Source organism: Emys orbicularis, chromosome 7 (genome assembly GCF_028017835.1).
Source record: "Emys orbicularis isolate rEmyOrb1 chromosome 7, rEmyOrb1.hap1, whole genome shotgun sequence".
Lineage (NCBI taxonomy): Eukaryota > Metazoa > Chordata > Testudines > Emydidae > Emys > Emys orbicularis.
In genome coordinates this window covers 9,029,032-9,101,120 of record NC_088689.1, presented here as the reverse complement: position 1 = coordinate 9,101,120, position 72,089 = coordinate 9,029,032, and the positions used below count along the sequence as shown (strand labels likewise).

General features: G+C 43.8%; 1 protein-coding gene across 2 annotated transcripts; it reads left to right on the top strand.

Moving 5' to 3' along the window:
* The first annotated feature begins 19,196 nt into the window (after positions 1-19,196).
* SMNDC1 (survival motor neuron domain containing 1) lies at positions 19,197-65,126 on the top strand. Of its 2 annotated transcripts, none has more exons than XM_065407344.1 (6): positions 19,197-19,313; positions 50,321-50,440; positions 56,655-56,797; positions 58,820-58,981; positions 61,799-61,952; positions 63,352-65,126. In XM_065407344.1, exons 2-6 carry the CDS (start codon positions 50,321-50,323, stop codon positions 63,487-63,489), a joined length of 717 nt encoding a protein of 238 aa, XP_065263416.1. In that variant the 5' UTR covers positions 19,197-19,313; the 3' UTR covers positions 63,490-65,126. The 2 variants fall into 2 exon arrangements, with proteins under 2 accessions (XP_065263416.1, XP_065263415.1); XM_065407343.1 differs by lacking the exon at positions 19,197-19,313 and adding an exon at positions 48,017-48,108.
* Positions 65,127-72,089: the final 6,963 nt, after the last annotated feature.

Genomic DNA, 72,089 nt, shown 5'->3' with positions numbered 1-72,089 from the left:
TGCATTTAGATGATCACTAGAGAACTGGGAGAGTCAGGCAGACAGACCATCTAAAGGAGGAAGGGGGTGGAGACCTAACTAACCTCTCACCCTTAAAGATGGTCCCCACAGAACAGGGTTGAAGCTCAGTGTGAGGAAAATGTACATTACTCACACTGCATGAGAGCCTGTCCAGTTGCTAGAGCACTTCAGTCTCCAAAACTAAAAAGAGGACTTTTTGTGAGCACTATAACTCCCTTTCAAACAAATAAGAAAAAGATTTAAAAGTCCAGTTGGTTCCTCCCCAGAAAGTGAGAGATGTCTCACTTGGCTTTATAGAACAGCTGGGCTGTCTCTGCTAAATATGATACCCAAAAGACAAAGGGTTAGGGACAATCCGCTGAAACTAGCCACTGTAGCTACTGACCTCAAAGTATCACTTTCCCTTGTGTAGGGGAAACGTAACAATTCCTGAGTAATGAAGGCAGGGTCATTTGCAAACAACTAGAAGATAATAAGGTGATAAGTAACAGGTAGCATGAATTTGTCAAGAACAAATTGTGTCAAGCCAATCTAATAGCTTTCTTTGACAGGGTAACAAGCCTTGTAGATGGGGGGAAGCAGTAGATGTGGTATATCTTGACTTTAGTAAGGATTTTGATACTGTCTTGCATGACCTTCTCATAAGCAAATTAGGGAAATACAACCTAGATGGAGCTACTATAAGGTGGGTGCATAACTAGTTGGAAAACCATTCCCAGAAAAGAAGTTATGACTAGTTCACAGTCAAGCTGGAAGGGCATAATGAGTGGGGTCCTGCAGGGATCAGTTCTGGGTCCAGTTCTGTTCAATATCTTCATCAATGATTTAGATAATGGCATACCATACAGAGTACACTTATAAAGTTTGAGGACGATACCAAGCTGGGAGGGGTTGCGAGTGCTTTGGAGGATAGGATTAAAAGGAAGGAGTACTGCGGAAAGGGATCTGGGGGTCACAGTGGATCACAAGCTAAATATGAGTCAACAAAAGTGTAACACTGTTGCAAAAAAGCAAATAGCATTCTGGGATGTATTAGCAAGAGTCTGGTAAGCAAGACATGAGAAGTAATTCTTCTATTCTACTCCGCGCTAATTAGGCCTCAACTGGAGTATTGTGTCCAGTTCTGGGCACCACATTTCATGAAAGATGTGAACAAGTTGGAGAAAGTCCAGAGAAGAGTAACAAAAATTTTTTTAAAGGTCTAGAAAACTACTTATGAGGGAAGAATGAAAAAATTGGGTTGGTTTAGTCTGAAGAAGAGAAGATTGAGAGGGGACATGATAACATTTTCAAGTACATAAAAGGTTGTTACATGGAGGAGGAAGAAAAATTGTTCTCCGTAACCTCTGAGGATAGGACAAGAAGCAATGGGCTTAAATTGCAGCATGGGCGGTTTAGGTTGGACATGAGGAAAAACTTCCTAACTGTCGGGGTGGTTAAGCACTGGAATAAATTGCCTGGGGAGGCAGTGGAGATTTTTAAAATCAGGTTAGACAAACACCTGTCAGGGATGGTCTAGATAATATTTAGTCCTGCTTGAGTGCAGGGGACTGGACTAGATGACCTCTCGAGGTCCATTCCGGTCCTACAATTCTATGCTTTCCCTGGAATAGGAAGAAGGGAATCTCTAGCTTGCTGTGTAGACACTGACGCTTCTCTTAATTCCTTCCCATTGCACTAATTCCGGCACAGTTCCCTTATGGTAGTTCTAGAGTAAAACCACCTACAGGTGTTTCTACCATCGTGCCATTGAGATTTACTCGGAACTTTACACACAGTGGGCTGTGGTTTGAAGTAGTTATTTTGAGGAAGTTTTTCTTAAGAATTGAAGATTTTCCTGTTATTACTGCAGGGACATGACCTTTGCTTAATTACTGAGGCATTGCTAGTTTTTCCCCAAGATAAGGGAAGTGAGAGTTTGAGGTCCGAAGGGCAACTGTTCAATACAACGGGGATTCCTCCAAGGACTTCTTCATTTTGAGTGTTACATTTAGGGCTTGTCTACATTACTCGCTGGATTGACGGGCAGCGATTTATCACGTCTAGTCTAGATGCAATAAATTGACCACCGAGCGCTCTCCTGTCGACTCCGGTACTCCACCAGAGCGAGAGGCACAGGCAGAGTCAACGGGGGAGCGTCAGCTGTCGACTTACCACAGTGAAGACACCGCGGTAAGTATATCTAAGTACGTCAACTTCAGCTATGTTATTCACGTAGCTGAAGTTGCATAACTTAGATTGATCCCCCCCAGTGTACACTAGGCCTTAGCTGGGACAGCCCAGCCATCTTGGGAGCCAAACAAACCATCCCAGGTGGGGCAGTCTGCATTTTTTTTTTTTTTAATATCAGGGTGGGAAGGGACCTCAGGAGATCATCTAGTCCAACCCCCTGCTCAAAGCAGGACCAATCCCCAATTAAATCATCCAACCAATTTTTGCCCTATATCCCTAAGTGGCCCCCTCAAAGGTTGAACTCACAACCCTGGGTTTAGCAGGCCAATGCTCAAACCACTGAGCTATCCCTCCCCCCAAAAATAATATATGGAGATATACCTATCTCATAGAACTGGAAGGGACCCTGAAAGGTCATCAAGTCCAGCCCCCCTGCCTTCACTAGCAGGACCAAGTACTGATTTTTGCTGCAGATCCCTAAGTAGCCCCCCTCAAGGATTGAACTCACAACCCTGGGTTTAGCAGGCCAATGCTCAAATCACTGAGCTATCCCTCCCCCCTATTGTTCCACACTAGTGCTAGTGCACTCTGGGAGTTATGAAAGATGCCAGTGCAAACAGTCTAAGAGGGCACTCATGAACACTGCAGACAGTGCTTAGAACCTGCTTCATAAGTGAGTACTGCATAACATAAGCAATGTAATTCTGTGTGAACACACGTGATTGCAGATGCAAGGAGACTCACAGGTCCTCAGTGACTTCTAAGCATTGTGAAGGCTTTTTTATGACAGTCAGAGAGCCAAACAGCTAATGAATGCAGGCCTGGGCCTCAGATTGAAATCAGTGGAAGCCCCACGCAGATACCACGCAGAATTTTGAAAATTTAGGGGGACCTTTTTAGTTACTATATGGAGAAGCCACTGTGTGCATAGGCATTTTTCATAAAGTCTGCCCAATTTCTGGAGGCTTATTTGAACCAAACCCAGTCTCAAAGCCTCTTGAGGTTTGCCCATCACTAAAACTCCTACATCATGGAGCTCCTACCCGTACACATCTCTAATCTGATGCAGGGACAGGTATGTGAGTCAAGGTCTTATGACAGTGATAACACTGAGCTCATAGAATAAACTCACTGAAGTTTGTTTTCAGTTCCTAGCAGAGATGGGCCTGAGCTGGAGAATTTAGTTGTCAGGGCTGTTCCAAACCTTCCCAAAGCTAGGAGATGCTCAGATCCAGGATTTGGGCCATCCCCTCTTGGCAAGATTACGGGAGGGGGAGGAATTGAAGTAGTGGCAATCCTTAGTCCAGCTATGTGCTGCAATAACACACCATGAAATCATCATCTATTTAGCAATGACTTAATCTTTGACCTGAAAAGGATCTCCTTTCCCAGGAGAGGGAAGCAATAGTGTCTAATCAAGGGCTGTCAATCACAGTGCAAGTGCAATTAGCCAGAGTTGCTACTGATAATAACTAATGAATCCCGAGTGGAAGATGCCTTCCATAGCAGGCTGCTGTTTGGGTTTAAAAAACAGTTACAGATTAAATAAATAAAATAGAAGTCATCACTTCAGCTGCTGAGTTTTCACCACCTACTCACATATCCTATACAGATGCACTTTGGGTTCTGTCAAATGTAAGCAATCGTTCTCAGATTTTTCTGGTACATAAGGAGCGATTTAGTTCACTTCTTAGGGTGGGTGGTTTTTTTTTTTTTTTTTTTTTTAATACTAATACAGATAAGAGAGCTGGCTTGCTGAGTAGGAGACGGTTATTCATTTCCAAGGCCTTCCCCCCACACCTTGCACTTCCATTGCATTTCTTCCTTGATTTTTAATATACACCCACTGCTTTATGACTGGTGCATTACACATAATCAGCATGTTGGGTGACTAGCTTTGGGTAACAGGGGAGGGGCCTTGCGCAGATTCCAGGCTTTGTGTGTATATACTGCCCTAAACCCAAACCTGATATTTTCCCCTTTTCTGCTCCCCATTCCATGTGGTTGAAAGATGCCTAGAAAACTAGATGGCGTCCCTGTCTGCAGCTGGAAGGTGTGCGTCTGCCCAGCACTAAATATCTGCTCTTAAAAGGCACCAGGCTGCTGACTTAGCAGTTTACCGTTCACTCTTGGACCAGAACAGGAGGAGAGTCACAGCCTGATATTCTATCACCTCCACCCACACACTTCCGACATCTCTGGCTCAGTGCCTGCAATGCAGTAACTTTCCCCTGGGTAGCTTGGACTGGGTGATGGCAAGGCATGTGCTAGCTTCTCCCATCCTTCTGAGCACCCTTTTTGTTGCTGGCCCCTTTCACTTGTTCTCTGCTGGAATGGTGAGAGGAAGAGCCCGGGCTCACATGCCCAGAGTTGTTCCAGATACTTACCAGGAACAAAGTATGTTTGTTGGTCTAAGAATGAAGGAGAAGGAGCCATGATTTCAGTTCTAATTCCAGCTCTGCCCCTGAATCACACTGTTGCCTGGGCCAAGTCACTTAACACCTGTCTATTAGCCCATGTGTGAAATGGGGAGGTTAATTCCCTACCTCTCAGGGATGTTGGGAGAATTAGATAAAGTTTGTTAAATGCTTTACAGACAAAGTACTAAGCAGCAGTATTCTAGATAAGCCAATTTGCTCAGTAGCCTTCTTTTATAATCACTTAATTGGTATATTCAATGAGAAGGAAACACACCAGTACTTTTCTATTTTTAAAGGCACAGTACCATGATCCTTAAACATTATAGGTGCTGATTGACTAAATAATTACTGCATGTTATCCTCATCAGTTGAGCAGTCTGCTTGACAAGATGTTGCATTTCTGGAAGATGATTAGCAGTATTTTTTAATTCAGAGTTTCTCTCCTATTAGTACAAATCCTCTAGAGGATGTATTGAAGAATTATTTACCACAAAATGTCAAATGCTGGCATTACAGGAGCCCTGCAAAGTATTCCAGCCTTATCTGTGCTAGACAGCTTGTGACTCTGGACTTCCATGGTGTCCTAGTTACTCTCATATGCAGTCTCATACTGCAGCACTATATCAGTTCAAAATGTATCCGTCTTAAACAAAAATACAGAATATGTATTCCCAGCCAGCTCTGTGTTCCCTGCTGTACATTTCAACTGAACATTATAAGAGCAAATAAATTAAGTAACAGGCACATCTACACCTCAGAATTTCCCACAGGGTAGCTTTACTGGAAAATCTGGCCTAGGTGCTATACAACATAATGTTGCCAGATTACACATCACTAATAAAAACAGCTGGAAATCAAACAGCAGCTATAATAACCCTTGAGATGCCACAGCCACAATTTACAAGCAATACCTGTTGTTATTTAACACCTACTGCCACTTGTTCTACTTTATTTTTTCCTCTGTTAATCATAGGGTTCTTTTATTATAGTCTATGCACTGGCAAGGGAGAAAAACTTGCCAGAGAGACAGAGAGAGAGAGACTAGAGCTGAGCTTTATATAGCTAGCCCCCTCATACTTCAGGGCAGTTGGCCACATTCTCCCACTCACAGTTTAAAAAGTACAGTAAAAACAAAGAACTGCAAAAAACTAACTGTCAAAAGTGAGCTATGTAAGTTGGTACACAGCACGACATCCAGCCCTGAGGCAGAACTGTCAGGACACAGCTACTAGCAAAATGCAGGTTTGCAAAAATTGCATTAAAAAAAAAAAGTTACCAGACTGTGCCGAAGTCTAACCCCCTCCTCCTTCCTTACGGAATACCCACAGCCTTCCACCACTGTCTCCCCATCCTGGGGAAGTAACTGCAGAATGTCACATGATTGTCCAACATGGGGGGAGGGATAGCTCAGTGGTTGGAGCATTAGCCTGTTAAACCCAGGGTTGTGAGTTCAATCCTTGAGGGGGCCACTTAGGGATCTGGGGCAAAATCAGTACTTGGTCCTGCTAGTGAAGGCAGGGGGCTGGACTTGATGACCTTTCAAGGTCCCTTCCAGTTCTAGGAGATAGGATATCTCCATTAATTTAATTTAATGTCTGAGAGGCATTGGGGACAGGTTAATGACTAGTAGTGATGCCATCATGGTGAGGGAGGTGACAGGGTGCTCTGGGGGAGATTACTGATGTTGTGGAGTTTCTGGTGGAAGTCGGTAGTGTCTTGCAGGAAAACGGCCCTTTGTGTGGTGATTGGTTTGAAGATGGTTTCTAGGAGTCCCAGTATTCCTTCAGTAAGGCCTGGTCTACACTACACCTTTAATTCGGATTTAGTGGCTTTAATTCGAATTAACTCTGGAACCGTCCACACAACGAAGCCATTTAATTCGAATTAAAGGGCCCTTTAATTCGATTTCTGTACTCCACCCTGACGAGCGGAGTAGCGCCAAAATCGAATTTGTCAATTCGAATTAGCGTTAGTGTGGCCGCAATTCGATGTTATTGGCCTCCAGGAGCTATCCCACAGTGCACCATTGTGACCGCTCTGGCCAGCAATCTGAACTCGCATGCACTGGCCAGGTGGACAGGAAAAGCCCCGGGAACATTTGAATTTCATTTCCTGTTTGCACAGCGTGGAGAGCACAGGTGACCACAGAGAGCTCATCAGCACAGGTAACCATGCAGGCTGATAATCGAAAAAGAGCACCAGCATGGACCGTACAGGAGGTACTGGATTTGATCTCTATATGGGGAGAGGATTCAGTGCTAGCTGAACTGCGTTCGAAAAGACGAAATGCCAAAACTTATGAAAAAATTTCCAAGGGCATGATGGAGAGAGGCCACAATAGGGACACAGATCAGTGCCGCGTGAAAGTCAAGGAGCTCAGACAAGCCTATCAAAAAGCAAAGGAGGCAAACGGTCGCTCCGGGTCAGAGCCGCGGACATGCCGCTTCTACGCTGAGCTAAATGCATTTCTAGGGGGGGCCGCCACCACTACCCCACCTCTGACTGTGGATTCCGAGCTGGGGATAATCTCATCAGGGACACCTGATGATTCCGCGGAAGGGGAAGAGGAGGAGGAGGAGGAGGACGAGCTGGCAGAGAGCACCCAGCTCTCCGTTCTCCCCAACAGCCAGGAACTGTTTCTCACCCTGACTGAAGTACCCTCCCAAGCCTCCCAAGCCAGCACCCAAGACCATGACCCCATGGAAGGGACCTCAGGTGAGTTTACCTTTTAAAATATAAAACATGGTTTAAAAGCAAGCATTTTTAATGATTAATTTGCCCTGAGCACTTGGGATGCATTCGCAGCCAGTACAGCTACTGGAAAAGTCTGTTAACATGTCTGGGGATGGAGCGGAAATCCTCCAGGGACATCTCCATGAAGCTCTCCTGGAGGTACTCCAAAAGCCTTGCCACAAGGTTTCTGGGCAGTGCAGCCTTATTCCGTCCTCCATGGTAGGACACTTGACCACGCCATGCTAGTAGCAAGTAATCTGGTATCATTGCCTGACAGAGCCTGGCAGCGTATGGTCCCGGTGTTTGCTGGCATTCAAGCAACATCCGTTCTTTATCTTGCTGTGTAATCCTCAGGAGAGTGATATCGCTTAGGGTAACCTGGTTGAAATAAGGGAATTTAATTAAGGGGACTGAGGTGGCCGTTCCTACTGGGCTGTTTGCCTGTGGCTGAAAAGAAATCCTTCCCTGCATTTAGCCAAGTGCAAGGGGGGGGGGAGGATTGGCCCAGAGCTTTTCGCGTTTTGCTAGCAGGGATCTTCCCTGATACCAGCCAGGCGGTGGGGGGAGGGATAAAGCACTCATCCCAGAGAATTCATGGCGGGTGGGGGGGGGTGTGTTAGTTTGGTTCCTGCAGGGATCTTCCCTGATACCAGCCAGGCGGTGGGGGGAGGGATAAAGCTCTCATCCCAGAGAATTCATGGCGGGTGGGGGGGGGGGGGTGTTAGTTTGGTTCCTGCAGGGATCTTCCCTGATACCAGCCACGCGGTGGGGGGAGGGATAAAGCACTCATCCCAGAGAATTCATGGCGGGTGGGGGGGGGGGGGTGTTAGTTTGGTTCCTGCAGGGATCTTCCCTGATACCAGCCACGCGGTGGGGGGAGGGATAAAGCACTCATCCCAGAGAATTCATGGCGGGTGGGGGGGGGGGGGTGTTAGTTTGGTTCCTGCAGGGATCTTCCCTGATACCAGCCACGCGGTGGGGGGAGGGATAAAGCACTCATCCCAGAGAATTCATGGCGGGTGGGGGGGGGGGTGTTAGTTTGGTTCCTGCAGGGATCTTCCCTGATACCAGCCACGCGGTGGGGGGAGGGATAAAGCACTCATCCCAGAGAATTCATGGCGGGTGGGGGGGGTTTGTTAGTTTGGTTCCTGCAGGGATCTTCCCTGATACCAGCCAGGCGGTGGGGGGAGGGATAAAGCACTCATCCCAGAGAATTGGATGGGGGGGGGGTGTTAACCTTCAGCAGCAGAAAACAAGCTAACAGGAAAACTGCAGCACAACGGGCTTTGCTTGGTATGTGGGAAAGCAGGGCGCAGAAGCCTAAAGACAGTGGCTTACCATGGCAGCATGCAAGGTGAATTCTGTTTCCCCGACCTGCGTCTGTGATCTCTAGCAGCAAAGCCACAGGCACTCAATATTAAGAGGCAAAATGCGACCTTGCACAGAAATCACATGTGCTATGTAATGTGAATAGTATACACCGTGAAAGAGTATAAGCATTGTTCTGAAAAATGTATCTTTTAAAAAAATTCTCTCCTTTTTTCACTCCCTCCAGCAGGTGCAAATGTTTCAAGCCTCCCTCCTCCTTCCCGAAGGCTATCCCAGATAAGGCGTCGTAAAAAAAAAACCAGAGAAGAGATGTTTTCCGAAATCATGCAATCCACCAGGAATGAAAGAGCTCATCTGAATGAGTGGAAGGAGACGGTTTGCAAGTATAGGAAAGAAGCCAGTGACCGTGAGGACAGGAGGGACCAACGTGAGGACATGAGGGACCAACGTGAGGACAGGAGGGACCAACGTGAGGAGAGGAGAGACGCTCGAGATGAGAGGTGGCGGCAGGAAGATCAGAGGAGTCGGGAAGCAACGCTGGGGCTGCTGCGTGAGCAAACAGACATGCTCCGGCGTCTGGTGGAGCTTCAGGAACGGCTGCTGGAGAACCGAGTGCCGCTACAGCCCCTGTATAACCCCCCTACCTCCTCACCATGTTCCATAGCCTCCACACCCAGACGTGTAAGAACACGGGGGGGGAGGCTCCGTACACCCTCCCATTCCACCCCAGTGGACAGCCCAAGCAAAAGGCTGCCATTTTTTTAACCTTTTTTTACTGGGCTTTTCCTTCCCGCAGATCCTCCTCCCAAACCCCACTCAGGTTCTGTGCCGCTACAGCCCCTGTATAACCCCCCTACCTCCTCACCATTTTCCATAGCCTCCACACCCAGATGTGTAAGAACACGGGGGGGGGGAGGCTCCGTACACCCTCCCATTCCACCCCAGTGGACAGCCCAAGCAAAAGGCTGCCATTTTCTTAACCTTTTTTTACTGGGCTTTTCCTTCCCGCTGATCCTCCTCCCAAACCCCACTCAGGTTCTCTCCCTCTTTTTATAATCAATTCATAAAGAATAAATGATTTTTAAACAATGGTGACTTTATTTCCTTTGAAAGCAAGCTGGGGGAAGGGGGAGGGTGGGTTCCTTACAGAGAATGAGTCAATAAAGGGGGCGGGTTTTCAGGAAGGATAAACAAACATAAATTTCACACTGTAGCCTGGCCAGTCATGAAACTGGTTTTCAAAGCTTCCCTAATGCGCAGCGCTTCATCGTGTGCTCTTCTAATCGCCCTGGTGTCTGGCTGCGAGTAATCAGCAGCCAGGCGATTTGCCTCAGCCTCCCACCCTGCCATAAAGGTCTCCCCCTTGCTCTCACAGAGATTGTGAAGCACACAGCAAGCAGTAATAACAATGGGGATATTGGTTTGGCTGAGGTCTGAGCGAGTCAATAAGGATCGCCAGCGACCTTTTAAACGGCCAAATGCACATTCTACCACCATTCTGCACTTGCTCAGCCTGTAGTTGAACAACTCCTGACTCCTGTCCAGGCTGCCTGTGTATGGCTTCATGAGCCATGGCATTAAGGGGTAGGCTGGGTCCCCAAGAATAACAATTGGCATTTCAACATCCCCCACGGTTATTTTCTGGTCCGGAAAGTAAGTCCCTTGCTGCAGCCGTTTAAACAGATTGGTGTTCCTGAAGACGCGAGCGTCATGAACCCTTCCCGGCCAGCCCACATGGATGTTGGTGAAACGTCCCTTGTGATCCACAAGTGCTTGCAGCACCATTGAGAAGTACCCCTTGCGGTTTATGTACTGGGTACCCTGGTGCTCCGGTGCCAAGATAGGAATATGGGTTCCATCTATTGCCCCACCACAGTTAGGGAATCCCATTGCAGCAAAGCCATCCACTATGACCTGCACATTTCCCAGAGTCACTACCTTTCGTAGCAGCACCTCCGTGATTGCTTTGGCTACTTGCATCACAGCAGCCCCCACAGTAGATTTGCCCACTCCAAATTGATTCCCGACTGACCGGTAGCTGTCTGGCGTTGCAAGCTTCCACAGGGCTATCGCCACTCGCTTCTCAACTGTGAGGGCTGCTCTCATCTTGGTATTCTGGCGCTTCAGGGCAGGGGAAAGCAAGTCACAAAGTTCCATGAAAGTGCCCTTACGCATGCGAAAGTTTCTCAGCCACTGGGAATCGTCCCACACCTGCAACACTATGCGGTCCCACCAGTCTGTGCTTGTTTCCCGGGCCCAGAATCGGCGTTCAAAGCCTATAACCTGGCCCATTAACATCATAATCTCCAAAGCACCGGGGCCCGCGGTCTCAGAGAATTCTGTGTCCGTGTCCATGTCCTCATCACGCTGGTCGCTGCGCTGCAATCGCCGCCTCCTCCTCCTCCTCGCCTCTTGTTTCTGGTCCTGTGTAAGCATAAACTCCACGAGAAAGCGCGAGGTGTTTATAATGTTCAAGACTGCGTTCTGGAGCACAACGGGATCCATGCTTGATGCAGAATGGAGTCTGCAGAGTTCACTCAGGAAAAAAGGCGCGAAATGGTTGTCTGCCGTTGCTTTCAGGGAGGGAGGGGGAGGCTGTACCCAGAACTACCTGCGACAATGTTTTTTGCCCCATCATGCACTGGGGTCTCAACCCAGAATTCCAAGGGGGGTGGAGACTGCGGGAACTATGGGATAGCTATGTAAAAGCTACCCACAATGCAACGCTCTGGAAATCGATGCTACTATGGTAGCTTGGACGCACACCACCGAATTAATGGTGCCTAGTGTGGCCGAATACATTCGAATTTATAAAATCGGTTTCCTAAATTCGAATTATATAAATTCGAATTAATCCTGTAGTGTAGACATACCCTAAGAGTAATGCCTGATCTAACTGAAAACTAACACCGGCACAGCTACATCTCTCAGGGGTGTGAAAAATCCCTGAGACGTGTATCTGCATCAACCAAGCCTGCACTAGGCCAACAGAAGAATTCTTCCATCCACCTAGCTTCTCCATCTTGGGGAGGTGGATTAACTACAGTGATAAGAGGACTATAGCATTTTAAGTGTAGCCTAGCCTTAGAATAAACTCACACAGAAAAATGATAAAAGTCAAAAACATCACATCACCTAGTGAAATAGTGTTTCCTAATATCCAACCTAGACCTCCCCCACTGCAACTTGAGACCATTGCTTCTTGTTCTGTCATCTGTCTGCCACCACTGAGAACAGCCGAGCTCCATCCTCTTTGGAACCCCCCCTTCAGGTAGTTGAAGGCTGCTATCAAATCCCCCCTCACTCTTCTCTTCTGCAGACTAAATAACCCCAGTTCCCTCAGCCTCTCCTCGTAAATCATGTGCCCCAGCCCCCTAATCATTTTCGTTGCCCTCCGCTGGACTCTCCCCAATTTGTCCACTTCCCTTCTGTAGTGGGGGGACCAAAACTGGATGCAATACTCCAGGTGTTGAATAGAGGGGTGTAGTGAGTCGGTGTGGCTCCCCTCCTGTCCTGAAGAGGGAGCCCCGGCGCAAACACCCAAGTGGGCGGAGCCACCGCCGCCTGTCCCCGCCCCCCGGAAGTCAAGGGGCGGGACAGGAAGTATAAAGGCCGGCAGCCAGAGCTCAGTCAGGCGCCGGCCACCGCAGGGAGCAGACGTGCGGTCGGGAGCTCCCCGCCAGGATACCTCGGAGGCCCGAGGTGGATGCCGTAGCTGGCCGGAGCTGCCCCGAGCTCATTACGAGGAGGAGCCGCCAGAGCCCGTCCGCTCCCGTCGCTGGGAAGCGCCCGTGGAACTCCCCCACAGCAACCCTGAAGGAGAGGCTCCGCCAGAATCCTTCCCGCCCTGTTGTTATCCGGAGGAACCGCCCGAGGACCAGTGGCCGGATTTCCCTACAGAGCTACCAGACCTGCCGCCAAGCCCCGGCCGAGAGGAGGCCCCACTGATGGACTGGACCGCAGCCGGTGCCACAGACGAGGTAGGCCCTGAGGGGGATAATGGAAGTAGCCCGGGGGTAGCCGACCCCAGTCAGGCTACAGAGGCCTATGAGCCCATGGCAGTGTGTTTCGGTCAGGATACCCCACTGACCGGCAGCGACACTAATCGCTGCTAGGGCCCCGGGCTGGGACACAGTGGAGTGGGTGGGCCTGTGTCCCCCCCTGCCACCCCTACACACAGGTGGCAGGCTTCCCCCTCACCCAACGCAGGTAGGAACCTGAGTCCCTTACCTGCCTAGGCCAATTGCCTGCTTGTGCTCCGCCCTGACCCAGGGCCAGAGCTCCTAAACTGCCTGTGTGCTCAGCCCCTGCTACAGAGGCCTGAGCTTATTGACTGCTTGTGCTCAGCCCCTGCTGCAGAGGGCCTGAGCTAAATTAACTATTGTGCTCCGCCCTGACACAGGGCCCGAGCTCCTAAACTGCCTGTGTGCTCAGCCCCGGCTACAGAGGCCTGAGCTTATTGACTGCTTGTGCTCAGCCCCTGCTGCAGAGGGCCTGAGCTAAACTAACTATTGGTGCTCCGCCCTGACCCAGGGCCAGAGCTAAGGGACTACCGGTCTGCTCAGCCCCTGCTACAGAGGGCCTGAGCTTATTGACTGCTTGTGCTCAGCCCCTGCTCCAGAGGACCTGAGCTAAATTAACTATTTGTGCTCCGCCCTGCCTCCAAGGGCCAGAGCTTATAGACTGGGTGTGCTCAGCCCCTGCTGAAAAGGGCCTGAGCTTATTGACTGCTTGTGCTCAGCCCCTGCTCCAGAGGACCTGAGCTAAATTAACTATTTGTGCTCCGCCCTGCCTCCAAGGGCCAGAGCTTATAGACCGTGTGTGCTCAGCCCCTGCTGAAAAGGGCCTGAGCTTATTGACTGCTTGTGCTCAGCCCCTGCTCCAGAGGGCCTGAGCTAAATTGACTATCTGTGCCCAGCCCCTGCTCCAGAGGGCCTGAGCTAAATTGACTATCTGTGCTCCGCCCTGCCTCCAAGGGCCAGAGCTTATTGACTGCTTGTGCTCAGCCCCTGCTACCGAGGGCCTGAGCTAGATTGACTGTTTGTGCTCAGCCCTGACCCAAGGCCAGAGCTAATAGCCTACTTGTGCTCAGCCCCTGCTCCAGAGGACCTGAGCTTATAGACTCGCTCGCCCAGCCCCAGTTACAAAGGGCCCGGGCTTATTGACTGTTTGTGCTCAGCCCTGCATCCAAGGGCCTGAGCTTAGTGACTGCCTGCCTGCCCAGCCCCTGTTCCAGAGGGCCTGGGTTCTTGACTGTGGTTTCCTCAGCCCCCTGGACCAGAGGGGCTGAGTCCTGAGCTAACGGACTGTTTAATTCGTGCAGTAGGGAGTCGGTGTGGCTCCCCTCCTGTCCTGAAGGGTCGAGCCCCGGCGCAAACCCTTTTACAAGGGGAATAATCACTTCCCTCGATCTGCTGGCAATGCTCCTACTAATACAGCCCAATGTGCCATTGGCCTTCTTGGCAACGAGGGCACACTGCTGACTCATATCCAGCTTCTCATCCACTGTAATCCCCAGGTCCTTTTCTGCAGAACTGCCACTTAGCCAGTCGGTCCCCAGCCTGTAGCAGTGCATGGGATTCTTCCTTCCTAACCGCAGGACTCTGCACGTGACCCTGTTGAACCTCATCAGATTTCTTTTTGCTCAGTCCTCCAATTTGTGTCATGTTACCTTGGATGTATTCTACATGAAGGGGATTAAAAAAAAAGTACTTGCATATAATGCCTGCTGATTAACCAACAGTTTCCCTCTTAAGTCACTATTAATAAGGAAAGAACAGCTCTTACTCATCACAAAAGGATAAGAGCACTTTACCATCAAATAAGTCACATGCCCATAACAATAAATCAGAGCTGATCAGAAGCAATGCTTGATGTGTGCACGGAGAGTGGGAGAGGAGCTCAGCTATCAGCTGAATGAGTGTGTAGAAATGTGTTAGATGCTGGACAAGGCATGTTCATTTCACAGATTCGTGATGGGCAATGACATCGGTTTTTGCTAGGCATTAAGATCCCATTAGCTGGTGACTCATATGCTATCAGCTGCAGAAATATTACTTTGTTCCTGCTCTACTGCAAACCAGGCAAATTGAAACCTGTAGTGTGAAGCTTCAAATTCCTTTATTCGGAGTCTTTCTTGTCCTAACCATTAGCCCCGTTTTCTGCTTTGGCAGTGTCGCTTCTCCATTGTTCTCATTATCTCAAATTCAGCTATCAAAAAAACTAAGCGGCTAGTAGAAAATATCTACCTTCCAGATTCATTCCAGCTTTAATCATATTATGCAGGTACCAGGTGGGTTAAAAATTTCCCATTCAACCTACTTTAGAAAAAACAAAACTGCAATTAAAATAAATGTATAGAAAGGTGGGAGCGAATGGAGGAGGCAGACCATTTCATGTAATGTAATGTAATTAGGAAAGCCATCTTTTCCTTACAGCATCAGGACTAAAGGGATACAGTAGCATTGGGTTAAGTTGGGATTCTGCTGAAGGTGCCATGTTTAAATAGAGTGGTAATCAGCTGGGGACACTAGATCCCATTGCACTTTTCAGAAAATTGCCGAACTCTGTAGCCTAATGGGTAAGTGATTGGGCTGGCATGCCAAAGGCTGTCCTTTCAGCTCCTATTAATGATTAGGTGCTCAGATACTAAAGTGGTAGTTGTAGTGCAAGAACCTGAATAGAAAAGAAAGGGGCAAATTCCAATTCAGGTAACAACATTTTACCTGCCCAGCTCCAGGGTTCCACTTGAGTTGGCTACAGCATGCTATGCTTTGTTTCTTGTAGGCCGATCAGTTACCAGACAGCAACTTCTTTGAGTCACTATGGCTTTGAGCAACACCAGAATCTTTGGGCCTGTCTACGCCGGGGGGGGGGGGGGAAGGGGAATGTAACTGTTTTTCAAAATGGTTAGAGCTACAATGCAAACCCAGTCTTTAGTGATCTGACCTGTTTTTACCACACTGGCTTCAAGATCAAGATGGGCTGAAGAGATTGATGGTCTTGAAACCAAGAATAGGCCTGGCTGTCTTAAACCAATTTTATAACCATTTATAAAATTTCTTCAGTATAAAACAGGATCATAGAAATGAAAGACTTGATAGCCCATTGCAATCCCCAGAGACAGCCAGTTCCAGCGCCAAAACCCAAAGTTGCTCTCTCCTTCATCTGGAGAAGGAATGGAGGAGGGAAAACCTATTGTGGTTATGATTTATATCATAGTAAAGCAGAGCACGGTGTCAGCATATTTAGCATCTAGCTGAATTGGACATTGCTTTGGAGTTCTGTATTTGGGTAAATAAGCACAAGAGTTGGGCAGGAGGGAGAAAACATGGGCTACCTTTAACTCAGTGTGAAGCCCATGAAACTGATTTGTGAGTGGCCTGTTCGTCAGATCACCATTTGCTTCCTAGTGTGATTGTAGGCGGAGGTGACATGTAGGAGGGGAATGCGGGGTCATGTGCCCTTCCAGATTTCTTTCAGGGTTTATATGCCCTACCCTGAACCCTGGTGCATACAGCCAGAACCTCTAAATCAGATTTCAGCGTGGTAGCCGTGTTAGTCTGTATCAGCAAAAACAACGAGGAGTCCTTGTGGCACCTTAGAGACTAACAAATTTATTTGGGCATAAGCTTTCGGGGGCTAAAACCCACTTCATCAGATGTATGGAGTGAAAAAAAACAGTAAGCAGGTATATATACACAGTACATGAAAAGATGAGAGTTGCCTTACCAAGCAGAGGAACATTCAGGGGGGCTCAGGCTTCAGCCCCGCATGGCGGGAACTTGGGGAGGGAGCACCATCTCCACCCTGACTCGCCTCTTTTTGTCTGGGTTGGGGGGGAGGTGCGCAACGAAAAATTGTAACTCATGGGGAGGCTCAGCTCAAAAAGTGTGCCCCCTCCCACTATCAACAGTCATGCCTGGTCTCTGATTGTAGGTCATTTGCATCTCATTACTGGCTCTTTCAAAGCCTGTGTTTTTGTGGCTTCCCTCATTTTCTTTTTTAAAAGTACAAAGTTGCCTTGATCTGGAAAGACAATAGCATGTTTGACAAGATCTATATATTGTTTAGCTCAGCTGCAAGCCTGCCCACGCACCATTTAGGTATGGAGCACCTAATCTCTTCTCTGCTTTGAAATGGAAAGAGTGAATCTGTTTCTTTTAACACCACTATTTGCTTTGCTGAAGAATATGATTAAGAGACTATTTCAACTGACAAGTGCTTGTAGAATAAGCATTCACTTGATGAGATTGGGTTGCCCAGGAATGAATTTTTTAATCATTTAAAATAGGAGACAAACTATCACATTGGTGGGAAATTTTATTGATTCAGTAAGAATCCATTTGAAATAAATTTAGGTAAACTATGCTCAGCACAAAGGACCATATTATTATAGTGAGCTTGAATAACTATTGCCAGTAGGGTGACCAGATGTCCCGATATTAGGGGCTTTGTCTTATATACGCAATGCAACTACATCTCTCCCCCCCCCCTCGCCCCCCAAAGGGTCCTGATTTTTCACACTTGTTATCTGATCACCCTAATTGCCACTGTGTTATTAAGACAGACCATCCATTTCCTGCTACAGCTATTCAGGTTTCTCCCACCACCAGGTAAGATAATTGTAATATGCACCTGCCTGGGCTTTCTTTTAAGACCATTTGAAAGCTGCAGCTGTTGCAAATGACGGCTGCCCACCTCCGCAATATCTGTGCCTGGGAATCAACAGCACAGGGCCTCCAGGAACTGCACTACTCTAACCCAACAGAATCAAGTTCATTTTTTTTAAGAGCTGAGTAAATAATCCACATCAAATAATGTATTCAGTGACATCAGACTCTTTTCCTGCACCTGTTGTATCCTGGGCAAATTGTGAGTTCCTCAAATTTCATATCCTTTTAATTTTTATTCTGTGGCTTAATTGCCAATGTTCAAAATTCAGGCTGTGTTGCTTAGCTGAGAGTGGTCAAGCAATTCAGACAGTATTATTTCTGTTCTCTGATTGGATGAGCTCATAAGCACTTCTGGAACACATACTTGCATGAGCAAATCTAAAGCTTGGTTCCCTGAATACTCACACAAGTAACTGATGATCATTTTCTGTGCATATTTCTGCCAGTAAAATCCCATTGCTCTAGGAGGGCATGAACAGGGCTGAAAAGAAGCCATGTAGCAATTTAGAGTGATAGTTGTGGGAAATCAAATTGTGTTGTTGTACATATAAAGCCTTTAATAGTCTTGGAGTGGTTCTGTAACTGCCCTAACCGCCTTATAACCCACTAGGACTATTAAAATCAGGATGACCACCTGAAAATTCAGTCTAGATTGTGCTGGAGGAGCAGGACCTATTGAATGTTTGGGCTCATGCAGAATTACGGTACTTCCTCCCTCACTGTGTCTGTCAAAATCCTTCGGAGGCTGTTTGCCAAATTCACAAGTTCTTCCCCGGCCTCAGGTACAAGTATTGCTGTGCAGTATCACTACCAAGCCAGGTGCTGGCTCTGTCATTATATACAGTCCCTAAATGTTATGGTTCTGGGCACTGGGCAAACCCTTAAGTCATAGATATATCCTTCAGCTCAACTCTTAATGGGGCATATATGTCCTCAGCTACATACTTGGCTGGTGTGAACTTTGCTCCAATTGCTAAATATGACCTGCTGTGGCCATTACGCTGGTTCTGAAGGAGTGGGATGCTCACGTGCCAGTCCCCAGTACTTCCAGTTCCCTGCTAGTGTGGAGCAGCTAAGCTGGTTTCTGAGCTCTGGGAACCCGTCAAGCTGGTACCTACGCAAGAGGATGATGGGTATGTATTGGTACTACCCAGATGGACAGAGACAGATAAAAATATCTACAAGTAGCATTAATACACAGGATGTCTAAAGCTGGCTTATCTCTTTGTTTGCATCAGGTAAACATCAGCGGGCTTCCATAAAAGCTCATTTAAGCCTGTGTTCTTCAAAAATTGAAAAAACAACAATCTTTCTATGCCTATATTCTTTGACATTCTCTCTACTTGTGGAAAGTTTTTTCGGTGACTTATCCACAACCCATTCTCCACCCCCTTCACATGAGCTGTCAGCCACTGGAGTTCTGAGACAACCCTCTATGATGCATATAATGAATGCGACAAGACTTTGTAATGTCACCTTAACTTCCCACACTGTCCTTCCCACCGGGCAAGGAGTTCAGGGAGTCAGAAAGGAACCAACCACCCACTGCCATATTTCATCTGAGCAGCTGCAACCTGAGTTGAATCAGAGGCTTTTGAAATTCAGGGACCTTTTGTTGAGTTTGCTCTAATGTGATGAGCTAGATGGGATAGAAGTCCTAGGTATCATTAACACAGAATTAATTCAAAATGTAGAGCTTAGATAAAAGCAGAGTCCAAGGAGGGCTAATCGGTGCCTGGCAGCCCACACTATAATCACATGCCGATTACTTTATTAGTCATCTCTTCATCAGTGCTCTCAACCCACTCCCTGCTCCTTCTGCAGTAAACTTTAATTAACCACAGAAACACTGAATTGGAGACACTCGCTGAGCATAACAAGTTACAGAGATGGAGAAGTCTAAGGTCTTGCACCTCAGGTGCTGGAGATACAGTTATAAGGCCAGAGGGAAGAAGCCAACTATGTAAGTAGCACTTTAACAGGAGCACTTTGTTTAAAAATTGTTTTAAATAAACCCAAGTGTAGACTTTGCTGCATTTGTGTAACTGTTTTTATCTCTTTGGCATCTAAACATAGCATCTGGTCTCGTCCAATAAATGTAACTGAAAACAAGCAAATACAAAAATACATGAGTCACCCGCACGGATGGCTCAGTAAAATTACTGCCCTTCATCTGCCATGCATTTTCCTTTCTCTGATGTGGTGATTGTTAGTTAAAAGACAAACAAGCAAGTAACATACTAGCAATATAGCACTTTGTACTTTCAATGAAGGGACTAAGTTCTTTATATACCTTACTCAATTAAACTGCACACCAACTCTACATGGCATGATTGTTGCCATTAAAATGACAGCATTTGCCAAGTTGCCATTGAATGGTATCGGAGACACCAGTTTTCTCCTATACTTAGGGTAGTAACTATCAACTGTTGGAAAATATTGATATTTCAATACAACAGTGTCATGCCCAATGTACAGCTGGTGAAACCGAGGCACAAAAGAGGTGACAAGACTTGTCTAAAGTCACACAGGAAAGTTGTGGTAGAGCTGTGAATACTGTAGGACTTAGAGTTCCTGACTCCCAGTGCTGTGTTTTGGCCACACAACCATTCTTCTCCCACCTCAGGATCTGGGAGAACAGCAAAGACAAGAAAGCTCTACAGGCACAGCTCAGAGATCTCTCCTCGCCAGTTCTCAGATGTTCCGCACAAAGCTGGGACACACAGAGAGAGGCAGTTTCACAGGTCCTAGACCCCATAGGAGTATGACCCTGTGACTATCTTGGTCCTAAGCGGAGGGGAAGGCACAGAACACTGATGTTATGAGATCATCCTTGCCTATTAGCATTATGCACTTGCAGAAGCTTCCAACTGGTGTTCAAAACATAGCCCCACGTATGTGGCAGACCCAGGTAATGAACAGCAGTCCAGTTAAAAGGTGATGATGGCATAACTGAGGTAATGTTTGTGTCCGAGGATGGGTTGCAGTCTCCTGGCCAGCTGTAGACGGAGGTACTTCCCTCCATCTTCTGTGCCACTGTCTCATCATCTCCTCCAAAGCTCTATTGCTGCGTCTCTCTCAAACTTTTATTTCCTTCCACTACTCAGACTCTACATTCTGCCCACTTCTGTCCTTTGCCCTGCCCTTCATCCATTCATGACTCAGTGTCTCTCTTCATGCCAACCCCTCTGCCTGGAACAGCCTCCCATTTCCAATGCATGGAGACCTCCCATCTCCTGCTCACCATCACCTGCTCGTGTGTCACATAAAACAAACAGATGCAAATGATCCAAGAACAATAAACCAAGGAGAAATTAATGCCAAACCTGACAAGCACCCACCATCTGGACAGTGTTTCATTCAGAGCGGTCATGCAGCTTGACACTTACATGCCAAGGTGATCGACAAATCCACAGACAGGTAGATGTGTGTACCCACACTGTACTGCACAGCAGAGCCAGGGCAAAGCTCAAAGGAGCACTGTCCATTTTTGTATATTCTTCTTCTATGAGACACTGTTGTATAATGAATGTTCCCAAGTTGGCACTTGAGATGGCACTGCTGCATTCCAAGCCGTGGAACCAATGCCTCGAGTATTGAGGGCATCACCCTTGAAGCACAGTGCAAGCCTATGGGGCTGCACAAAAGGAGGGGGCACAAAAGTCTCTAAACCATAAAGGCCTCATTTTATTAAGCAGTAAACGTGGTCACCCTAGGGCACATTCACTTCTGGTCTAGCAAGATGCCAGCTTTCCCCCCTCATTGGCAGTAAATGCACTTCACTGTCTTTGTATTTCATGGCCTCCAGGATGGAATGACTGTCACTTTGGAGCAGGAGGAATATACAGGCACCAGGTCAGAAATGATCTAATCCAGCATGTTTAGATCTAATATAAGACTACTTCCAGCCCCTGCCTGCCTGCCCACCCACCCACAATTAAAATGGGGGTGTTGTGAAGAGTTACAATTCTTGGGTGGATGGCATCAGACAAGTAAAGCACTATTTGGAACGTTGTACTTTTGAGGAGTGGGCACTAACCCCATCAGCAGAGGTTGCTTAATGGGGGAAATCAGCTTGGTGGCACAGTGGTTTGGTGCAATAGCCTGTCACCCTAGAGACTTGACTACAAATCCCAGTTTAGATCACCCCGGTATGAAGTTTGATGGGCTATCCTGTATTTGGGCAGATCAAATGCATTGTGTGACCCAGTAAACTCTGTTCAGGCAGGGACCGGGAGAAGACTAGCACAGTGCTTGAGAGTCAGGATTAAGGGGCATTGACTAGATCTCCACAGGAATTGTTTGCACATGCCATACTTACTATATCTGCCTCAAGCCACGTTTTCATGAGCACTAAATTTACTCATTTTAAATACAAGAAATGTATAAATGAATTTGTGAAATGTAAGAGGGCAGCAAAGTTTAAAGGATTATTTTCTTTTACTGTCACATATGTCAACATCAGATCCTCCTTCTTGGGTTACAGTTCTCACCCCAGCTTTGTACCATATGTATTACAGCTTGACTCATATGGAGAGGTCTATTCTTCTCTTCACTGCATGGAGGAGTTGTGGTAGGTGAATAATTGCCCACACAGCAAGAGAACAGTAGGTTCCAATACGCCTTCCATCACTGCATGTTACAATCTCACAGTCCAAAACAATGTCATCATGAAAGTTGTAGTTAGTATTTAGCTTCCTATGTATTCAGCAAGAGATATGGGACAAGGCTGGGATTCTCAAAAACACATAGGGGACTTGGGAGCACAAGCCCTCCCCCTCAATGGGGTTCATGTTCCTAAGCCACATAGGCACTTGAAAATACCATACAGACATTCAGAAGTGTTAGTGATTTTAAGTGGCTCAGTTTTGGGGTACCCACCTTGAGACACATTAAAAGGGCTGGATTTTCAACACTTTCTGTAAATCAGGTTCCTTTAAGAGATCTCAGTTAGTTATCCACAAAACAGAGGCACGTAAAATCACTCAAATGTCTTTTACTGTGACTGGTCTTGTTTAACTACAAGCTGAACATCAAGGAGTCATACACATCAGTGAACTGATCTAGTTTGTTAATGGCATGTTTCTTTTTAAAGGTTGTGTTGGACACACATACTTGGAACACAATTATAAACTGTGGGAATAAAGGATTTGGTTTTGGTCAAAAAAAAAAATCACTAGTCATCTTGTAAATCCTTGGCTGTATTTATCAAATGATATTATTGATACATACATAGAATGAACTATTAACTTATCTCCAGGGTCAGACAGACTGACTCCCCTAACTCTGGAGATAAATTGTTGCTGTATTCAAAGGTTGTCCATGCAGGTAGGAAGTTTGTATGTGGCAGCTGGCAGAGAGCTAAAGAATGATTTCAGCGAGGCTCTGTGGTCAGCATGAACCACAGATCAACGTCATGATTCATTATACAGCCTCGTCCAGCAGAATCTTCTTCTCTTCATTGCCCAGTGGTGTTGTCTTCGGAGTCCTTTCAGATACAGGATTCCTACCAGGATCTGTCCTGTCAACCCAGCTGGAACTTTGCTTGAAGAAAAAAAAAATGATGTGTCTCAATAGCACTTTCTTGATTAGCTAATTGATTTAAAAAAAATAATAATGCTCAAACACCCAGAAGCCTAATTATCCACAGCTTCTCATTTGTACTCGTTAAATTCCCAGCTGCTTTACAAAGTGACAGGCTACTGCATAAAGACTCCAAATGAAAGTTTGCAGGGAAAACCTCCCATTTATTCCATAGAGAAAAACAGCCATTCAGTAAAATCAAAATGCTGCCTAAGTATTTGGTGGATGCCACTTTCACATGAAACAATATTCAGGGACTGAGCAGCAAACAAGCAAAACATGTATTTTCCCCCACTTCCAGCTGGGCAGCAAAGCTGTTAATTTGTGGATAGCCCCTACCTTAGCTACCCATTAGAATTCCATGATGTGCCAAGACTTGCTGGTTAGTTTTTTGGCACTGAAGTGTACCTGAAAAATGAAGAGTTGTGAATCCAAGCAATTAATGTAACAGATGGTGTTCTGGGGGGATTTCTCTCTCTCTCTCTCAGGCTCTGGGCAATATTAAGTGGTATTGAAATGGCACCATTCTTCTGTAATCCATCTAGCTGGGATCCTATCTCAAATGAAACATCTCAACAAGAGCCTTTTGAGGTCTGAAATGTTTGTAGAGCAGCAGTCGTATTTCATTGGCTTTCATGTGTGTGGAATTCAATGAAAGTTTGTCAGCTTTAACAGCAAGGTGTTTTAGCTTCCTTACAAATGGACTTGCAGCTATATTTTGGGGTTTCTAGTCATCCCTATCCCACAAACCATGACCCCAGACATGTAGACAGAATGTTCGGCAATGGAATTTGTTCAGGAATGGGATCATCAACACATCAAAAAGCACAAGACTATACCATTTCAGAGAAAGGAGAATGTGAATAGTTTTGCTGAAGTAGCAGATTATTAATTTCTAGGGCCAGTCACTAGAAGGAGACCTGATCAGACATACCAACGATGTTCATATGGAATACGGTGACACATAGTGTGAGTTATTCAGTCTACATGACAATTCCGTGGCCTCTCTACTGAGACTGCCAATGAGACTGGCTCTTACGATGATGAGTTTCTTGTGATGCAGACTGAGACCCATTTACTTTTCACATATGCCACTGAAAACCCCTCAGAGTAAAACTTGCACTTCAACTCCTGAGCAGGACTCATGCCAGTGCAAAAGTTCTATTTCCACCCGTAGGCCCTTTTGTTGGATAGAAGCGGGGAGATAAATACAGAACCTACAAAATGCTGTATATGAAGCAGTGATCAATGAGCAAACTCAACCTATGGGCAACACTAGTGCTTGGCGTGGACTCAAAACAGTGAGTGAAAGGGACATTTAATTCATGTCAACAAACAAGGAAACAGGTACTTCTAGGTGAAACTAGCAGAGAACAGTCATTCATGTCATCCCTCTTTATACAAGGGATTCAGAAGATAAAAAATAGGCTACAACATCAACTGACAGCCCTTGATTTACAAAAACCCTATATATATATATATATATATATATATATATATATATATATAAAAATAAATTCAAGAATTGTGTCTACCAAGGAAATGTGTTAATAGGTGGTGGACCTGCGCAAAGTGATCACAGCCAAGTACAGCTGGTTGAAAAATACTAATAATTTTTCATGAGAAAAGTTGAATTTTTTTGTTTTTCCCCCCAAAATTTCTCAAATGATTCAATAAAAAACCCAAAAAGCAATTTTTTTTTCTAATTTCTAATTTTCCTCCAGAAACCAAATGTTCAAGCAAAACGAACATTCTCTGTAAAAACTGTGTTGATTGAAAAGTCATTTCTGGCCTAAAAATGTTTTCAGTGAAAACATTTTGACTAGCTCTATAGCCAACTTAAAAGCCTCAAAAGTAATATCAGTTTGCATTTTATTACAAATGTGCAAAGACATAAGAGCGTCCAGACTGGGTCAGACCAAAGGTCCATCTAGCCCAGTAGCCTGTCTTCCGACAGTGGCCAGTGCCAGGTGCCCCAGAGGGAATGAACAGAACAGGTCATCAAGTGATCCATCCCCTGTTGCCCATTCCCAGCTTCTGGCAAAAGACGGTGTGACAATGAACACCTGATAGGTTTAACAACTCAGAATTCAAGAAGTGATTCTGTTTCCAAACAAAATTCTCAAGATGTCCATAGTGTCAAATTTTGAAATTCAAGAGTTCAGATTTGGCCAGAAGATCATTTTTCTCAGAGTCTGCTGAAAATTTAAAATCTGGCATGTTTTATTATTTATATTCCCATAGCATATGGACCGGAACCTCATCATGCTAGACACTGTACAAAACACAGGCAAGACAGTCCCTGCCCCAAAGAACTTACAAGACAACAGGTGGTTACAGAGAGGCAGGAGGAAGCAAATGAAGCAATGAGACCATATTGGTCAGCCTGATGATAGGCTGTAGTCTCAGCACAGCAGGTGTGTAACCGTTGTCAAGTTTATTGTAGGCATCGTGGCAGAGGAGAATGTTATGGAACGATCTGAAGGACAATGAGCCCCAACTGCCATCAGATCCCCATTGTGCTAGGCACTGTACAAACACAAAGTAAAAGACCATCACTGCCCTGAAGATTTTACAACCTGTATAGACAGGAGAGACAAAGGGTGGAGGAGGAAGGAAGTATTATCCCATTCCGTACCAAACAGAGGCACAGAGTTGCTGATGCATGCAATTTCAAGCCCAGTAACTGGCTCCAGCAGGGCATAAAATCCTATCTCACACTGATGAGAAGTTCCAGCAGTTGAGATTTCTAATCCTGCCCAAGGGAAAAGTCCCCTCTTTTGGGGAAGAGCAGCAAGTCAAGGATGCTGAAGGTAGGAAAAACTCTCCCCCACCCCTCGGGAGCTGAGAGGAGGTTTTGGAGAGGGGAAGGTAGAGAAGAGGCAGCTGACACCCCACCATCACAAGAGGAGAATGGGGAGCAGAAAGGGCCCAGCCACTTCCTCCTCCCTCCATCCTTCCTGTGAACCATGGGTCAATCTGCTCCTCCATCCCTGTAAAAGCAGCAAAGAGTCCTGTGGCACCTTATAGACTAACAGATGTATTGGAGCATGCATGCATCCGACGAAGTGGGTATTCACCCACAAAAGCTCATGCTCCAATACATCTGTTAGTCTATAAGGTGCCACAGGACTCTGCTGCTTTTACAGATCCAGACTAACACAGCTACCCCTCTGATACTCCTCCATCCCTGCAACACTAGGCACAGGAAAGGGAGGGGATGTGATGAATCCTGAGCTGTCCCCTCCCCAGTTCTGGGAAGAGGGAGGACCCTGCTGCAGCCACCCCCCGCCCCAGAACAGGGGAAGGGAGGTGAAGAACCCCTGCAGCTGCAGGAGATAGGTTGGGCTGAGGGGCCAGAACGGACGTAGGGGTGCATAAATAATTGCTGGGCTAGCGGATAAGCAGATGTAGGGTTGGGTGTGGGGACATAATTAGAATTTTTGGCTTTGGGGTGAAGCTCTGCACCATAAGGCAGCCAGTGAGAGCTCCTGCAGCAGGGGCAAGGGTCACCTTGCTCTATCTACTTGGGAGCCTGGGCAACACTAAATGTCACATACGTTTTGGGGGTGGGCAGGGAGATCTCAAAAAGCAAAAGACAGATCTTTTAACTTAAAAATCAAAGGCAGGGCCAAGAGAGGAATCCAGATTTCCAGAGACCCAGTCCAGTGCCTTGGTCGCTGATCACCCTTCCGTGACCATGTTTTGCTTAGACTTTGTCAACATGTCATTTTTGTCCTGCAGTTGATGTGATTGAAAAACAAACAGATTAAATACTTCTTTGAAAAAAATGAAGTTCAAAAAAATACAGAAGGGGCCTTAACCAAATGGCTCAGGCCAGGGCCGGCTCTGGCTTTTTGGCCGCCCCAAGCAAAAAAAAACAAAACGGGGCGGCCAGAACGGCAAAGCAAAAAAAAAAACAAAAAACCCTGCGGCGCGGCCGGAGCGCGGGTGCAGGGGGACCGGCTGGGGGGGGAGGAAGGGGGAGGGAGCGGGCGGGAGAGAGAGAAAAGGGGGCGGCCAAGGCTACAGCAGGGGCGCTGCCACGCAGCCCCTCCCGCTGCGCCGCCTCCTGCCGCCTGCCGCGAGGGCTCCGCTCCGGTCGGCGGGGAGGGAAGGAAGAGGACTGCCCTGTAGGGCGCTCTGGTTCTCCATGCCGCCGCCCCCTACAGGGCGGCCGGAGCGGAACAAGAACAAAAAAAAAAGCGGCCGTGCCGCCCTAGGATTGGGCAGAATGCCGCCTCGAACAGTCTGCCGCCCCAAGCACCAGCTTGCTCAGCTGGTGCCTGGAGCCGGCCCTGGCTCAGGCCCATGCTTTAAAAAAAAAAAAAAAAAAAAATACAATGCCAAATGTGGATTTAAGTCTAGAATTTTGCAAAACTTTTGCTTCAAGCCCCAAACCATGGAAAAATTCCCTATTCATCTTAGTGCAAACTTGAAGTTCAGCCCAGATTCATCAAGGATCCCTGTGATTTGCTGCCCTTTCTAGCTAACCTGAGCTGAACATACGGTTTGTGATTAAACCAAGTGAAACATGTTAGTTTTGCTTGGATTCGAACAGAACTCAGATGAATACTCAAGAGGCACAAGCCCATGGGAATTTAAACCCAAGAAAGCATTCACAGAACCCTCTGTGGATCAGACCCGCTGTTTCGCACAGCTTTAGTCATTTGGTAGTTTGGGGGCAATAAAATTAGATTCAAGGATTCAATTAGTCATATAAAATAGAATGTTTTTATTTATTGTTTTGTTAACTGGGAGGCCAGAAGGTCTCAGAGCTTCTTGATAATGCATCACTGGCTGAGTCACAGTGTACCGAATTAGTCATGGCTGTGGGATATGCATCCCACAGTTTCATTTACACTGACAGGCTTACCTGCTCCATCCTCTTTTTTTTTTTTAAGTCATTAAAATTATCTGAAGTCATGTACTTCAAAGCCTTCTGGGTTTGTTATTTCTTCAGTGTCAGACCGAGGGACATGGATCAGTGTTCACGTCGCACTCCCCATCAGTACCCAGCCCGTACTGGAGAAGCTAATGATCCAACCTGCGGACCAAATTCGGTGATAAATCCTGGTCATGTGCCACCTGGGGCATGTTGTGCATACGCTAAGAAGAAGCGTCACACCACATGGCTCACCTCAGTATTTCAGTGACATACATTTCACCTGCAGCATTTAGACAATGATCAGACTGCAAAAGCGTACAAGAAGGGCAACATCTGCTGGCCACGTTACAGAAAAGGACAGGGATCACAGCTTGTATCTTGGCATATGTTACATATGTCACAAAAGAGCACAGTGTGCCTGGTGCTGATTTGACATGGTTTTAAGCAGCAATGGGACAACCACACACATTTCAGTTAGAATTGGATAAATAACCATACTTTTTCAATCAATAACATTTTCTGGCTGAGAAGTTCACACATTACGAACTTTCATGAATGAAGCCTTAACCCCCACCCTGTGAAATAGGTAAATAACCGCATTTTATAGATAGGGAAACTGAGGTATAGAGAAGCTAAGTGATTTGTCCAATGTCACATAGCAAATCACTGACAGAGCCAAAAATAGAACCTCGACCTCATAGAATCATAGAACTGGAAGGGACCTCGAGAGGTCATCCAGTCCAGTTCCCTGCACTCAAGGAAGGACTAAGTATTATCTAGACCATCCCTGACAGGTGTTTGTCCAACCTGCTCTTAAAAATCCCCCAATGATGGAGATTCCAAAACCTCCCTAGGCAATTTATTCCAGTGCTTAACCACTCTGACAGTTAGGAAGTTTTTCCTAATGTCCAACCTAATCTGCCTTTGCTGCAATTTAAGCCCATTGCTTCTTGTCCTATCCTCAGAGGTTAAGAAGAACAATATTTCTCCCTCCTCCATGTAACAACCTTTTATGTACTTGAAAACTGTTATCGTGTCCCCTCTCAGTCTTCTCTTTTCCAGACTAAACAAACCCAATTTTTCAATCTTCCCTCATAGGTCATGTTTTCTAGACCTTTAATCATTTGTGTTGCTCTTCTCTGGACTTTCTCCAATTTGTCCACATCTTTCCTGAAATGTGGTGCCCAGAACTGGACACAATACTCCAGTTGAGGCCTAATCAGCGCGGAGTAGAGTGGAAGAATTACTTCTCGTGTCTTGCTTACAATACTCCTGCTAATACATCCTAGAATGATGTTTGTTTTTTGCAACAGCGTTACTGTTGACTCATATTTAACTTGTGATCCACTATGACCCCAAGTTCCCTTTCCGCAGTACTCCTTCCTAGGCAGTCATTTCCCATTTTGTATGTATGCAACTGATTGTTCCTTCCTAAGTGGAGTACTTTGCATTTGTCCTTATTGAATTTCATCCTATTTACTTCAGACCATTTCTCCAGTTTGTCCAGATCATTTTGAACCCCATGAACCCCAGTCCCATGCTTTCCCTGGGATAAGCCTCCCAACATTTGGATTCGTGGCTTAAAACTCTTCAGTCTGGAAGCCGGACTGTGATCTTGAAAAATCAGGCTGTCTTGTGAGGTTTTCAGCACTGGCTGGTTCCAGCTGGACTTGTGTTGTGCCACACAAAGAACACTTCTTTGAGGCATTGGCATGCACAAGCTAGCTGATTGTCACTGAGTCTCAAAGGCTCGATGTTGGATGAAAGTGCACTATCAAATATTACTTTATTAAAAATGGTACAAAACTGTCTGGATTCTGCACCAGAACCTTGAATCCTTAGGTCCTTTAGCTCTTTCCTGGTCTGTATTGCACCAACTCAGCCCCATGACACTGTTTAGGGATGGAAATGCCAACCACTATTGCCCATGCCCTTATGTTACCCATGGATTCTAATCCTGCTTCCCTTAAGGTCAGAGCTCAGTTTTTCTCCAAGATGCATATCAGTGATCTTCCTCAACCAAGAGGACTAGACACAATTAAGGTTGTCTCAAATAGATGCCTACCTTAATGACAAAGTACAGAACAAGAAAAAAGCATGAAGTAGCAGTTGATAATACAAAACTGTACTTGAACAGCAGAGTACTGCAGAAAGAGCCCCTAAACAGGCTCAATCCAATTCTTGAAGAATCATGTAACCGTAGTAAGCCTTTCCTGTGACTCTCAGCTGCTCTGTATTCTTAGAGAATTGGTCATCATGCTTCATTATACAGCCTCATCCATCAGAATCCCCTTCCCTTCATTGCCCAACATTGTTGTCTTAAGAGTCCAGTCAAGTCAAGCATGTCAATCTAAGCATTTTAATCATTCAATAACTAAGGGAAGCATTGTGCAAAGTCCATGAGGGAACCAGGCAGCCCTTGCCCCTGGGTGCAGCCTGCAAGTATGTAGACTACTTCTAACTGGCCACAGCAGCAAAGTATGGGAGCAGCAACGGCCCCACTTACAGTCCTTAGCAAGGCATCTGACCACTCCAAATTGGAAGCAATTAAACTTTATGCAAAGACAGCGTGGAAGGTCAAAATCAGAACTCTACGTTGGTGCAGCACATCTTCACTAGATGTTTACAGTCGTTTGAACTGCACTGATGTGGTTACACTGATGCATATTTCTTTATTAAGGGCATAGCAAAAAGCTTAAGACCAAAGTTCTGATTCTTGTGAAGTGGATGTGAGGCATTTACTCAGCTCAATACATCATTGTGGGGTGCATACTTGAGTCAATATACAATACAATTCACTTCTTCCTTCCTTCTTCCACACGCAACTCAACTTGATTACATTGGGGGTTAGGGGTGGAAGGGAGCTGCATAGAAACAAAAGCTAATTTCCTGCCTTTTATTGGCTTATGTTAAATCTCTCCTCTGTTGCTATTTCAGTGTTAAGATAGATACTGCTTTGCAATTAATAAAAGGTTTCCCCCCTCACTTTCGGTGATTACTTAGGCAAGTTGTTTTAGGAGGTTTGCATATAATCTCATTAAGCACACTGATTGTCTTCAGCACTTTTTGAACTCGCTTCATTACCATGTTAATGCAGATAGGGACCTGTAAAGGTGTTACTAGATATACGTCTCTTCTGAAGAAAAGCTACAGATCACTAATTATTAAAATCACCAATGTTCATACAGCAGATATTCAGACAGCCAGACACAGCTGTCACATATTAATACTCAGATCTAAACCCACTCAATACAGTTCTGGTTCCCTGTTCAGATCTACCCTTTTCTGATGCTGCTGAAGTCTGAGAGATTTAATTCCAACATGTCAAAAATTCTTATTTAAAAACAGCCGATCTAATGAGATTTCAGCCATTTGAGGCCAGCATTTCAAAACAATGTCTCACTAGGTTTATGCCTGTTAATAGGATCCCAAACCTTACTTTGTCCTTGAATCTGAACCTCATCTTAAATCTCATCTGGATTTGGGGGCTCATTTACATTTTACTGGAACTGGATTCCCAATCCCTGGTTTTATATTTTACCCAGGTTAAGCATTTTGAAGAACATTTAATGATTTGAGAAGAGACACCATCTGTTTGTAAGGGAATTGTCAGCAGGGGAGGGACAAACAGAGGCTGAAAACTGAGAAAATGGTTAAAATAGCACCCATATGGCTTTTTAAAGCCACAGTGGTAGCATAGATTAAAGTCCATTTAGCAGGGAAAGGGGGTCTGTCAGATGCCTTTCACCAGCATTAGGTATCACTAATTTTATTCATAATTCAGATTTTTTTCATGCCCTTCTCCTCATGGCCCTCCCCTCTCCACTCCTGGAATGCTGATATTTTAATATGTGGATCACCCAGTCCAAAGCAGCACTGTGATCCACAGGGCACCTATAGAAATAAAAAAATGATACTATGAAAACTGAGCTCGGGAAAATGCAAACTCCCTTCTTCTGCCCGATATCCTTTATGATTTGCACAAGGCCGTCACTTTCCTCGTTTCCCTTAGGTTTTCATACTTCAGATGCTAATTCCAAACACCCCCTTAACTTTATGGGTGTTGGAAACCCACAACAAAACTTTGCTGCCTGGAACCATCTCTGTCAAAAGGCAGAAGAAATAAAGCTGGCATAGCTATGTTAGAATTTTGCTACCAGTTTATCACCTTGTGGCTTAATGTATAAGCTTCATGACTCACTCTGGGGATTGTGCTTGCTTTCTGGGTAACACGACCTCCTCTAGCTTTGTTCCTCCTAACAGTACAAATTGGTCATCCGCTAACACTGAAAGAAGCAACTCCCTTATTAGTCATATCTAGATATACAAAATTAATACCTGAGGCAGCAATGGGCTAGTTAACACACCAGCTTCTGGTATGTGGCCATCCCACATTTCAGAGTAGTTTCATGGGGATCAGAGTTTCAAATACATGAGACATCTGCATGATAGTCTCTAAACAAATCCCTCAACCTGAACACCCCACAAAACCTTTCTAGCAGTCTGGAGATTTGCACAACATGCAAATCCCAAGGGAATACAGGGGATGACGCTGAAAGAAAAATCCTTGACTTCAGGGAGGCCCAACTTTCAGCTGTGCCATATCTCATTATTTATCCATCATCATTATTTATACAGCAATTCATTATGTGCCCCTCACAACATGATCTGGCACATTATATAATTAAAAGCAATAGATCACATTATACTGTCTACAACAGGCAGCAAGAGTAACCAGGCAGATACACTGCTGCTCAGCCTTGTCCTTTATAAGTATAGCATGTTACTGGCCTAGTACAAAACTAGAAGCCTGCACAGAAGCACACTGTGTCTGAATAATCAATATTACACCGTATGCCCTTCTGCCCCCTCCAAAAAGATTTGAAGACCACATCGGTTCAACAGGTCACCGCAAATAGAATTTTAACTTCTTTTAGTAGGGGGGTTTGGGGCAGTAGCTGACATGTAGGCGATGGTAGAAGGGAGGGACAACAGTTGAGAGGCTGAGGCTGTTCACTGGTAACCTGCAGAGGGTCGGGGCCTTACTCGACTTACTATTGAATCCAGTAAGCTCTACCTTGTCAATGAAGCCATTTCTATTTCATTTTTCTTGGTAAATCAAATCAATAGAACTTAACATGACATAGCTTTAATATGACCTATTCTAATGGTCATTTACACCATTTATTGGTGGAATGCCACAATTTAATTCTCAAACAATGGGTGGTTTTTATGTTGAGCTCTGGCCTATACATAGCAGCCAAAGGTTCAATGTTATCAACAACTTCCTCTTGCACAGGAGGAGACCAGTGGTAGAAACGGTCTCACATCCAGCCATACCCAAACTTGAGAAGTCTGGATCTAATTCTGACCACATCCCCAGTGCCCGATCCTACCTCTAATTGGACAAAGCAAAACTGACTCCTATCAGGCCTCTAAAACTTTGGGGGGAAAGTTTGGAACTGGAGTCAAACTTTGCAGCTCAGGCCCATCTAATGAAGAACTGAGACCTGCTCACAATAATGCAAACGATGGGGTTGAGATTTTGGCATCAAGGTTCTCAAAATTCCAATACAGGGTGGAACACAGTAGCACAGCCTATCAATCATCCCTGAAAGCAGAGGAAGTTGATCATCTGCAATATGCCTTAGGGCATTTCTACACTGCATCAGGGAGCAAGTCTCCAAGCCCAGGTCCACAGATCGGTGCTTGCAGGGCTTGTGCCTTTGTTCCAAAAATAGCTGTGAAGATGCAGCTTTGACATTGCGGCTCAGGCTGGAGCTCTGGCACTCAAGCCCACTCAACTTCCCCCAGGCTTTGGAGCCCAAACTCCTGCCTGAGCCACAACATCTACACAGCTATATCTAGAGCACAAGCCTTGCCAGCGCGAATGGTGATCCCACCTTGTGCAAGCAAGAATCGCTGTAGCTAAGCATCATGGTGTATGTCTACACAGCCTGTGGCAGCAAGCATCGGAGCCCAGGTTGACAGACTCTTGCTTACGCTACCACACTAAAAATAATTGTGTAGATGTTGTGGCTCGGGCTCTCAAGTCTAGGAAGAAGATGCTATTTTTACCATGAGTCCAGCAAACCTAAGTCTGTTGACCCAGGCTTGGAGGCTCCTGCCACTGGCTGTGTAGACATACCTTAATTCTTCTCAAGATCTCAGGACACCCTTAGTAGCCACATAGCTATCCATCTTTTTCTCTCCCATCCTAGTAAGGTGGATATTGCAGTACCTCTAGCTCCCACTTTAAAAAAAAAAAAACATTTAAAGGCATATCAACATGTTCCTGTAGCTGCATGTAATTTTTTTCTTCCATCTGACCTGAAATATAAGGGAGACATGGCAAAAAATTCCAAATGCCCTCTATGTAAACATCTCCATTGACATCAGCAGCTGTAAAGCCACCAAAACATCTTCATTTGGAAACACCTGCAAAGGCATTTAAGAATGTATCACTGTAGGAGAAATCCATGTTGTTTGTACAAAAAATACTGGAGTCCCTTCTTTAGACTGTTTCCTTAAGAGACCATCAGCTGAAAGAAATAAGAGATAGTATGCCGGTTACCAGCATCAGGATGCTAAACCACATGAAGCCAGTCTCGCCCCACAAGCAGTGGTGACTAATATGATCCAGGGGAGATGATTTAACAAGTTTATTCATGTAACAGGATGGGTGGTTGCTGTATCTCCCCACTTCTTACACACTGTAGGAATTCTCTCATTTCAGAGGAATTCTGTCTCAAAGCTTCTCATAGAAATAAAGGATCTAAAGGTTTGACACAGATATACTCACGTTGTGGATATTTATGTAGGCTGTGCATGCACTTCTTACATACATGTTTGCAAAGAAAGTATTACTATCATATGTAGATTCTGCAGTGAGCAACTGGCTCAACTCTGAAAAGCTAATTTAACTGTGATTAGTTAACTAATAAACAGAACCCACAATATTCATAATACAGCATTAAAGTAATTCTGTTGTGCAATTTCTATACAGGATGAAAGGAAAACTGTGCAAGACAAAGCCACACTTAATTAGCCTTTGGATATTACTCTGGTGTTAGACACTCAATCTACAGATTTGGTGTCAGCAAGACTCACCAGGACACCCAAAAAAACTTGATTTTATATTAGATATAAAAAACTATATTAAAAGAATGTTAAAGGTCCAAAGTCAATCACTCAAGAGTTTGGAAATGTCGGAATTAAGGTTGCCTGGGCAACCTTAATTCAGCCCCCTTGCACCAATGCATTATCGCATACTATTTTTTTCCATAGGACCCAGGCCTTCTTCAGTGCACAGTATGGGCAATGCTCACTATTGAGCAACTATTCAATATTTTGCTTTATCCTCATTGTTCAATATGTGACCCCTCCATACCTCGGCTGCAGTGCACCATTCAAACCCTGCAATGAAAACAGAATGGAATAGTTTCCTTCTGGGCTTTTCTATGGCACTCATCACTTTAGTATCCAAGTGTTTCACAAGCATTCATTTATTTTCACAAGTCCTCTCTGAGCTGGTGTGGGATTATCCCCATTTTACAGATGGGAAATTGGGAAGAGAGAGATTAAAGTAAAAAGTTTCCACTAATTTTGGGTGCCCATTTTGAGACCATTTAGGGCCCATTTTTCAGAGTACTTACTAGTATATCGCACTCCATATTTTTAAAGTACAACTTCCGTTGTCTTCAAGTGCAGATGTAAGTACTCTGCACATCTGCAAATCAGATGCCATAATCTCAAATTGGGCACCCAGAAAATCAAGAACACAGCCAGTGATGGAAGTGACTCACCTAACATAACAATAGCAACTGTGGCAGAGGCAGGGATAGAATCTAATTCCTTGGGGCAGTATTCAACTGCCTTAACCATGAGAACCTTCTTACAGTCCTCTCTCTGCCTCATTCAATACACACCTTTCAACTTCTGCAATAAATGGGGTAAGAGCCCCACAGACAACAGCCTTTCACTAGATAAACCACAGTCATTCTTTGCACTGAATGAGGCAGGAGTCCTGTGGAAAAAAAGTTAAGTGATCACGTGATTAAAGGCTCTGTCAGATGCATTCACAGAAGGGGCCCAAATTAAGGCTGTCCAGGCAACCTTAATTCTAGCATTTCCTAATTTGAGTGCCTGATTTGGCAATCTTAATATTCTTCTGAAACTGAAAGAGACAACTTCCATCATGTGGACGATATTAGCATCCACAGGGTTTGAACCTTTAGATTCACCACCACACAGACCTCTGCTATTTGAGCTAACAGAGTAGCCAATAGCAGTGGTAAGTTGTCATTTTGTATGTGGACCAGCACTAGAAGGGAAGAAGACACACTCGCAGGAGGGCTTCACAGATATTTGCTGACAGCAGAGGAATGGTGAAACTTCCAATCCCCTTCAACCTGTTCCTGTCCCAATCCTCCCCTACTAGCTCTTCCTCCCAATCTCTTGCATTTCTAGATTTCTTATCCAGCTTTTGTCATTCTAGGCTGGCTGTTCCTTCTTCTCCACACTGCCTGGGCACCAGCAGGGGGAGACTGCAGAGCACAGAGTCTGACCACTCTTGGTTTCCTTGCCTAACACCATAATGGCACCTGGCCAGGGCCGGCTTTAGGAAGTGCGGGGCCCAATTCGAACATTTTCGGCGGGGCCCCGGCAGGGATGACTAAAAAAAAAAACAAAAAAAAAACCTTTCATTTCTTCCATGTATTATTTACTTTCCATAACTATATAAATAATAACAAAATTATATATTACGTACATTGCTGGCTGGAGGCAGGGCAGGGCAGGGGCTGACTGGAGGTAGGGTCTGGCTGGAGACAGGGCAAGGGGTGTGGGGCTTGCTGCAGGCAGGGGCTGGCTGCGTGCAGGGCAGGGGGTGCGGGGCTGGTGCAGGCAGGGGGTGCAGCAGGGGCTGGCTGCGGGCAGGGGGTGTGGGGCTGGCTGGAGACAGGGGCTGGCTGCCGCTGCGGGCAGGGCAGGGGGTGGGGGGTGCGGGGCTGGTGCGGGCAGGGGGTGCAGCAGGGGCTGGCTGCGGGCAAGGCAGGGGCTCCCCTGCTTCTACCACCCTGGCCCTTTAAATAGCTGCCGGAGCCCTGGGGAAGCAGCAGGGCTCCCGCGGCTATTTAAAGGACTGGGGCGATAGAAGCAAGGGGAGCTACCCCAGGGCTCTGGGGGCTATTTAAAGGGCCCGGGGCTCCCCTGCTTCTACTGCCCCGGCCCTTTAAATAGCCGAGGGAGCCCTGGGGAAGCGGCGGGGCTCCGGCGGCTATTTAAAGGGCCGGGGCGGTAGAAGCAAGGGGAGCCCCGGACTTTTTAAATAGCCCCCAGAGCCCCACAGCCCTACCCCAGGGCTCCAGAAGTGGGGCTCTGGTGGCAGTTTAAAGGGCCTGCTGGGAGCCCCAGGCCATTTAAATTGCCCCCTGGGGAAGCCGGCCGCCCCGGTACGGCGTACCGGCGGCGGCAAGGGCGCGGGGCCCGATTCAGGGGAATCGCCTGAATTGGCCTAAAGCTGGCCCTGCACCTGGCTACTGGGACAGACCTGCTGAGCCCCCACATCCCTAGGCTGGAGTATGCCCACTGCAGATGGAGGCCGTGTCTACACTACAGGTGCTACAGCAGCACAACTACGGCACCATAGCTATGCCACTGTAACCCTGTAGCATAGATGCAAACTGCAGCAACGGAAGGGGGTTTTCCATCGCTGTAGCAACACCAGCTCCCCGAGCAAGGTGAAAGTATTCTTCCATCGACCTAGCTGCATCTACACTGGGGGGTTCGCGCAGCATAGCTACAGGATTCAGGGGTGTGGATTTTTCATAAGTGTAGACCAGGCCGGAATCTTTGGGAAATTTAGCTGCCAAACTAACTAACCTCTACTGAGCATGGACAAATAGAGATATTTCAAAGGCTTATAACTTGGCCAAATTAAGGTGTCTCCCCACTCCCCCTAGGAATAGCAAAACACACATCCTTGACAGCAGGACAACCCTATACCACATGTTATGTCCCTGCTTCAAAACATGGAGACATTACAGCTTCCTGGTGAAATAGTTGTAAGAATTATTTTATCGTGGAGAAAACACATTTTTCTCTAACCTTGTTCTTGATAATGGCCAAACCATTTTTGCTGAAGCTTTCCAAAAACATTCAGACTGGGGCAGACACTCAGCATGGAAAATATCAGTCCAAACCGTTAAAATTTGGCCAAGTTATAAGCAACTTGAAAACAAGATAACGCTTGGCAATCTTAACTATAGGCAGCACTGCCAGCTCTGCCTATAATATGAATAAACAAGTGACAGAAACAACCGTTTGACTTTGTCTGAGACAGCACCACCTGCAGGAGGAAAGAAAGAAAGAAAACCTAGCCTCAAGAAAACCTGCAACATCTGAAAGTGAAGTCTGTGATAATCTAAAACGATTTAATTGAAGGTCCAAGCCAACCAAATCTATCAACAGTCTTCAAGCCTGATATGCTGCCACAGAGCCAGGCCAGCCTAGGCAAGGAGCAAGTCCTACTAATAAAGCCCAAAAATCCTTGCATCACACTTTGACCACAAAGGCCTCACTCATGCAACTTCTTGCATGGTGACAGCCGACTGTGCCCATGTAGAGACCCATTGTCTTCAGTGATGGGGGCTCAGTGCTGCCACATGCGCAAGATGTTGCAGGATTGGGGCTTAAGGTTATTCAGATACAGATATAAATGTGTTAGTCTCTAAGGTGCCACAAGTACTCCTGTTCTTTTTGAGGATACAGACTAACAGGGCTGCTACTCTGAAACCTATTCAGATACAGTTACCTCTAGGGCAGTATTTGCTACTAAGCTGATGTATTGTCATAGAGATTTCAGTCCCCTGTCATGTGAGAAAGCAACTCCTAGTTTGGGGTGTTGTTGTAGCCATGTTGGGCACAGGATATGTGAGAGATATTACCTCATCTGTCTTGTCTCTCCCAGCAACTCCTAACCAGCCTCAGTAGTTAACATTGAGGGATAGAGAAAACTGCTTGTTTGCCTGCACCTAAGCAAAGGAGAGAGCAAATCTTTTAAAAGATTTGCCAAGTTTCAGCGGTTTCCTAGGGCAACTGCAAGAATTTATTCTCATCAGCTTTAGACATATTAAAAAAAAAAATCACAATAATTTGTAAACACAAAGATCAAACATTTTACAAAGGGCTGCTTTGTGTTACAAGCTTGCAGAAAAAACTCGCAAGGCATTGGAAAATAAGGAAGTTTTGTGCCGCGGCACTGCCCCCTAACGTACAACACAGGAATTTCAAGAAAAAAGCTTTTAGTATTGATCAAAGTTCTCCATTTTCCTTGATCTTTTCTCTAGCAGTTCCCACCAACTATTCTGCCATTTATCAGACAATTTCCTGCTACTAAAAGAACTCAATAATAATAGGGAATTTTAATTATCCCCATATTGACTGGGTACATATCACCTCAGGAAGGGATGCAGAAATAATTTTCTTGACACCTTAAATGACTGCTTCTTGGAGCAGCTAGTCCTGGAACCCACAAGAGGAAAGCCAATTCCTGATTTAGTCCTAAGTGGAGCACAGGATCAGGTCCAAGAGGTAAATATAGCTGGACTGCTTGGTAATAGTGACCATAACATAATTAAATTTAACATCCCTGTGGTGGGGAAAACACCACAGCGGCCCAACACTGTAGCATTTAATTTCAGAAAGGGGAACTACACAAAAATGAGGAGGTTAGTTAAACAGAAATTAAAAGGTACAGCACCAAAAGTAAAATCCTTGCAAGCTACATGGAAACTTTTTAAAGACACCATAATAGAGGCTCAACTTAAATGTATACCCCAAATTAAAATACATAGTAAGAAAACCAAAAAGAGCCACCACAGCTAAACAAAGTAAAAGAAGCAGTGAGAGGCAAAAGGGCATCCTTTAAAAAGTGGAAGTTAAATCCTAATGAGGAAAATGGAAAGGAGCATAAACTTTGGCAAATGAAGTGTAAAAATATAATTAGGAAGGTCAAAAAACAATTTGAAGAACAGCTAGCCAAAGACTCAAAAAAAAAATTTGCTATTACTTTTTAAGTACATCAGAAGCAGGGAGCCTGCTAAACAACCAGTGGGGCCACTGGACCATCGAGATAATAAAGGAGCACTCAAGGACGATAAGGCCATTGCGGAGAAACTAAATGAATTCTTTGCGTCAGTCTTCACGGCTGAGGATGTGAGGGAGATTCCCAAACCTGAGCCATTCTTTTTAGGTGACAAATCTGAGGAACTGTCCCAGATGGAGGTGTCATTAGAGGAGGTTTTGGAACAAATTGATAAACTAAACAGTAACAAGTCACCAGGACCAGATGGTATTCACCCAAGCAGGGCCGTCCTTAGGATTTAAGGGGCCCTACGCAGTAATATTAAACTGGTGCCCCTATGCCAAATGGCAGCCCGGGGGTTGGGGGAGGGATGAGACAGCAAAGGATACCGAGACTCCCGGCCCACCTCACAATGGCGGAGAGTCACAGTTCCCCACAGAGACCCCCGTACCCTCTCCTCACGCAGAATGCATGGCACTGGAGCATTCGGCTCTGTGAATACAGCCCCTGCTTAAGGAGACTGCAGTGCGCACTGGGTGTCAGGGAGCCGACCCGCTCTGCAGTGGGTGAAGCTGCCGCTTGGGGAGGCTAGCTCCCCAGCCCACCTCTTCTGCCTGTGGCCCCACCCATACTCCACTCCTACTCCGCCCCAGGCCCCGCCCCACTCTGCCCAGGCCCTACCTTCTCCCCACTGTCTCCCTCCTCTCTTCCCTCCCCCACCCTGCTCACTCTCTTCCAGCCAAATCCCTGAATCCAAAGAAAGCAAATGACATTTGAAAAAAACACTCTTCTGCAATTTCTTTCTAAAGAAAATGAAGCACGTTTTTCACTGCAAGCCAGATGGTGAAGACTGGACATGCAGGAGATACCTAATTAAAAGCACTAAACTTGGGAATAAAAAATGTCAGTCACAGGTTTTTTGATCTGCCCTGAAGTTTGTCACAGATTTATTTGCAAAAACTTTGTAGTAAGGTCGAGTCAGATGTATTACTGAACACAATATTAAATATTATGGAATACGTGATACAGCTCTTCTCTGTTTTACATTTTCTTAATCAGTATTTCTGAGTTGATTTTATATTTTAAATGTACCCTTAAGCCTTCATAAAGTAATCATTCCAGATTACTACATATTTAACTCACTGAAACAAAGACATTATTTTAAATTAATCAGTCACAGAGGTTAGTGTGTTCATAACAATGTTCACTGCTTTTAGAAAAAGGGAACACTAAGTTACTTTGTGTGATCTCCATAACAATAGAGATGTTTATGAAATTTCACCAACTTTAAAAAATATGTTTCCAAAGATTTTAGGCATAACAAAGGATTTTATATCTTACTAGGTACTGATTTTGCTGAAGGATTCTCTTAAAACTAGTTCATCAGATAGTCAGAAGTAAAGAAAGGGAAACTTTTTGTCCATCTATCTGGAAGGAAAGGGGTGTTGTCCCTTTAAGGGCTCTCTTCAAGGTGAGGGGGTGAAAGGAGAAAGGGATGGACAGAAAGGACAGGAAGACTTTGGAAGCAAGTTTTTTTTACTATTTAAAATTAAAATGTGTATTTTAGATAAGGGTGGTCTTTTGAAGGATTTATTTAAAAAACTATATGTCTGAAGATCCAAGCATTTAAGGTAAAGATGATTGTGCATCGGGGCTCAAAAGGGAGCTAGATAGATTCATGGAAGATAGGTCCATCAATGGCTATTAGCCAGGATGGGCAGGAATGGTGTCCCTAGCCTCTGTTTGCCAGAAGCTGGGATTGAGTGACAGGGGATGGATCACTTGATGATAACCTGTGTGTTCATTCCCTTTGGGGTACCTGCCATTGGCCACTGTCAGAAGACAAGATACTGGGCTTGATGGACCTTCGGTCTGACCCAGTATGGCCGTTCTTATGCATCTAAAAATCAATGCAAGGATTTTTTAGAGATGTGATTTTATAATCTTCACCAACTCACTAATGAAATATTTTTAAAGCAAATTTTAAACTAAGGTCCTGTAGACTAACATGTTGAGTAAATATTACAGTAATGCACAATTGTTTTTATCAGTAAATTTAAAAACTGACAGTATATACCTGGGGGTTGGCAAATGCCTGTTAAATGGCTTCATTACCACTTGAGTGACTCTTTAACAGTTTCAATGTTGTGCTAATAGGTCTGGCAGGCTGGAAGGCTTTTTCACTTTTAAGTTACTAGATCCCCTCCGGAGCCAGCTGTGGGAGACTGCAGGAAAGGTCAGAACAGGGATAGGAAGTGCCGGGAGTGTGGACACTAAGACCCAGTGGTGCCCCAAATTTTCAGGTGCCCTACGCAGCCGTGTATGCCTAAGGACGGCCCTGCACCCAAGAGTTCTGAAGGAACTCAAATGTGAAATTGCAGGACTACTAACTGTAGTCTGTAACCTATCACCTATATCAGCTTCTGTACTAAATGGCTGGAGGATAGCTAATGTGATGCCAATTTTTAAAAAGGGCTCCCAAGGTGACCCCAGCAATTACAGGCCGGTAAGCCTGACTTCAGTATTGCGCAAACTGGTTGAAACTATAGTAAAGAACAAAATTGTCAGACACATAGATGAACATAATTTGTTGGGAAATAGTCAACATGGTTTCTGTAAAGGGAAATCATGCCTCACCAATCTACTAGAATTCTTTGAGGGGGCAACAAGCATGTGAACAAGGGGATCCAGTGGATATAGTGTATTTAGATTTTCAGAAAGCCTTTGACAAGGTCCCTCGCCAAAGGCTCTTAAGCAAAGTAAGCAGTCATGGGATAAGAGGGAAGGTTCTCTCATGGATTGGTAACTGGTTAAAACATAGGAAACAAAGGGTAGGAATAAATGATCAGTTTTCAGAATGGGGAGAGGTAAATAGTAGTGTTTCCCAGGGGTCTGTATTGGTCCCAGTCCTATTTAACATATTCATAAATGATCTGGAAAAAGGGTAAACAGTGAAGTGGCAAAATTTGCAGATGATACAAAACTATTCAAGTTAGTTGAGTCCCAAGCAGACTGCAAAGAGCTACAAAAGGATCTCTTAAAATTTGGTGACTGGGCAACAAAATGTCAGATGAAATTCAATGTTGATAAATGCAAAGTAATGCACATTGGAAAACATAATCCTAACTATACGTATAAAATGATGGGGTCTAAATTAGCTGTTACCACTCAAGAAAGAGATCTTGGAGTCATTGTGGATAGTTCTCTGAAAACATCCACCCAATGTGCAGCGGCAGTCAAAAAAACGAACAGAATGTTGGGAATCATTAAGAAAGGGATGGATAATAAGACAGAAAATATCATATTGCCTCTATATAAATCCATGATACACCCACATCTTGAATACTGCATGCAGATGTGGTCACCCCATCTCAAAAAAGATATATTGGACTTGGAAAAGTTTCAGAAAAGGGCACCAAAATTATTAGGGGTATGGAACGGCTGCATATGAGGAGAGATTAATAAGACTGGGACTTTTCAGCTTGGAAAAGAGACGACTAAGGGGGGATATGATAGAGGTCTATAAAATCATGACTGGTGTGGAGAAAGTAAATAAGGAAGTGTTATTTACTCCTCCTCATAACACAAGAACTAGGGGCCACCAAATGAAATTAATAAGCAGCAGGTTTAAAACAAACAAAAGGAAGTATTTTTTCACACAATGCAAAATCAACCTGTGGAACTCCTTGCCAGAGGATGTTGTGAAGGCCAAGACTGTAACAGGGTTCAAAAAAGAACTAGATAAATTCATGGAGGATAGGGTCCATCAATGGCTATTAGCCAGGATGGGCAGGGATGGTGTCCCTAGCCTCTGTTTGCCAGAAGCTGGGAATAGGTGTCAGGGGATGGATCACTTGATGATTACCTGTTCTGTTCATTCCCTTTCGGGCACCTGGCATTGGCCACTGTCGGAAGCCAGGATACTGTGCTAGATGGACCTTTGGTCTGACCATTTTATGTTATGTTCCAGGGTGACAGTCCCCAGTGGGGTAAGCCTGTGTGTATCATCCTCACAACCAAGGATGTGAATTTAATATTCTACAACAGAATCCCAAACACAAGTAAACACCTGCAGTGCTTCAAAGGTGCCTGTCTTTCAGTGGAACATGCCCATCTTTTGTGCACCAGACTAGAGTGGTTGTTCCTGTCTCCTGCAAACCCCTTTCTGTAGCTGTTCTAGTCACATTTCTCCCATCACCCTTTTATTTTGGGGGCAACTTGTAAGTGGCTCCACGAAGTCTCTGGGCCTACATGTAAATCTGCTACTGGCAGTGGAAGCAGAGTATAATGAGCATAGGTCTCTGACTCGAGTTACGTTTTGGGGGCACTAACATACTTCTGTGGGCAGAGTTCCACTGGGAGGTGTCTGCTGTCTCTGTACAGTTTCCCGTGGATAGTGAGAAGATAAGAAATTCTCTGTTCATTGTCCCCGGTGGTAATTTGCAAATCCTGATGGTCAGCCTTCCCATTTTAAATGAGAGTAGGGGTTAATACTATCCATGACGCCAAAGCCTATACTAACAGACCTCAAAAGGTCAGCAGCAACAGAAATAGACTAAAGAAATGAATGATCTTTAGAAAATGCCCAGGTTTGGCAGACTGTTTCGCACCCTTATAACTTGCAAGTTCAATCAGTTGATTTAGTGAGAATCATTTTTTCCATATATTTGAATCAACCAAGGTCTAAATGGGGGATGCAGAGAGAGAGACAGAAAAATGATTCATGCAGGAAACTAAAAATGCTGTGGGCTTCATTTCATTAGTGTAATTAAAAATAACTCTGCATGAACCTATCTTTAAGATTCTTTCTTATGGAAACAATTTTAAAAAATAAAAATCAGGGGAGACTAAATTTGTGTGAAATGGATGTAACTTTGGGACCAAAATGAGAGCAATGCCTCTTGATATGTGGGACAGTTGAGAGGTATGCGTGTTTGTATAGATAATCAGCAAGGGGTAGAAAGTCATCTTAGTGATTAAGTAGTAGAGCTGCATGGATAAGTGATTTTTTAGTTCCAAAAAAATAAATTTACAGAAAAGAAAATCAGTTCAGATTGAACCAAAACTTTTTGGAATTTTTGGTGAATCAGAAAAAGCTGGAAATTTTTGTTTTGGGTTGAATAAAATGTTTCATTTGACTCAAAATTAAATCTTTTGATATGGGGCATTTTTAATCTTTTTAAATAAAACCAAAGGAAATGAAGGGTTAGATTCCCCAAAACAAAATATGACACCCCCCCCCCTTCCCCACTTCCTGTTCTAAATTGCTGTTTGATGCTGAATTTTGGTGGGTGGGTGGGTGAGGGTTGGAGGGCGGGGTGGCTTGATTCTGATATAGTGTTTTTAAATCAGACTGCATGATTAATGGGCACCACAGCACGCTGGTATGAAAGACTGTATAATTATCAATTGATAAAGTATTGTGAAGTTACACATTTTTAATACTGTATGTCTGAGTATGAAGAAACAAATTAGTAGAGCTATAGTTTATGTGCACACCATGTCCCGGTACCCCTGCTGTCTCTTATAATTAACTGTAAGTCAGACACCTGGAATTTCAAATCACTCCTCCACAAAGAAAGAGCTGAGCCTTACTCTAAGCAGGCAGATTCTGCTGAACCTAATACTTTTCAATTGATGTTAATCCTTTAAGATTCCCTGTGTGGTTACTGTAATTAGATCAGGCCCTGAAACATAAACCCTTGTATCAGAGGCCTGGTATGATGCCTAAGGCCTGAACTAAAGTAATGGTCAAGACTTTGTTAACATAAAGCAAAGTTAAGCTGTGAGCAAGAGGCAGGCCCAGCTTAGAGTCTGGCAAGGAGAGGGCTGATGTTGCAAAAACACACATACCTAAAAGGTACTGGACACTAGAGATATAAACATATGCCAGGATGGTACCAGAACACTCCGACACTAGCACATTCCACACAGATAACAAGGAACATGCTGACCCATCCTAAAGACAGGGGCAAAAGGGTAATATGATGGATGAGGTTGGTTTGATCGAACTAACATGTACAAGGTGATAGGTGGCACCTTACTACGTAGAGGGGTTGTTTTGAGGGGTTGTTGTGGCACCTTACTACGTAGAGGGGCTGTTTTGACTTTTTCTTCCATTTGGTTAGGGACTGAGTGGGGGAGAGTTGTTAAGTACAAGGGACTCAATATTTGGAGAAGTAGCCTGGTAGAGAAATGGGCAGAGGGTTGGGAGCCAGTGTTTATTAAAAATTTTAATCCTGGCTCAAACACTGATTTGTTGTGTGGTCTTGTACAAGTTATCACAAATGAAGTTCCCCTAAAACAGCAATTTAATCTGCCCATGAGGAGCCAATGCCTTTAACAGAACTTCATGCCAGTGTAAACGTCAATCTGCATAGATCAAATTGCATGGTTAGGAGCTTAGAGTGTAAACTTGTTGATAAAGTGATTGTCTTTAGTTGTCGATTGAGGCTCTTGCCACATATATAGATGCCCAGGAATAATAGCAACTGTGCCTCAGTTTCCCTATATGTAGGGGGGATAATTATATTTCGCTGTGAGGGCACCAGGAATATAGTGTTTTGAACATGTGTACATGTGTACATTATGCAGCTATTAGACAGTCTGTGTGGGTGTGTGCAGGCAAACATAGGTACATATCACTGAGGACTATACCTGTGATGTTTTTAAAAGCAGCCACATATGATTAGCTTTCTCCTTCTGAAAGTTAATGCTCTGTTACAGTTTACAGAACTAATTCCTCTATGCATTTCACTCTGGCAACATGCTTCAAACTTGGCAACATGATTTACAAAACCAAGTCTGAGCCATGAGTGCAAAGCGGTCTATGAAAAAATATCTAGCAAAGTTTCCGCAGGTTTGGCACTCTCAGTAACAGATGAATTGAATGTTGTGAAACTCTGTTTTAAAAAATGTTTCTGCTTGTATGATAAACATCAGCCCCAGGGGCAATCGAGGAGAAAGTTTTAAATGTTTGAAAAGAGCTGCTTAGATAATATATTTTATAGGGCCAACTTCTGTTGGGGAAAGAGGAGACAAGCTTACACAGAGTTATTAGAGCATAAGCTTTCGTGGGCTACAACCCACTTCTTCGGATGCATATAGCTATATGCATCCGAAGAAGTGGGTTGTAGCCCACGAAAGCTTATGCTCTAATAAATTTGTTAGTCTCTAAGGTGCCACAAGTACTCCTGTTCTTTTTGCGGATACAGACTAACACGGCTGCTACTCTGAAACCTTACACAGAGTTGTTCTTCAGGCTAGCCTCGGCCAACATTTTTTTTTTCAAACAGGGGTGCCTAAAATCCCTTAAGTTGGGGTGTGTGTGAGAGATTTAGGGTGCTTGACTTGGAAAGCCTGGGCCTTAACTAAGCAGACCACTTGTTCGCTATTAAACCACCAGACCATCCTGCTTTTCAAGGGTTTGTCCGTCTTTGGGCAAAACCAGGCGTGGTTTTGGACGGTCTCGGACAGGGGCTGGAAGAGCGCCCCGCTCCACCCCCAACAGTGTGACCAATGTCATGCTTGGCCTGGGGGCGGGGGGGGGGGGCAGAGCAGCACACGCTTATAAATGGGTCTCCCCGCCCCCAGCCTGACCTTCCAGGCACCCGTGAGGCCCAGGTCCCACCGGCGAGGGCAGGGTCACGCCATTCCCCAAAGACCTGGCATGTCCACTATGGTGGCAACAGATGAGTGGCCACCGTAGCCGTAACCTCGTTGTGCCTCAGTTTCCCCACCTGGGAAGCAGAGACACGAACAGCTCCCCTGGCCTTGCCGAGGGGCGGGGCAGCAGTTAATGGCTGCAACGCCCCAGCACGTGCACAGGCCCCATGTCTCTACCTCGGTCCCAGCAGCGCGGAGGGGACACGCGCCAGAGGTAGCTCCCCCCCACCAGGCTGCACGGGAGGGGCGAGGCTTGGCGTTCTACCTCATCCGCCGACGCCACGAAGGTACCCGGATGAACCAGCTCTCGCGAGCGCTTCGTTGCCGTCACGTGGCCACCCAGAGCGGATCCCTCCCGGCCTCGTGCCCTTTGACCAGCGGCGGGCACGTGACTGACTCGTCCTTTCGCCCCCCCTCCACCGGAAGTCTCGCGATTGTTGGCGCCCGCGGCTCCTGGCTCCGTGTGTCGCGGGGAGGAGGAAGCGGCCCAGGCCTGACGGGACCGAGCGCGGCGCGGACCCCCCTCCCGCGGCCAAGGTGAGAGGAAGCGGCTATTAACCCTTCCCGCGCAGCCGGGAGGAGGCCGAGCCGAGCCGAGACCCGGCACCGCCCCGCCTCCCACCGGAGGCTGCTCCGGGGCTTCCCGGCCCGACCCCTTCTCCTCCCGCCCCTCAGGTTTCAGCCCCCGCCTGGCAGGCTGAGTCGTGAGACCCCCCCCCCCCCCCGGCCCGGAATTCCTCTGGCCTAGGCCCAGCACATCCTTCTCCCTCAGCCCCACCCCACTCACCTCCACAGGCCCCAGCCCGCCCCCGTCCTGTCCGCCCCCACTCACCCCCACGGGCCTTAGCCCCACCCCGCGTGCTCTTGCCCGTCCCCAAAGGCCCTAGCCCCTGCCCCGTTCTCCCCTCTGCTCCATTCACCTTCCATAGACAGGTTTCAGAGTAGCAGCCGTGTTAGCCGGTATCCGCACAAGGAACAGGAGTACTTGTGGCACCTTAGAGACTAACACATTTATTTGAGCATAAGCTTTTGTGGGCTACAGCCCACTTCATCGGATGCATAGAATGGAACATATAGTGAGAAGAGAGAGATATATACACACACACACAACATGAAAAAGTGGAAGTAGCCATACCAACTGTAAGAGGCTAATTAAGAGGCTCTCTGGTCACTCAGTAACAGACTTAAAGGTGGCAATTTTGCAACAGAAAAGCTTCAACAACAGACTCCAATGAGAAACTGCTGAGCTTGAATTAATATGCAAACTAGATACCATTAACTTGGGTTTGAATAGAGACTGGGAGCGGCTGGGTCATTACACATATTGAATCTATTTCCCCATGTTAAGTAACCTCACACCTTCTTGTCAACTGTCTAAAATGGGCTATCTTGATTATCACTACAAAAGGTTTTTTTCCCCTGCTGATAATACCACCTCTTAATTAATTAGCCTCTTACAGTTGGTATGGCTACTTCCTCCTTTTCATGTTCTCTGTATGTATATATATCATCTCACTATATGTTCCATTCTATGCACCGGATGAAGTGGGCTGTAGCCCACGAAAGCTTATGCTCAAATAAATTTGTTAGTCTCTAAGGTGCCACAAGTACTCCTGTTCTTCTTCCATAGACTCTAACCCAACCATCTTGTGCCCCACCAGCCCTCCCTCCCCCATCTTTCTCCCCTCTCCTCAGAGCCTAGCGTTAACCTTTCCTCCCGCCCCCCTTCCACTGCCTGTGCTCAGAGTTCCCATTTACCTCCTCTTCCCCTAGCCCCAATCCCTGGGTTGGGAAGGAGGTGCATGCTATAAACTGTCATGCATGAGTATTACTTGTGAAAGTAGAGGAAGGCACATTCCATTAAAATTGCACTGCTCTGAATTTATGAATTAGTATGTCAGCCTCTCCATTTTCTTTGTATTCTGTCACCTAGGAGTTCTAGTCGTAGAACACTCTACAAGCACACAACAAATAGACTGTCCCTGGCCCAAAGAGCTTACAGTTTTCACCAATCCATCTGTGACTAAAGGCTAGTTTTGTCTCCATTACATGATGCCCTATGCAGAAGACATTTGAAGGAAAGGCTAAAATTACATTAACTTTAAAAAAAGTGTGTGTTTTATTATATAAAAAGTGGCTTAAAGCAAGATGATAGAACATTAAGTGAGGCTGATATCATTGTCTCATGTAAGAGTTGTGTATACACATCTAAAGAGACTGAGAATGTGAAGATGATGCTGTTTATAAGTGGAAAGGCAAAATTATAATGCCTGGGACCTCAGAATATTTTGAAGATATGAGTCATTACATGCTAAGTGTTAAAGATAGCGTTAGCCTGCTAAACCCAGGGTTTTGAGTTCAATCCTTGAGGGGGCCGTTTAGGGATCTGGGGCAAAAATCTGTCTGGGGATTGGTCCTGCTTTGAGCAGGGGGTTGGACTAGATGACCTCCTGAGGTCCCTTCCAACCCTGATATTCTATGATAGTGTCCACTATTGTATACACGCAACTTGTAAATTACTTATTTCAAGGATTTTTTGTTGTTGTTGGTTTTGATCAGAATTAGTATGACAGTGCGTGAGTGGTTATCCACTGAAATAGTGTAATACTAAAATTAGTGTGTTAGGTGTCCATCTATGATAGCTGTAACATCTTTTTAACCAGTTACAAGTTCAGTTTTATTTTCACTACAAAAGAGTTTATCAAAGGAGTTTTGCAACTTTCTGTTCTAAGGTTTACTTCTTTTACAGATGTCAGAAGATCTTGCAAAACAGCTAGCTAGCTATAAAGCTCAGCTCCAGCAAGTTGAGGCTGCTCTTTCTGGGAATGGAGAAAATGAAGACTTACTAAAATTAAAAAAAGATTTACAGGTGAGGATTGAGGGAATTAGAAACTGAGATCTTTCTATCATGAGTAATGTCAGCAAAAATGCCATCACTTTCTCTCAAGCAGAGACATAGCTTGTTGCTGGGTATTTGCACTTCAACAAAAATAATAAATACTTGTCAGGGTTATTGCAAAATGTAAGTTAAAGGTTTGTTTTATGATCTCAGGTTGCTTGAAGGGACAGTGGTATAGCTGGCAGTCCCAAAGTTTGGCCTGTCTTTTTAAGTTTATTAATATTCATGTTGTTTTAATGCTTTTTAAAAAAGTCACTGCTATTTGATTTGTTTTTAAAAAAAGATGTTAGTACTTCTCCATCAAGAAGAAGAAAGAGTTCTTATTTGAGATGTGCAAGGCTTTGGCTGAAACACTTACATAATATTGCCTCCCTTTAAAAAAAGAGAAGGCTAAAAAAAATTCATGTCTTAGCTTAAGTTGATAGTGACCACACTGTTGCATTGCACATGCAGGCTGAAGGAAGAACAAAATTTGCGGGAAGAACCCTTTTAGCTTCCAAAGGGTTGGAGAAAGAACTATGAAAAAATATGCAAATAGTCTTTTTTTTTTTTTTTTTTTTTTTACTATACACAGTTTTGTACCTTTTATAAACAACCTTTCCCAATCTTCATCAGTGGCCTTTTTGTGGTATTAGAAAATGGTGGTATAGTAAATTGTAGGCATCAAATTTGATCACCTTGTAATTGAATCTAATCTCCACTCACATCTGCATTTTTTAAATAAAGCCATTGCATACTACATTTAAACTATGTAGCTATTTCCATTTGTCACGGCATTTGGGCTAACCTGAGCACTGAATCTCTCCACATACATTTGTGTTGAATAAATCAAATCAGCATCAAATTAGTCATTATGCACACTTTCAATCACATCTATAAATCAAGTATCAGAGGGGTAGCCGTGTTAGTCTGTAGCCACAAAAACAACGAGGAGTCTGGTGGCACCTTAGACTAACAGATTTATTTGGGCATAAGCTTTCGTGGGTAAAAAACCCACTTCTTCAGATGCTTGTGCCCAAATAAATCTGTTAGTCTTTAAGGTGCCACCAGACTCCTCGTTGTTTTCACATCTAGAAAGATAGCTGAAATACCTTTACAGCATAAGTCTGAAATCCTGCCATACCTTAGCCTCCCACTGACTTTTTAATAGAAGTTCTGGGTATGTAAGGAATGCCAGATTTGTTATAAAGTATCAAATGTGCCACCACCTGGAATATGTTTAGACTTAAGCTCATAACCAGTTATTTTTTGTTGATAGATAAAAGCTACTCAAAGTCCTCATTAGATCCACTTTGGGCAATGGCATGAACACCTTCAACTTGATTAAAAAGGCCTTTTTTATCACTTCAGGCAACAAAATTGGCACATAATTGTGCCTGTATTTAATGTTTTCTTAAATGTTAGCGTATGGGTGCAAAATACTACTTTGTTATTGCTCGAGAGAGAGCACTATAGCAGCCAAGTTATTATTCACAAACCTTAAGTAGATAAAACTACCCACTGCAGCATTCAGTAGCTGCTGCTGCTTGAAGAAATGGTAACAATAACAATACAACTCAAAAACAAGCTAAATCAATGTCTTCTATCAATAAGCTATAGATTTCCTTTTAAATGTAAAAGTCTTGTGTCCACAGGGAACTTTGTAGTATAATGAGAATGTACTTTATTGCACATTCTTAAAAGCATGTGTATATTTTTAAAATCCAGAGCAAAACTCATATTTCTAATACCAATACAAGGTCTACTTTGATGTGTGGAAATCATTAATATGAAAGGACAACTTGCAAAAAAAAATTAAATAAAAGCTTTCTGCACAGAATAGGGAAGATGTTTGCATTCTCATCTCCAAAAGTTTGCTACCCATACATTCCACCTTAAAAATGGAAAATAAATCCAACTTTATATTTTTTAGTGTCTCAATTAAATTGTTGTTTCCTGTTTGTTCTAAAGATTATCAGTTATGTATCTGAAACAATCTTTTATCTCAGAATTGTATCCATCATTACCATACACAGCATGCTCAGCTTTGACCAAGATATTTTAATGTAAATAATGGGCTCCCCATCTTTTACTTTACTGAGGGACTTCTAGCAAGGTACCTATGCAACCAAGGATCAAATCTAACTTGCATGAACTAGAGTGGATTGCAACCAGCCTCCTCTTTAATATGATGTTACAAGCTGTGGAAACTATGCACTCCACAATACAGAGCTCCATCTTGACTTGTGTGGAAGGCCACTCTCATAAGGATGGATCTTTGCATGCTGGGACCTGTAGTCTCCACAGGTTGCATCTCCATGTCACAGGAAGGTGGCAGCAAGTCACATTGTATAGCTTATTTGTCTGCATGTGGCTACCTTAATTAGAAGTTTTGCTATAGTAGACAGTAACAGCACATTCTAACTCTTCCCCACAAATCTTGCTTTAAAAATGAGCCATTCAGCCTTTAAAGATGTCTGTAGTGTTATTTTACTGTAGTTCATGAGCTAGTCTATCTAGAGTCCAGAGACCCCGCCCCCATAAATGCAATCTGACATCTGAATACTGTACATGAGACAGTTGCAGCTTCTCTTCCTGCTTTGGTAGTGGGTACCACATTATTTTCTGCTTAAATAAACTTCTTGTTTTCAACTTCCTTCAATGTCTGTTCTTAGTTTCAGTTGGTGCCCTCATGTTTTTTCAACTTGCTACTTTCTTTAAGAATTTTATGGGATAGAGTTCTCTTTTTTTTCTCCCATTCCCTTGTTATTTCTACAAATCTAGTTTCCCTAGCCCTTGAAACTCTGCATAAACCTAATGGCGCTTTTCTGTACCTTGCAGTTCCTCAGCTGTTACTGTAATGTGATGCCCCCCACTATGTGCAATACTCCAGTTGTGTTCTCACTAGCACTATAGTATGCTATATGTTAGAACAACAAAACAGATGTATTGGAACCCTAACCAATTCAACACATGCTGTATATGGTTCAAGTTTCTGTCCACTATCTGTGTCCAGTATTAAGATACATAGGCAAAATAAGATTTTACCACAAGTTTGTTTATAGCCTACCCTTTAAACAACTGGTAAAGTCAAGGAATTGTTGATTGAGTAATCTGTGTGCATATTCACTCTAGTTCTACAATAAGCTATTTTAATAGATAAACAACTTATGAAGGAGGCAGAAGTAAGTCAACTGTCTCAAATTACAGTGGTTTCTGTATATCTGAAACGCTTACCTTCAGGTAATCAGTGCACAGCTGTACTCTATTTGACCTGCTGATACACATATCACAAGCCATGATGCTTCCTGGATTTGCAGATTACTGCTACTACCACCCGCTCTGTGAGTGAAGGAGCAGTGTTAGAGCTCAGACCTGGGGAAGGAAAAGTAATTAATGGTATGTACTCTAAGGAGCTCCCTCAAATGAAATATTCTAAATATCAAAATCAGTGTTGGCCCATATGCAATATTCTGCAAAATAAAGATTATAGTAAAGGTAGACTGTGGCCATATCCTCTGTTCCAGTCCCTGCCACAAAATCACCAGAGGGTCTTCTAAAGCAAAAACAAACCACCTTGTTAGGAAAAGCATTTAGGTTGGTTCAGATAGGGATAGGGATAGGTTTAGGTTGGGGGGAGGGATAGCTCAGTGGTTTGAGCATTGGCCTACTAAACCCAGGGTTGTGAGTTCAATCTTTGAGGGGGCCACTTAGGGATCGGGACAAAATCAGTACTTGGTCCTGCTAGTGAAGGCAGGGAGCTAGACTCAATAACCTTTCAAGGTCCTTTCCAGTTCTAGGAGATAGGATATCTCCATTTATTTATTTATTATTATATCGACAAACAAAAGAGAATCCAGTTGTCAGGCCCTTTGTGCCTCTGTGCTAGCTAGTCAAACAAACATATAAGAAAACTAAACACTTTATGGGGTTGGTCTCTGGGAATAGAATCCTCAAACTTCTGGAGAAATGAAGAGCAGCCTTCTCTCTGCCTTGAGCTTTCCTTCTCTTTATAGGCCCTTACTTATCAATGAGGTTTAGTGAATCAGGCTCCAGCTGTTCTCTCTCATCTCTGCTGAGCTGAGAGAGGAATCCTGCTGGGTCCCGCAGCCTTCCTGTCCCACTCTCTAGATAGTTGTTGATTCCATTTATTAAGAAAAGTGGGATGGGGGAGTCTATCAAGACTGTAGAGAGTTCCTTTTGGGGCCTTTCAAATCTTATTTAGAGTGTACCACTTACCAAAAGTACTTCTCATCTTGGATCTTGACTAAGGAAAACATTGGAGTCAGGAACATTGAATCTTCATGCTTTGTATTGTTTCATGAGCTAACGTGGAAATCCATTTTGAAAAAGGCTGTTCCTCATCACAAGTACAATTTCTTTATTTAAATCACCTCACAGCCAGTAGTTGTAAAGAATGCTTGTGCCTGTGCTGGACCAACACGTGCCGTTTCTGCTCTGGCAAAACTGATTAGAATTGCTTCCAATTCATCCTGCTGCTGGCCTTGCCACTGGGCAGTATTATTTGTGGGAGCAGCAGCATATAGACATAATGTGTTGTGGGGCAAATCTGTCGAGAGGAGAGGGTTATTTGGAGGTAGTGGGGGCGGGAAATGCAGGATGTCTGCAATCTCCTTAATTGAAATATTTGCCCTTAATTTTGCGACTTGCATCAGATAAAAATATTGGGATATTGTAAGGGCTAACACCATTTCTTGTTTATGAATTGTGGAGTTGCCTTTCCTCATGTAGGAATGTGCTTGTGTTTTGCTTTTATCTGCTAGTTGTTGATTACGTATTTTTTCAGTAGCCGTGATCAAGAGTCTTCACGCTGGCAAGTAAAGTGTAGCACTGATTCAATTGGCATTTGCTACATTGCAATAAAAGGAGTAGACACTAAATATCTTTCTAATTAAGGTGAAAAATATGCATTCAAATTCTTGCCCTCTAAACTATCTACGTATTTTCTTCCACTGGTTTATGAAGTTTATAGAAAACCTGGAAATTTGCCTACCTACTTTGGCTCCTGAGTCAACAAAGATGGTGGCTACCTAATTGGGGAAGTTACTTTGTTTTAAAATAGATAACATTGAGACTGAAATAAACACCTACCCATAGAAGTTGTCCCTCCAGGTCCAATCACAATGGCAGGGCAGTGGGTGGAAACTTGCATTGCTGTGTACTGTGCTGTATCTGCTCTGTGAATACATGACTTCACTCTGTAGTGTCTAAAGGCACTAAAAATCAATTAATAGAAAAAAGATATATTTTCTGCTGCCATTTTTCTTGTTCAGGTCATTCTGTCAGGTTAATGAGGAGGTTCTGGCCCCACACTTTGAGGCCCTGATTCAGGAAAGCACTTAAGTGCATAATTAAGTCCATCATTATTCAGGAAGGCAATTAAGCATGTTCCTAAATGCTTTCCTGATATGGGATACTTTCCTAAACTGGGATCTCAAAAAGGAGACACTCCTCTCTCCATAATATCTCCGTGGATACTTCAGCTCAGCCAATCCCCACTTTTTCAAAGGAACTGAAAAAATGGCACCTCTCATTCAGAGGTGCTTATCGTTAGTACGCTTATTTTATATGCAAGTATTCTAAAACTAAGCAATGTGTAATTTCTGGGCTAACCAATCATTTTTAAAATAATCAATAATGAAAAATAAACTGCAGTTGAGGCGGAAAAGCAAAACATTCACAATTATCTATCTTAAAGTTTATTTGAATCAATTTAGCCCTTGCCTTCCCTATGAGCAGTGAATGTAACACTGGCTGCTCACTCCCCATTGCTGCAATGTGCTCTTCAGTCAAAAACTGAGAATCATGTGCAGCACACATGCAAAGAGAGTTGCATCAAGGATTGTTTCCACATGAATAGCTGGCTATGTCTCTGAGCCTATGCAAAAGCAATTCAGCTAGAAATAATTGCTGTAAAAAGGAAACATTGGGGAATTTTGAAAGTTGACCAAGGGTGGAGAGGTGGCCTCATTTTAATATAGCATACAGTCATACATCGCTTTCTTCTACATATGGGATGTCTAAGGCTAATACACTGTAATTAGTGGTAAATAGCCAGCAGTCTGCTTTACATCAGATATACGTTTAATACAATCACTACTAGAAAATAGATCTGTCAACTTGGGGGAAAATAAAGCACAGTAATGGTGTTTGAAAGTGTATTTTTTGCCTCTTCCTTTTCCAGGAAGTTATAGAATTAACCAAAGATCTCCTTTCAACACAACCTTCGGAAGCCCTTGCAAGTTCTGATAGTTCTGCTTCTGCCCTACCCAGTCACTCCTGGAAGGTTGGGGATAAATGTATGGCAATATGGAGTGAAGATGGACAGTAAGTGTAGAAAACAAACTTCTCTAACAGTTACATGAAATAATACAGTACAATGGTAAGAGATTTTCATTCAGCTTGAACTGCCCCATTTGAGTAATTCTAACAAAGAATAGCTAAGAGAAATTAAGTAACCATTGTATTTCCTTTTAGTGAAGTTCAATATTATAGACACAGTGAATTTGATATTCGGTGATTCTCAAAACACCTTTTCTTGTCACCACCCTCAAAAGAAATATAACATATACAACTTTAAAAAAAAACCCTACACTTTCATAACTAATTATAATCATTTAGTGTAGTGCCTGTCAAATGTACCGGGGTATGTAATTGCCATTCTGTTTATATATTTTACATTTACTCACTGTCATGAAAAATGACTGAGAGATTTAAGTCTGTGCATTTAATTTGGAACACCATCATTTGATTGTAAAGGAACTGTAGTTCTATTGCGATTGCAATATTGCTCTGTCTTTAGGGGCTTGATACTTGGCTGTACCATGCTCTGGAGATGCTGTACCAAAATAGTTGGTTTTGACTCCCTCAGCTAATGTTATTGAGAGTTTCTGAGGTTGCTTCAATTTAGTCTGATCTTGTAGTCTTTGAAATACAAAGAGAGAGATATTTTCAAAATGATAGTTTATCCTTTATTTTGTAACATAGAAGCATTTCTGAATTTTTTCTAATCAAACTGTTCAGATTGAGTAAACATCCCATTTCCTTCTCTTAGAAAAGAGTTGAATCCTTGTACAATGGAGCTGCTAATATAGTGAAAACCAAATATATGCATTGATGCAGAATTATTGATATTTTCATGTAGAAAACAAACTGTTCAAAAATAAAAACACTTCTTTTGTTGCTAGGCATTGATGGCTGAAATATTTTCTCACCTAAGATCATAAATGTTACATTTTTTAAATTCTTGGGTCACTACTGGGTCCCAAGGTCTGGTCCTAAACCACTGATCAGAATGAAAAGTTTGTTGGATCTGAAAGCATTTGTACTGGTCCACTTAGATGTTTCTAGTTCTAGCAGGTCAAGTGGTATTGGACCTTACTCACTTTGATTACTATCTTGTTTCTTTCCACTAAAGCTGCAACATGATTTAAGCAGCCAGTGTCTCAAGAACTGCTAGCTAGAGATTAATGCTTCCTACCACACAAAAGCTGGGGCTCCCCTCAGTTTTTATACAGTATAAAGCATTGGTGTTTAACTCAATTCAGGTGTTTCTCAAGATGGCGGCTATATCAAAACAAAGTAGGCAGGTGTTAATTGGAATTATATCTGTAAGTATAGTCTCTAGCCTCTGTAGCAGAGCTGGGCGGGAGATTGAGACTTCAAATTTTTTCCTCGTCCCAAATTGAAATAAAAAGTCAGTCTCAAAACCTTTGTAAACAGATGATCTGAAAAGCATCAGTATGGCCTTTTAAAAAGTTTTTAGTATAAATTAACTAGAGGTTCGAAATAAAAAGTTGTTTTGAACTAGAAAATGACAAAACAGGACATTTAAACAATTTTGAAACTTTCTTTTTTTAAATTTGAATCAGAATATTTGTGAAACTCAAAACCAGCCCTTCCTGTGAACAGTTTTAGTTTCAACAAATCAGCATTTTTTGGTGGAAAAAGCATTCAGTCAGAAAATTCCTGACTAGCTCTAATCTGTGGTATCTAGAATGCCATAGTTTTACAGTCTGATATTGTATGACCTATCAACTAGGGGGAAAAAGTGAGATTCTTAACTGCAGTTGCACAAGGCATTTGTTTCTAGCCTGAATAGCTATTGGGCCTTAAAATTGTCACTGGTTCCTTGATCAGCTAGTGAGGTTAAGCTCTTGTGCAGGACTGATGTACTTAGGTCCTTAAAGAACATTAACTTCTCAGCTTGATTTGTATTTTGTCCCAAAAAATGAAGCGGATTGGTAGAAAGTACTTAACTTAATGTTAGTAGCTGAATAATAGTGTAGGTGTTGTAGGGCTGAGTATTAAACCATTACTCACATGCTTACAGCCATGATATCTTTACAGGTGTTACGAAGCTGAGATTGAAGAGATAGATGAGGAGAATGGTACTGCTGCAATCACGTTTGCTGGATATGGCAATGCTGAAGTCACGCCTCTGCTCAACCTCAAACCTGTAGAAGAGGGAAGAAAGGCAAAAGAGGACAGTGGCAACAAACCCATGTCCAAGTAAGTGACTTGTATAACCTTAGATGTGTACTTTAACAAATAACTTAGGCCAGCCAAGCATGTTACGTTCCTGTGGTGGATGGATGGATGGAATTTGCTTAAGAAAACATACTCTGGTAAAACAGCCTGTTAGCATCTCACTCTTAGACCAATTCTGCTGTCCTATTTATCAAGGATATTAATGTGAGAGACAAAAGTAGAATTCTTTCATTGCCAGCAAAGAGGCCAGTTCTAAACAATGTAGGTTCCAAATCATGATCAGGTAAAGAGTAATGCAATATGGAGATGATGCTTACAATTTGTGTTTCAGGAGAAGATAGAGACTTGTGTGTGTGGTGAAATAGTGAGTATATTATAAATTACTGATTAAAGAAGTGGTAGATGCCTGTAACCTAGCAGAAGCTTTTCAGAGCTCCTGCTTGAAATTGTAAGTGTTGTATAGACAAGTTTTCATTTGGAGGAATGAAAAAATAGCTTCAACAAGTGAAGCTTCTTTGATTCTTTGTGGGAGTACTCAGGGTTGTGAGGCACCTCATTACCCACTGCCCTTAGCATGAGGAAGCCTGGTCTGTGCCTGCCATAGGTCAGCTCCCTGACTTCACTGTCCACGGGCAACACAAGCACTCCCCTCTTAGCCTCGGCAGGTCCCGCACTCTTGCTTCAGGTTAGTGATAGGCATATTCCCGCCCCCAAGCATCTCCCTGGAGTGTCCTGTCCCTGTTCCAGTGGATGCTGACAGTATTCACAGATTTGCTACTGCCAAAGAAGCAGTGCATCCCAATTTACTACACCTCAGATTATTGTTCTGTTTAACACACAGCACTTAGATATATTTATAGTAAAAACTAGTAACAGTTTATTTAACAGAATAGAGAGATCCGGTTGGTAGCAAGTAAAGTATTGGAAACAAATGGTTACATATACCATACAAGCATTCTAGAACCTAGGCTTAACTAGATACTTTCCTGTCTTATAGATCAGTGCTCACCCAAAGTCCTTCCAGCACTTTACAGCAGGCTTGACTCTGACCCTTTGTTCATAAGACACACATGCGGCTAACTTGCTTTCTCAGTGAAGGATCCAGGCTGTACCTCTGCACCCCCAGATATACCCCAGGAATCCATTGTCTTTACTCATAAACAGGATTCACACCTGCTGTTTATTCCTTCCTGTAAATTTCCTCTCCAAGATTTTGCAGTCTCTTGATAAACTTGGCTCAATATTGAAACAGGCATCCATTGTGAGACATACCATGCCTAATACACATATGACCAGACAGAGAGACATGTCTGTTACCTGCTGCTTGAAAGGAACCTGTCCAAGGCACGTCACCTTCTGATTACCTGCTTTAAGAACATAATTCTCAGCACAGACACACACTTCAAATATTATTTATACACATGTTTCGCAGTGTTTATGATGGCCAGTGGGCTACTGGCTCTTGGTAGAGACTTTGCATGCCACCTTATAGTGAATTATTGTGCATGTATCTGACCCAGGAGATCCCTGTAAAACTCTAGGCACTCTCTGTGCCCTCTGCCAGCTAGCACCAAGAGGTTCCTGATTCACAGCTTCCTGATAAGAAACCAAAATGTAGAGGGGTTACATCTTGGGAACCAGTCTATTTGGAGACCCAAGTACTGGAGCAGCTCTTGCGTCCTTCCTCCAGCCTACGGTAGGTTGTAGGAGAAACTCATAGGATGGGTACTGACTCTGCCTTACCGAACTGGGGACACTAATGTGATCCTTGAGGGAGGGAGTGGTGGGGGTGTGTGGGCTTAATCCCTCCCCTTTTGGAAGAAGCCTGGCATGTGGTTCCTGTCACATACAGATCCCCTGTGATCCACATTAGTATAAAGGACTTGTGCCTCTGGCCTAGCTCCCCAGCACTCCTGTTCCTTCCCTTGGTTCCTGGCATTATGGCTTTGTTAGCGCCACACTGCCTTCCTCTCCTCAGTCTACTGTTCTTGCAACACCCCTTCCATGCCAAAAGGGGTTCCACAGGATTAAAGAAAGCTTCTGCAGAAAAGGCCGTACACATTTGGGTTTTATCGAGTTCTTTGCAGATTCCCCAGAGAGGCTAGTGGAGGGGATGATATACTTCAGACCATTTCTCCCTTTCCCTAATCCCCATCACAGTTGCTGATTTTTACCTGATCAGTGCAGGAGTCCTGGATCAAGGGCATTCTTCTCAGGCAGATCACCATGGTGAGATTTGGTCCATGTTGGAAAAGAGCCATGTACATTCAGAATGTTATTTGATTATATTTGAAAGGGCCATTTGAGAATTTGTGAAACTGGGAATTTGTCATCTGTGCCAGATCTGAGGGTTGCTCTATTTGAAATGGCCTGCTTAGGGCATTTTTATTGCTCCTGATTCTGTATGATAAATATTACAGGAGTGTAATGCTGTAATGATACTCTCAATTGATAGACTGCCTTACAGAAGAAATGACTTAATGTTCTTTCTAGAATCAGAGAATGAATCTGTTCTGTACAGGCAGCAGATGAAACTAGGCTTAAGATGATCCTATCACACCATGGTACCCATGTGTTACACATAACTTACTTCACAGCTTTGCTCTTGCATCTATGGAGTACAGCTTGTTTGGGGAGGTTTGTCAGTATTCTTCATAAGCTTACATAGTCCTGACTTGATTGGGTAATCACTCGTTTGAGAGTCCTGTTTTACACACTTAATGGCTTACAGTAGTTACATTTAGTTTCTTATTTGGTACTTAGTGTACCCCTCAGAGTGCTTTATGAAGAGGAAATGGAGGCACAAACATAATCATGGGCTACCCTTCCTTCCTACAGAAAAGAGATGATTGCGCAGCAACGAGAATATAAAAAGAAGAAAGCTTTGAAAAAAGCCCAGAGAATCAAAGAACTTGAACAGGAGCGAGAGGACCAGAAAGTCAAGTGGCAACAGTTCAACAACAGAGCCTATTCTAAAAACAAAAAAGGCCAGGTTTGTATATGCTGCCAGTGTGTGAACAGTTAGCAAAAGGAATAGTCTGACCTACTAGTTACAGAAAAACACCATGCCCAGATGATGCTTTGGGGGCAAATGGCTCAGCTTCACAGTCTGAGGCAGCCCAGCTGCAAAACAGAGTAAGTGTAAATAGGCTGAGTAATCATGCTTAAATATGAAAAGTCAGTCTTAGGCCTTTGCTTGTGTAGGTTGGGAAATTTGGTCACTTTTATGCAAGAATTGGGGTTGCCTTTTAAATTTTTGTTAGTATAAATTAACTAAAAGTTTGCATTTGGAGGAGCAGCCAAACTGCTCCACATCATGCCATATATTGGGGAAACTGTTGTGAGACCTTAATGCTGGCAAGTGTGTAATTGGGTCTCTTATACTCCCAGCATAGCTTTTCATGGCTGTTATAACTGTGCAGGAGATAAGGAAAAGCCTAGAACAAATACCAGTGAAAGGTGGTAGCACTATTCCTCAGATAGTGCGTATTTTGGTTTTCGCTAATATACATTCATGCCACTGTTCAGAGAGCTCACTACTGTTAGCTTTGTCAATGGTAATGTTAGCCATTGTATAGAAATACAGTGATGCACATTCTGTCAAAGTTATTCAGGGAAAAGAATTCTTGCCACAACCTAGATCTGTAAGAAGACCTATGCACCTGTGACTTACATCAATAGTATATAGGAATTGGAAGCTGTTGCTAGTCATTATTATGAAAAACCAAGAAATTTAAAAAAATACAATACAAGCCCATAATAAACCCTTCTGATATGCTTTGGTTTAGCATGGTGAGGTGTTTTCCCTATTGAAATCAAGCTTGCACTTGCCCAGGCTGGAGCATTGGGTCCACTGTTGGTGGCAGCATAGACTGGGAAGATTAGGGTCCACTGGAGCGGAGATCCTGAAAGTCTGCTGTGTGGCCAACTTGGCAGCCGTTTCACGTCTGGTAGAGTAGCCGTATTTTAGAGGAGGTGGTGGGGAGGCTGAAGTGTTGTTTCCCACTCTGGTTTCCTCCCACTCACCCGGGGCAGTGTGGAACTGCTGGCGGAGTGCTAAAACGTCAGTCCTTTTGAGCACTTAGCACAAAACAGTCTTATGATAAGTAATGTGGCCTTTATTCCTGAACATTGGCTATAAGTGCTCACAGAGAGGCATGATTAGAACATGGGACTGGGTGCCAGGAATTTCAGTTCTATCGTTGCCTCTGTCACTGACTTCCCCCTGTGCCCTTGGGTAAGTACATTAATGTGTCAGTTTGCCATCTATAAAGTAGAGTGTTGAGGATTGTTTGTAGAATTAGAGACCGGACTAATCAGTACTCATGTATTCAGTTAGCAAACTTTCTTGAACTGACTACTCAGGAATGGTGTTTTTGTTTCCTTCTCAGGTAAAGAGGAGTATTTTTGCTTCCCCTGAGAGCGTGACTGGCAAAGTCGGAGTTGGAACATGTGGAATTGCAGACAAACCCATGACACAATATCAAGATACCTCTAAATATAACGTCAGGCATTTGATGCCTCAGTAAGAGGGGGAAAGGCTAAACTTCATCTCTGCAGGGCTTTACACTTATCTTTTTATCATTATATTTTTCTAAAAGTAAATTATTTGTTGGCATGTAGTGAATAGTTCATTTTGTCACCATCACTTGGCTTCAGCTGATGTGAGCCTTAAAGAAATCTACAGCTATTCAGTTGACTCCCTTCATCATTACTAAACTTTTTATATAGTCATCTTAAAGCAAAATTCTGCAGCCAGATGTTTTTGTGAGCTGTTTGCAGTTACACTGAAACAGCAGTTAGCTGAAATGCTGGTCTCCAGAATCTTCCATTCATACTTTTAGCCAGGGTAGGGTCAGAAAAATGACTGTGTAAAAATGGCACCTTTAAAAGCTTCTCATTCCCTCTGTATTCACAGTCCTATCTCCTTGCTTTAGTGACAAACTACACTAGCACTACAGAGCCAGTACAGCTCTGGGAAAGTTAGCTGGATTCCATCCTAGCTTGTATATAAAATGGAATTGTTAATAAAATTCTAAGTTACTCCCTTGCAATCTCACTGCAGACAGTCAGCTTGTACAGCTGTAACTGAGGGCAGAATGTGGCCCACAGAATACATAGGAGTAGTGTGATGATTCATGTGCTAGAAACGATACAACTTCACTTTGAGATTCCAGACTGAATTTGCAGGGCTGGAAATTAGGGGGAGGAATTCTCCTTACATGTATACTGAGCACATTTAAACTGGAAGTCACTGAGACACAACCAGGGAACCCGAAGATGACATTTTTAGAGAGTCAGATTTCAGAGTAAAACTGCACTTTAAAAGTGAAGATTTAAGTATGTTCTCAGCCCTTCTACACCATGCACTGGTGGGTTCCGTGGGCTGGATATGGGACTTGACAACTGTACAGTAAATCCCCAACTTGTTGAGCAGCCTGTGTGGGTTTTTTCCCCCATCCATTTAAACAGAACTGAAGCACATTAGATAAGAATGCCTGGATCCTATTTTTTAGTTGGAAATGAGTAAAGGCTAGTCTGAAGTTTCTGCCTTGCTATAATCCTGGCTGTGGCCCTAGTGTTCATTGTAATTTCAGCCCTACACTGTCAGTGAGCCCTTTCAATTTTATTCAGGAAACCACCTGTAAAAGTTCTTGCCTTTGTATGTGATTGCTTCCCTCTGTTACTTGTCTCCCACTTACGGTACTGGTACCACCTCTGAATCCGTAAAGTGTTTAAAAAAAAAAAAAAAAAAAGTTAATGTATAGCCCTATATACAATGTAGATATTATTTTTGTAAAATCTAGGGCTGAGTTAATGAACAGGAGTACTTTGGCTATTTCCTCCATTAAATAATTCAAGTGTATTTCTTGTTCATTAATCCTGACCATGTTTCCCTTGTATATTATGTTAATGTAGCTCATTTTGTAATTTGTTAATTAGATCAGGTCATGTCAGCAATTGATAATGCACTGATTGGTGGAAATGTCCATCAGTTACCTGAGTCACAACTCAAGCTAAACTCTGCAACTGATAGTGTAGAATCCATGCATAGAAAAAGATTCTTCCTATTAATGGGAGAAAGTGATTTTTATGAATACAAAGTGTGTTAATTTCAGTTTTGTATGTTTAACTTTTATTAAATAAAGTGTTAAAATCTCTTGGAGATGTTTGGAAAAGTGAAAATGCACAATGCTTGGGCACTGTCAAAGCTCACCCTAAGGACTACTATACAGAATGCTGAAGGACTGTCAGATACTGATAAGGAAACAAATTAGTGAAGAGGAAAACAGACACTGTGGTGTCTGAAAGTGCTTCAATTTCATTATGCTCCATTGCAAAACTAAGCAAGTTTTGCCTAGTTTAAGATATATCCTACTTGAGGCAGGGATATAAACTTTTCTGCCTGCAGAAGGACTTTAATCTAAAATGAAGTGTAATCTGGTGCAAGGAGGAAAGCCCCACCCCTGCATGTAAACAGCCATTTTAAAAAGCAGTGTGTATGTCAGAGAAATCCAATACAGCCTGCACTTTTGACAAAGACCCCTTCACCTGTCCGTCATTAGAGGGGGCATTGGTTCTGCTGGATAGTGAGATGGCGGAGTAATGAGGCATCTGTCTGTCATTCCATGGAAAACTGTACTTGTCCAGGATGCAATGGTTCCTGACAAAAGCAGCTGTTTTTCTGTGTGTGAGGAAGAATAGAGACTGGAACTCCTGCTATAAAACATGCAGGACCTGACCTTGAGGAGGGTGGCCTAGGCATAGACTGTCCTTAACAGTGCTGTGGTTGATGTGAATGAAAACACCTTTTTTAAAAAGAGCTTAAAAAATGATGCATCAGACATTGGGGTATGTCATTAGCCAAACTTTAAATGGCAACTCCACTCTCCCTTTTGGTATAAGAAAAGTCTCCACCATAAGAGCATTTTGTCACTAGCCATTTTCTCTGAAGAGAATGTCAGGGGCAGAGGGCTGCCAAAAATGAAACGGTGCAGGCTGATCCACCATTACTGTCGGAAACACCCCTGCCTCCATTAAAGCTAGCTTGTCTCATGGGACCTTTAAAAAAAAATAGGTAAAACTAATTGACATAGTGGAAGGCCACATGAGTTATATGAAACTGGTATATTCTTGATCACTTGAACTGCATTTAGATAATGTACTTTTTCCCTTCACTGTGCTCTTAATGAGTGCTGTCCCAAGCTAGACAGCCTTAATGCACTTGGCTGTGTTATGAAGCTGTCAGTACTGTATCAGTACAGATAAGTGTCTTTTTAAAAAAAAAAACTACATGGGATCCTTCTGCAAGCAGAATGCTATAATCATCTGGACTAGCATGATGGTTGTGGCATTAATGGTAGCAAGCTGAAACTGGGGGAAATTGAAATAAGCAAAATAGAACAAGAGCTGACCAGGACAGCACTGCTAGTAAATATCACCAGTCACCCATTAATTTTAATGTATTTCTGAAATGTCAACTGACTTGACTTTAAACTTGGGTTGACATATGCAGAGTAGTAATAAAACCTCCTTGGTCTCAATAAAATTTCATAAAATTTATTTGTATGTTTTAAACAAATTAATACAGATATCCACAAACAAAATTATTTTTAAATCCTGAAAAATGCAACATCTTTGCAGCACCATCCCCATATTATAAACAGAGATGTGGTCAGCAGTTGTGTATTGTTTCAAAGACTGGCTTTTATGAGTCAGCACCAATCAATTGTGTGGTGTTCTTTTTCTCAAAGTAGCAAGTGGCTATAGCACCTGTGTAATTACAGCACAAAAAATAAAATGTTCAGGGGAGCTCAGAAAAAAACTCATGTACACTGCAACAATCACAAATAAATTCACATTAAGTTAGATACACTTTCGAAAAATATCTTTCTGTCAAAGGATACACATTTAATTTCCAAACTGCATCTCCAGAATAGTAAAATAGCACTATGCTGACACATAAGGGACTGTATGTTTCCCATCTTAAAGCACAAATTGCTACAGGAAACCCATAATCTAGTACAGCCTAAAACAGATTCTAACATGCAGATTGTAACGTATTGGGGAAATTGTAACAGCACAAACTTGACTCACAAATCAGAGAGATGGTTCTGTACATAGGGAGAAAAGTGAAATATTTATGCTGTATTAGTAAGAACCCACTTCTATTTCCCTCCCAAGTCAATGGAAAAACTCCCATTGGCTCTATATGCATCACTGGTTTTCGGAAAGAATAGCAAATTTAAATTCTATGGAGGACAATACTATCATCACATCAGCTGAGTTTTTAAAAATAAAACATAAGCATTTTTGTCAGATGCTTCAAATATTGAGAACAAAGCACTGAGGTCCTAGAGGAATCATATTGACTACTGTAAATTTCATGGTCCAGATACACATCCGTTCCTTTGTTTTCTAACTATGCCGAAGTTTGATTGTCACTTGACTTAGAGGTCTGTAAATACAAGAAAGGACCTTGTTCAGCTTATAATTAAGTTTACTATTATTCAGCACTAGAGCTGGCTGGAAAAAGATGGCAAATGTTTATTGTTCATTGACATTTCTCAACCAGTTTTATTCAGCACTTAGATGGTTAGAAATATCTTGTGAAACTAACTCACTTGTGTCTCGATCACTGAAATAGTAAGTATGGGACAATAGGGTTTCTCTTTCCCTTCAAAGAAGTCATGCTAGAATATAGATAACTTGGTGCTCATATTGCTCTTTGCATAACTTTGACTGCTCGATGCTGGGACTGGACGATGGGATGGATCACTCGATAAATTACCCTGTTCTGTTCACTCCCTCTGAAGCATCTGGCAGTGGCTACTGTCAGAAAACAGGATATTGCGCTAGATAGACCATTGGTCTGACCCACTATGGCCATTCTTATGTTCTTATACCTGCTTGTCAAAATCTTTTATTTGATCTCTAAACGGGTTAGTTTAAACTCTATATTTCCAAACAAAGTGTTCTGTGTAATATGCTAAATTATATGCATTTCTATCATCGTGCTGTTAACAAGAGATCTGCTTAAGCAACGTATTTTTAGTGTAAAAACATCAACGCAAAACTAAACCCCTGGAGATGGTGTGTCATTTTATAAGGGGACACTAGCACATAGCTAAAGCTCAATATTTAACCTACCTTACAATGATCACTTGGTCAAGTTAGGCAGAGAGAATGTTTATCGTAGGAGGTGCAAAGCTCTTTAAAAACAGTTGATGGAACATGCTTGGAAATAATTTTTCGAACACTTTGGTCTAAAAATTGCTTCCTCTTCCCAGACTCAGCAAAGGCGCTACTCCTCAGTGAGACTATGCCCATGCTAAGTTTCAAACTCGAGGTGCTTTTGCTGCAACCCTGGGTACGTCTACACTACCCGCCGGATTGGCGGGTAGCGATCGATCGATCGGGGATCAATTTATCGTGTGTAGTGTACACGCGATAAATCGATCCCCGATCGCTCTCCCATCGACTGCTGAACTCCAGCTCGGCGAGAGGTAGAAGCAAAGTTGACGGGGGAGCCGCGGCACCGCGAGGACGCAAAGTAAGTAATTTTAATTCGATCTAAGATACGTCGACTTCAGCTACACTATTCTTGTAGCTGAAGTTACGTATCTTAGATCAATCCCCCCCTCCCTAGTGTAGACCAGGCCCCTGTTAAAGTGTGGTTCAAATGTTTCTTTTTACAAGGCAATAAGTGTATATTTTTGCACCCTCACATCACTTCAGAGGAGCTGGAGAGATTTTTCTCAAACTTCCATAAAACAAATACCCCCCAAACAACCAACTGACCACCACACCACCAGTAGGGAGAAACCAAGTTTGGAAACTTACAGCCAAAAAAAATTGTTTGGTTTTTTTTTGGGGGGTGGAGGGGAGGACTTCAGAAACGTACTGTTTTGAGGAGAGGGTTAAATGGAAACTTTTCTAAACATAACCACAGTGAATGCTATGAGTTGCTTGTTAGAATACTAGTATCCGAAAGCAAGTACTCTACATGATCTATTACCATGAAGTCTGTGTGGAAGTTGAAACCATGATTGTGACGTTAAAACAACCATGAAGATCAGCTTCTATTGTCCATTCTTTGGCTTTCATTTCCTTTACAGCTAAATGGGAGAGTCAGCAAATGTCCTTGGAGGTCACAATCATCTGGCTGGGCCAAATTCATCCCTGCTGTAATGTTAATCTCCATGGTGTGTTACAGAAGGGATGAATTTGGCCTATTGTGCATTTAGAAAAAGGGTCTTCTGCCTCAGTAACATTTCTTTTAACAGTAATTGGAGTCAAAGGCAGAACAGAGAAGAATACAAGATCTGGTTGTTCTGATGATAGCTATGTTGCCCTCTTGGGTCCTTTGCTTGGTCAGATGTACTGGGAAATGTGAAAGTGTCCTCTAGGTCAATAAACTAGGGCTTGAAGAAGGGAAGTTCCATAGAACCTTATGCTTTAAACGCCACACCACTACTGCCCCTAGAGTTTGAACTAATGGGACTCATCGGTTTTTATTCTTTTCTACTGTGCTTGCTTGATTTTTGATCCACTTACACTGTATTGTTCCAGCATTTCTGAGTACACTTCACAAACCCATAATAGCTACCAGATGTTTCTCAGTATGGATTTTAAATCACCTAGAAATATGCTGACACCAATCAATGTCACCTGACTAGCTGAACAGACTAACAAAGTAACATTTAGCGCTCGCCCCTCCCCGCCCCCCGGGTAGTACTTTATATGTTCGAAGCACTGTACAAACATTATCTTAATCCTCACCACATGGCTGCGATGCAGGGCAATATTATCTATATTTACAGATCAGGAAACTGAGGCACAGATTAAGTGATTCACCCAAGACCAAAAGAGTCAGTGACGTGCTCAATCCACTAGACCGTGCAACCTCCTTTTAGCAAACATGATGTTCATCTGCAGTGGAACAAACTTGCAGACTAGGGAACTTTTCCACCATCATTATGTGGTCCCAAGAAAGTCAAGAGGAGTGCTCTTAAATGGCAGCAAAAGAGAAGTATAGAGAAAGACTCCTAACTGGAAGCACCAAAGGGTAGGCTAGGTGAAAAAAGATTAATTTCTGATGCAGGAATCTGAGGTAGAAAGATGTGGTCAGCAAAGGACAATGTACAGGCTCATAAACATGAAATTCATCCTACCAGCTATGTTTCACAGAGCATGCAAGATATTGCAATGTACAAGAACAAAGATCACCAGGATCGCTGGAGCTTTTCCATAGCAACCTATTTGTCCAAGTTTATCAGAAGTTGCTCAACAGAGTTGTTTGAGTGTCGCAGAGCTTTTTTTTGATGATGTGCATGTGTGTTGGGCTCTCTCTACTCTGCCATCCAAAAAAAAAAAAAAATAGGAGCACTGGTAGGGTTATCAGTAGGGCCCTACCAAATTCATAGTCCATTTTGGTCAATTTCACAGACATAGGATTTTAAAAATTGTAAATTTCATGATTTCAATCTGAAATGTCACGGTGTTGTAATTGTAGGAGTCCTGACCCAAAAAGGAATTGTGGGGGAGGGTGGGTCGCAAGGTTATTGTGTGTGTGTGTGGGGTTGCGGTATTGCTATCCTTATTTCTGCGCTGCTGCTGCTCCTGCTGGCAGCGCTGCCGGGCAGCTGGAGAGCGGCGGCTGCTGGCCGGGAGCCCAGCTCTGAAGGTAGAGTCACCACCAGCAGCAGTACAGAAGTAAGAATGGCATGGTATGGTATTGCCACCCTTACTTCCACACTGCTGCTGGCGGGACGCTGCCTTCAGAGCTGGACACCTGGCTAATAGCCACTGTTCTCCAGCCACCCAGCTCTGAAGGCAGCGCAGAAGTAAGGGTGGCAATACTGCGACCCCCCCACAACTCCCTTTTGGGTCAGGACTCCCAATTTGAGAAATGCTGGTCTCCCCCGTGAAATCTGTTCAATATAGGATAAAACAGGTTTCAGAGTAGCAGCCGTGTTAGTCTGTATCCGCAAAAATAACAGGAGTACTTGTGGCACCTTAGAGACTAACAAATTTATTAGAGCATAAGCTTTCGTGGGCTACAACCCACTTCTTCGGATGCATATAGAGTGAACCATATATTGAGGAGATATATATACACACACATACAGAGAGCATGAACAGGTGGGAGTTGTCTTACCAACTCTGAGAGGCCATCTCCAGCGCATCATCAGAGATCTACAACCTATCCTGAAAGATGATCCTTTACTCTCACAGATCTTGGGAGACAGACCTGTCCTCGCTTACAGACAACCCCCCAACCTAAAGCAAATACTCACCAGCAACCACACATCACTGAACAAAAACACTGACCCAGGAACCTATCCTTGTAACAAAGCCCGATGCCAACTCTGTCCACATATCTATTCAAGTGACACCATCATAGGGCCTAATCACATCAGCTATACCATCAGGGGCTCGTTCACCTGCACATCTACCAATGTGATATATGCCATCATGTGCCAGCAATGCCCCTCTGCCATGTACATTGGCCAAACCGGACAGTCTCTATGCAAAAGAATTAATGGACACAAATCTGACATCAGGAATCATAATACTCAAAAACCAGTTGGAGAACACTTTAACCTGTCTGGCCATTCTTTGACAGACCTGCGGGTGGCTATCTTAAAACAGAAAAACTTCAAAAACAGACTCCAACGAGAGACTGCTGAGCTGGAATTGATATGCAAACTAGACACAATCAACTCAGGGCTAAATAGGGATTGGGAATGGCTGAGCCATTACAAACATTGAATCTATCTCCCCTTGTAAGTATTTTCACACTTGCTTCTTATCAAACTGTCTGTACTGAACCATCTTGATTATCACTTCAAAAGTTTTTTTTCTCTTACTTAATTGGCCTCTCAGAGTTGGTAAGACAACTCCCACCTGTTCATGCTCTCTGTATGTGTGTATATATATCTCCTCAATATATGGTTCACTCTATATGCATCCGAAGAAGTGGGTTGTAGCCCACGAAAGCTTATGCTCTAATAAATTTGTTAGTCTCTAAGGTGCCACAAGTACTCCTGTTATTTTTATAGGATAAAAGCGCACAAAAGACCAAATTTCATAGGAGACCAGATTTCACGGTCTGTGATGCGTTTTT

Coding starts and splice junctions, on each gene's coding strand:
- SMNDC1 (XM_065407344.1), top strand. CDS start 50,321: ATGTCAGAAGATCTTGCAAAACAGCTAGCTAGCTATAAAGCTCAGCTC. Junction 50,441..56,654: donor AATTAAAAAAAGATTTACAG/GTGAGGATTGAG, acceptor TTCCTTTTCCAG/GAAGTTATAGAATTAACCAA. Junction 61,953..63,351: donor CTAAAAACAAAAAAGGCCAG/GTTTGTATATGC, acceptor TTTCCTTCTCAG/GTAAAGAGGAGTATTTTTGC.